The sequence below is a fragment of the Castor canadensis genome, chromosome 4, assembly GCF_047511655.1.
Source record: "Castor canadensis chromosome 4, mCasCan1.hap1v2, whole genome shotgun sequence".
Taxonomy (NCBI): Eukaryota; Metazoa; Chordata; class Mammalia; order Rodentia; family Castoridae; genus Castor; species Castor canadensis.
In genome coordinates this window covers 43479090-43539134 of record NC_133389.1, presented here as the reverse complement: position 1 = coordinate 43539134, position 60045 = coordinate 43479090, and the positions used below count along the sequence as shown (strand labels likewise).

At 36.2% G+C, this 60045-nt stretch overlaps 1 protein-coding gene and 1 non-coding gene across 3 annotated transcripts; both read right to left on the bottom strand.

Moving 5' to 3' along the window:
- Positions 1-12628: 12628 nt before the first annotated feature.
- Dsc2 (desmocollin 2) lies at positions 12629-46641 on the bottom strand. 2 transcript variants are annotated; one of them, XM_020153676.2, is made up of 17 exons: positions 46193-46641; positions 37935-38019; positions 36725-36924; positions 35682-35801; positions 33849-34004; positions 32329-32473; positions 31091-31257; positions 27441-27575; positions 27009-27194; positions 25673-25929; positions 25404-25546; positions 21996-22220; positions 17447-17683; positions 16928-17052; positions 15405-15662; positions 14758-14803; positions 14534-14671 (listed from the first exon to the last, which is right to left on the bottom strand). In XM_020153676.2, exons 1-16 carry the CDS (start codon positions 46259-46261, stop codon positions 14768-14770), a joined length of 2544 nt encoding a protein of 847 aa, XP_020009265.2. In that variant the 5' UTR covers positions 46262-46641; the 3' UTR covers positions 14534-14671; positions 14758-14767. The 2 variants fall into 2 exon arrangements, with proteins under 2 accessions (XP_073926197.1, XP_020009265.2); XM_074070096.1 differs by lacking the exon at positions 14758-14803 and having other exon boundaries at positions 12629-14671.
- Trnat-ugu (transfer RNA threonine (anticodon UGU)) lies at positions 32524-32596 on the bottom strand. The gene has a single exon. It is a non-coding gene; the product is annotated as a tRNA-Thr (tRNA).
- Positions 46642-60045: the final 13404 nt, after the last annotated feature.

Here is a 60045-nt window from a genome sequence, read left to right as displayed (position 1 = left end):
TGATACATTTGATATATTGGAAGAACTTTTGTAAATGCCACAATGTTCCCCTAGCACAACAATAAATAAACTAAAAAAAAAAAGCCCAAAACATTGTTCTTTGACCAATAGCATGTGCATCACTAGGAACTTGAAGGTTCTTTTCTTATCCAGAAATATAATGACAGATATATAAAATCCATAAAATGATCAGACAGATTTTGGAAGAATTAGATCTCTAGGCTTTTGTATAAGGCAGGCTCTTAAATAACCTCTTTTCAAAACTAGTTTTATTTTGATTAGAAATAATGTCTCTATTCCCCATGTTTTAGCCATCTTGAAGTACTTATATTATCTATCTAATCTGTGTTTAACAAGAAAGGTTTAGGTGTACTCTTGTGCATTTCACCAGGCCCTTTCATAGTGGGCTGACAAAATGTAGTATAGTTTCTTGCCCATTTTTTGCATGTACTGTGGTTATATATACCTGGAGTCTCTCTCTTGACTTAAGTAAATCCCAGTAGAAATCTGTATTAAGAAAGCATTTCTCTCACACATCCATTCAAAACCAGATGTTTCCTATCCTTGGAAAAATACCATTTCTAGGAAGATCCCAAGGGTTCTGCTTTCCTGTGTCAAGGGAACGTGTATTTGTTCTAATTCTTGGAGCTTTCTGTTTTATATGGTCCCCAAATAATCTGTATATGCTATTAAAATTTTCCTCTGCTTGGCAGGGCATGATGGTGCATGCTTGTAATCCCAAATACTTGGGAGGTGGAGATCAAGAGGACTGGATAAAAGTTACTGAGACTCCCTCAGTTCAACAAATAAGCTGGGAGTGGTGGTTCATATCTGTAATTCCAGCCACATGAAAGGTATAGTTAGGAGGATCATGGTCCAAGGCTGGCCCCAGGAAAAAGTGCAAGATCTTATCTTAAAAAAAAAAAAAAAGCAAAAAAGGCTGGGAGTGTAGCTGAAGTGATAGAGTAACTGCTTAGCAAATGCAAAGCCCTTAGTTCAAACACCAGTACCACCAAAAAAATAATTCCTCTGCTTAAAATAGACAGAATTTTCAAAATTTACTTTGATGTCCAAATCCCCACATTATTTTGGTATTTTTTCCTGCTTGGATAGCCAAAACTATGCTGCAACACTTTCAGCATTATGGGAAATTAAACATGGGACAAAGCTAGGTGTCTCCATTGCCTGCACACTAACTGTTGAAGTACAATACCTTACTAATCAGAGGCTTATGACAGTCAAAACTAAACCCTGCTTTCCTTTGAGATAGTTCTGCTCATCTCCACCTGGAGATATGAGTTTTGTTTTAATCTTCTTCTTTGACTCATGCTTTACTTACCTTTTGTCTTTCTATTCCTTCTTGCCTAACTTTTTGTCTTTATCGGACAGTAACAATGTTCTCAGGCCACAGATAATTGACATGAATCCTAAAACAATGAGCTTTCTGTCACACATTTTTCAGGAAGACCCAATGACCCTAACACCTGAGCTAAATTAAATAGCCCATGAAAAGGGTAGTTTAGAGTTTCTTTACAGGAAAGATTGAGATGTGAACTTGGGCACGACCCTCAAATGTTAGAAGGAACCAGTGAGTCAGAGAAAAAGCATTACTGTCTGAGAAACCTGTGAGTATAGAAGCCCTGAGTCAAGACAGGGAACAGAGAGAGCCAACAGGTGAGGGAGTGAAGAGAGGTGATCAGCACATGAAGGAGTAAAAAGAAATGATGAGGATTGAAAAAAAAAGAAGAATGCATAGAACTTGTTAAAGGGTTTAGGTTTTATTTTAACTTCATGTGTTCATAAGAAGCTAATGAAAGATTTTGAATGTTAAGGAGCCATTGTCAGATTTTTTTTATTCATGTATTCACATGTATATACATTGTTTGGGCCATTTCTTCCCCCATGGTCAGATTTATACATTTAAAAAAATCATTCATGGTTGCTTCATGAAAACAGATGGTAGAAGGAAATAAACAGTAAAGTTTGGATTTGTGACATATCTTGAAGCTGGACTAAGTAGGTCAGGTTTTCAGATTGGAGGTAGGATATGACAGAAAGAGAAGATTCAGGGATGCTTACCAAGGACTTGGGACTAAGCAATAGAGTAAGTAGAATGAATAAATGGGACATGTAGGGAAAGGCGATGTTTTGGATTAGAATAGCAGGGGGTTATAAGACATGTGAAATTTGAGATGCCTATTATGTGTACAAGTTCAGATGCATTATTTGAAACTTTGGGACTGAAAGAAAAAGTCTAGGGAATGAGTGAAGATAGAGCTCTTGGGAATTCCAACTCCTACAGTCAGGAGGGAAAGAGGAAATGGCTTCTTTTAGACTAAGAAGGAGTGCCCAGTGATGGAGGAGGAGAAACCTGTGAACTTGGTATCCCTTAAGTCAGGAAGAGACAGTTTGTCAGCCAGAAGAAAGTCATTAATGGTGACATAGGCATTTGAAAACTCAAGTAAGATTAAGGCTAAAACTTGACCACTGTATTTGACATGAATAGGTCACTGGTGATAACAGGAAAGTGAGATTCATTGGAGTGGTAGTGATGAAAGATAGACTAGGAGAGCTAACAAGGAAACAGAAACAGAGGTGGTGCTTCCTCAGATCATTGCTCCCTTCTCTCTGTCACACTGGTTCTACTGAACGCAGAGACTGGAACACGGATGTGAGAGACGCTAATCTACTGGGAGACCCAGAGGCAGAGAATGGGAAAATAAAGGTGTTGTCAATGAACTGATTAGTGCAATAGGCTTAATCCAGTTGGCTACCCTCTGAGAAATGATTAGAATGTACCTCAGAGAGCACTCCAGAAAGAAAAAGTATTGCTAAGTAATGTTATCACAATCATAGGCTTAAAACACATATACACAACCAGTTTTGTGTGTCATAAGTCTGGGCTTGGCTTAGCCAAGTCCTCTGTAGCACTCTCATCAGGTAGTCATTTAAGTATTGGCTAGGATGAATTTTCATACAGAGACTCAACTGAGAAGGGATTCTTTGGTGGTTAATCTTGATTGCCAACTTGATGGAATTGAGAGATACTTAGGAAATCAGTAAAGCACACATCTGGGTTTGTGTTTGAGGGCATTTCCAGAGAAGTCAGGCATGGAGGACAGCAAACTGAGTGGGTAAGACCTTCCCTGAATTGGCAGCACCATCTAATAGGCTGGAGACACAGATGAAATGAAAGCAGAAGGAAGAAGTCCACCAGTACAGGCCAGGTCAGTTCTTCTTGAGCAGGTGGGTCTATTGCTACTGCAATCACTGATAGACATCAGACTCCAGCGTCTTTAGCCTTTCAATGTGGATTCACACCAGCAACTTTCCAGAGAAACATCAGGGCTTCAGCTTCAACTGAGACTGCTTCATTGGTTTTCCTTGTCTTGAGGCTTCCAGTTTCTTGGACTGAGCAGTTATCAGGTCCTCTGGGTCTCCACTGTACAAAAGGCCATTGCAGCAGGACTATCCAACCACTGATGGTGTGAGCTAATCCAATAAATCTCCATATTTATATTTCTGTTGGTTCTTTTTGGTTCTGTTCCTCTGGAGAAGCCATCCTTCCAAACTCATTCAGATTCTTAGCAGATTTCCATACAGCTGTATAATCAAGGGTCTTGTGCTGACAGTTGTCTGGAGGCCAGTCTTTAGTCTTCCATGCCAGTTGCAGGTTCTAAAAGCTGCTTCAGTCAGTTCCTTATCATATGGACTTCCTAATGTGGCTGTAACTTCAAGCTTGCAAGGAGAACTTCTTTCTCAGTTTGCTAAAATGGAAGCTGCATAACATAATCATGGGAGAGACAACCCCTTCACCTTGACCATATTCTATGGATGAGAAGCAAGTCACAGATCCCACCTGAATTCTAGAGAAAGGGAATTCCACCAAAATGTGGATACCAAGATGTCAAAAACACTAGAGGCTCACCTCAGCAAATGTGAACCTGGGGTGTATACTCATTAATTCCTGTTCCCTTGCAAGTGAGGTGGGCTCTGGAGAGCATAACCCATGACCTTCTGGCTGCACCTGCACACAGACTTGAGAGGCAGGCCAGCAAAGGCTACAGGTAGCTTAGCTATGCTCAGTTTGGGTGAAGAAGGGTTGTGATATAGGGCAGAGCAGGCATTTGCTACATTTGGGTCTGTGGATCATAGGTTTTTTGTTTGTTTGCTTTTATAAAAGAGACAGAAGAAATAAGAAAATAACTGAAGAACAGCTTAAGGTCAGCCTATTTTATTCACATGAAAGAAACAAATTGCATAGTAGTTAAAAATTTGGCCTCCAGAGCCAGACTGCCTATTCAAATGCTGATTCTGTCACATCTTAATATGTCACTCTGAACTAGTTATTTAACATTTCTGTGCCTCCATTTTTCATCATAAAATGGGAATAATAGTAATTCCTTATCTGACAACAGGATACGGCATATGATAACTGATATATATATATATACATGTTAGCCATTACTTTTATTAAGCATTTCTGTTTGTTAATTAGAAATGACCCAGGCAAAAGTGAATAATTATTGATGTGGGAGACAGGAGTTTAATTTGATGAATAAATATCCTGAAGAAGCAAAAGCTCATGGGAAGAAGTACCGCAATGGAGACACTGCCTTAATTAGGCATTGGAAAGATCTTTCATTATAAAGATTACCAGTCAGACTACGTCCTCTGGTTGTGCTCACTGGCCTTGTCCTCTCTAAAAGGAGAAACTGTTGTGTTCAGTTATAAAACCAAATATATTTCTTTGAGATATTTAGAGCTGTTATTCAGTGATACAGTTTGTGTCTAAAATGCTACCCAAACACCATGTGTTAAAGACTTGGTTGCCAGCTCACACAGATTGAAAAGTGTTAAGATCTTGAGATCTGTGATCGCATCAATGGAGTACTCCTTTGTTGGGTTCATAGTTGAATGGATTATATGGGAGATGGAAACTGTTGAAGGTGGGACCTCGTTGTAGGAAGTGGGTCATTAGAGCCTGCCATGAGGTAAGAAGCCTCCTTCACCACATACTCCTATAACCATGGATTGAAATCTCTGAAACTGTGAAACAAAATAAACCTTTACACCTTTTAAAGTGTTTTGCTCAGGTATCTTATCACAATGGCTAAACGCTTACTAACCCCCTCATAGAAACTACAAACCTTTGCAGACAGAAAAATGACTCTAAAAAGCTGTCCTTTTGTTAAAGAAATTTATATCTGGGTTAGTAAGTAGCAGAGACTTTTTTTGTCTGGTACCACCTGGGCCCTTCCCCTTCTTGCCACAGGAAAAACAGACTGATGATGATCTGACATTTGGCCCTGGAAAAGAGTATCACAATTACTTCTTACTTGGGAGACTTCATCTACATAACAAGACGATCCTTGCTTACTGTGAACATGCTTCACCCTAGCCTTATGCTTCAAAACTTGTGCCACCTCCTTCCCTCCTCCCCCCAGAAGTCCAAGTCATTATCTCTCCCTGAAGCTCTATATAAAGTTCAACCATCTTGTCCTTCCTTGAGTCTCATACTGGTTTGCTTAGGCATCTACTGAACTTCGTATGTTCTGTTTTTGTTATCTGTCTAGTGTAAGGTTATTTCATATATTAAAATTTCCAAGGCTTCAGAAGGAAGAGAGTAAATTTAAAATTTCCCTACAAATATAAAATTCTTAATGTCCAGCAAGTTGTTAAGATTGTAAAAGAAGAAAGCCCTTTTTCTAGCTGCTTTTCTTGAATAGTGGAGAAATTCACAGTGCACTTGTCTCCCAACTGGGGGAATCTCAGCTGATCACTATGCAGTTTCATGGTGATCTAAACTATGCAGACACAGACACATTCCATAGACACACTTTGTAAGTATATCTGTGACACTTACATTTCTGTGAGAATTTTATCTCATTTCTGAGACTATATATATTTCTTGAGGCCATGTCTTAAATATCTTGTATATAGTCAATATTGAATAAATTTTAATACTTAACATATATATAAAGTTATGTTCTACTATTTTTAAGTATTTTATTTGGATGAATTCCCTTAGTCCTCACAATAGGATAGGAATTATTCCATTTTGCATATGAGGAAATTGAAGAGCAGGGAGATGGGTTTTCCTTGATAGTTTGCAGTCGAGCTCATATCTGGACCTCGTGAATTAGGCATCAAGGACTCTGAAGTTGAAGCTCCAGACCAGATCACATTGCTCCACTGTTTAATGGCTAACAGAGACTCAATATGCTATTCATTAGGCAAAGATTAACTTTGTACCTATGACACACATACATACCTCCCCATGTTTTAAATAATATATGTCCATTATAGAATGAAAACACAGAAACACAAAATGAAGAAATATTTCCACCACCATGAGATTATCACTCAATATTTTTCTATATTACATGTGGCCTCATCTTTATTTAAATTTGAGATTATACTAACCTGGAAATTTATCCTACTTTTTTTATTAATACTATGTTTTTATTACTTTTCCCATTTCATGTTCTTGGAAGTAAAATGCTTACATGGTATTCATTCAACAATATTATCCCTACAGTGAGAATTACTATTTATTAATCTATTAATGAACAAGCACTAAGCTAGGATTTTTATGTGTATTCTCATTTATTCCTATTTTGTATTCATTTTATGTGTAAGAAAACTAAGTCATCTGTAACTTCACAAGGTTTCTCAAAACAAAGTTGTCATCTGGAAATTTCTGACTACAAAGTCAGTGGCTATGATTTTCGTATCCACTATCCCCAATTACACATCAAATATCTGTGTACTGACACCCTCAGCACCTTCAACTCTGGCTTTCTTAGTTTCTCATTCCCTGAGGGTATGCCTAAATCCTTGGTTCCTGTGATTTTTTCAATTAATCCCATAGGGTACATTTTAAGCTGGGAAGTCTTGGTTCTGTCCCCAAATCTCCATCCTATTTCATGGGCCCCTCTATGGGTCTTGGCTACCATGGTCACCCAATGAGTATTACCTGTCACGCTACCCAACAGAGCCTCTATCCAACAGCATAGTGCTGACAAACAGCTGCCACTCCTGGACAGTCACCTGTTTCACCTGCTGTTGACCTTTCTAGTTCTATTTCTAGTCCAATCTAGGAGAATTAAAAGTCTGACTTTGTTTTTGGAATATATGTAACAAAATATGCATGCTTCTTATTGGAAAGCAGAATTAATGTGGCAGAATAGCTACCTTTTCATTAAGTATTTATTATGTGTCCTGATGCTGTGTTCCTAACTTAAAACTATGCCACCAGTTCAGATCCATGTGGTGAGTAGGAGCCATAGAAAAACTTACATTCTCAAGTGTTTAATTTATTGAGATTGAGGAATTTTACTAATCAATGTGTTTCAACTCTGACATTTCTAGTGTTTTGCCTAATGAGTATTAAATAAAGAAACCTCTTAAAGTTATTTTATTTTGTTATTTTATTTAAATAAGGTCTTTCTATGTAGCTTAGACTGGCCTCCAACTCCTGATCATCCTGACAGCCTCCTGAGGGCTCGTATTGTGGACATGCACCACCATACCTAGAACTAAAGCTTTTAAACAAACTTAAAATACTGGTTTCCTCACATAACCCAACTTACTAAATTCCTATCAATGTTTTTCAAACTTTATATTATGTAAACATGACCCAGGAAATACTGAAAAATGAAGGATTCCATTCTTTCCCCATGAGCCTGTCATGTCTATGATTCTGGACTCAAAATGGAGTCTTTATTTCAATAAACACAGCAGGTAATTCTGATGGAAATGCTGTGAGCCATACTTTGAAAGTAGTATGAACAAATATTTCCACAACTGTGCCCTAATATTTATTAACTACTAAAGAAATGAATATTCTATTCTATCTTCTCTCCTTAATTGCAACAAAATGACTAAAAGAAAAAGAAAGAGGAAACTAGCAAAAACCCTAGCTTCTTAGCTGTGCTCAGATTTTCTGTAGAAGCACCAGGGTAGAGTCACAAAAGGAATAAAGAAGGCCACAAAATAGCCCTTGACATCTCTCCTATCACCCTCCATACTTAGCACATGAAGGATAACATCCTTGGTTTCACATGTATCTAGAGTTTAGGACACATCAAATGGCTTTAAAAGTAAACAATCTGCCCTAAAGCCAGTACACAGAAAAAGTTCTACATAAAATAAGATTTTTTTAAAAAAAAATAAGGCCAAAATGCTTTGTTCACCTCACCAACTAGCTATGTCAAAACATTACTCTCCTTTTTATTTACTGTTTTTTTAGGATTAATGTTTCATTTTACATTGAGACGCTATGTTACATGTCTTAATTTAAAAGCAGATGAGTCATGCATTTATTTGATTAATTTTAAATAAAATTTAAGCAGAAGTGATTAATGTGCTATTAGCTAGTGTTGGAATAAAGGACAGAGTGACGACAGGTGGGGAGAGAAAATCTTTCCAGAAAGGAAGATCAGATCCCACTTTTTACGATGTCAGTTCTCAGTCCAAAAACCCAGACCTGATGGTAAGACAATAATAGAGGAAAATACAAAAACGACACACACAAACCTTCCCCCAAGCCACGCCCCACTCCCCCAAAAAGGAGCAAAGGCCAGGCACATAGCTGTCTGGCTGTGTATTAGGTCTTCCCAGCATTAGCTGAATAGGTCTGTCACTTACATGTCCATCGCAACACAACAGGATCATGCTCTGTATCGTATGTGTAATATCATCAGCACACAGTACAATAGTCATTGCCTTGGAGACTCACTGCTGCATACTTCTTTTCCTTTTCTCTGATCTTTATCTGAAAGTTTTCTTTTTTCCATGCACACATAAGTACTGTGTGCCAGTTATACAGTGTTCTCGTCTAAATCAGAAGAAGCTCTTAGATCTGTGCCTCATTTCTTGCCTTTCGGTTTTGTGATACTTCTTGAGTTAAAGTCTAATTTACAACTGTTTGTAAATAATTAATGAGGCTCTGAAAAACTCATAAAAATCAATTCTCAAATCCCTAAAACACAGTAAGTGGTTCGTTAGTTGCTTTCCTTCAGGATGTAGCTCTTTATTTTTCGACCATTTTTAATTTTTATCATCATATTATTGTCATACTGGGGATACATTGTGACATTTATTAAAGTGTTTACAATATAGCTTAGTTAAATTCACCCTCCATTATTCTCCTTTATCCCCCCCATTCTTAGAATCATTTCAACAGTTCTCATTTTTCAATTTTCATACATGAATATATAATATTTCTATCATATTTACCTTCCTTTACCCTTTCCTTATATCCTCTCCCTCCCACTTGTACTAATACCCTGACAGGACCTGTTTTACCTTCCTGTCCTCTGGTTTTTGAAAAAAAAGACATTTTTGTTTAAGATAGCTATACAGGGAGTTTCATTATGGCATTTCCATGCATATATGTATTATATCCCAAGTTGGTTCATTCCCTCCATTTTTCTTTCTACCTTAGTCTCCTTCTTGTGGTGATTTCAACAGGTTTAAAATTCTATATTCATTCTTGTATAGAAAGTACATCAACAATATACACATTCTTCACTTCTTTATTCTACCGTCTTTCTCCCGTTAGTGACCTCTCATTAGGTTGACCTATTTTTCATTCTTGTCCTTTGTTTTTAGGTGTCTCTTAGTTGTTCAGTGGGATTTTTGCCTTGGTATTATACCTGTACATGCATTGTGCTTAAGTCAATGTAGTTTAAAAAATTTTTTTTCACTACAGTGTTGGAACATTGTGGCAATGAGATAGCAATCATGTGGTTTTGACATTGGTCAGTGAGTTTCACATTGAGAAAAAAATAATTTTTAGGTTATGCTGCAGTTTGCTCCATTTTGCCATGATAGAGCTGGCTATAAGTAGGTTTATGCAGTTATTAATGGTAGGAAGAGGTAAACTGATCTGAAACCGCAATACTCAGATAGTGCCTCTGCCATCTGCCACTTACACTACCCAAGGCAGAAGCAGAAGGATGGAGATTTCATAAACTCAGTGCTTCATTTTCTTGTACTGAGTTGCAAATGTTTGATGGTCCATTTATTCAATGCCTCTATACTAAAAAATAATTCAATACAGAATCATATGCACCATTTCTATAGTAAGAAATTAATACCAAGAGAAAGTAATATAGGAATCAAAAACTATAATATGTAATCTTTAATATTTTTTCTCTGTGACTGGACAATACAATTTGGTTTTATGAAAATTATTAATCAGCAGCATTCTAAAGATATGCAAATGTTGTCATTGTTCTTTGTCCTCAATGAGCTTCTATACGAGGAAAGAAATACACATACAATATAAACCTACATATGAAAACTAAAGCAATGTACTCTAGACACCAAATATCTTGTTTAGAGATGATATTTGAACTAGATCTTCAAGTCATATATTTACAAAGAAAGAAGTGGACAATAAGTGAGTCAGACCATGCAAAAGAGGAGCCAACATGAGCAAGACACTAAGTGTGTATGGAAGCACTGTCTGCATATCATGGTGCAGGCCAGCTCCACACCTCCTATACCCAATAATTGCATAAATATTTGTAACCATCTGCACCACAGTAGACTATGGACTACAGGGAGAGCAGTACCTAAGTGAGATTTTGTATTTCAAACTTATGCTCCAATGCTATAGGAAACTGAGAGGCAGAATGCTATAATCTTGCCTGTCCTTTGAAGAAGGAGAGAGGAAAGAAATTGGAAGTATACACACTAGTGAAGCTAAGAAATGCTGAGTGTTTGAGAGGAATGTAGTGAAGAAAGGAGTGAAGATTAGAAGAAGTGGGTTATATTTCATCCCCATGAACACTTGGGTGTGCAGGAACACGAGTTCACTCATTACAGTACAAGTTTGTTTGCATCATCTGGAATTTGTCTTACATGTGTTGAATACTTAATACGCACCAGGCATCATATGATGTGTTTTACAGGCAGTAGCCCATTCCTTACTCTTATCCACCATGTCTTGACCTGCACTAGAGCATGTGGGTGGGGAGAGGAGCTGATTCATCTTGTATTTTCTCATACTAGTGTAGTCTTTATAGTGTATGTTACAGAAGACCATGCATGACTGTACTAGGAAGGTATTAAATGACTGTTGAACAAATGAATTAGTTCATGAATGAAATTGTGTGTTTAAAACTCATAAAATTTGGCAAAAGTTTGAGGCAATAAACAGGATGTGCTAGGCAAAGAGAGAGAAATCAAGGATTCTAAGTTTGAAACTAGAAGGAAGACATTTCAATAGGAAATTAGGAGGCCCTCATTTGATGTGGCAGCATAACATATTTGTCTTTATACATAATGAGCTTGAAGTGCCAGACAGTTAACAATGATCTTCCACAAGAGCTGTATCAGAATTGGTCTCCATAGACAACATGTTTATTTTAGGAATTTCTAAGCATATAGAAGAAAAGGGGTTTTCTTCTCAAAATGCTATGAAATGAGTTGACCAGAGTAAAATCAGGTGTTGAGACTTCAATCTGGAACCCAGAAATAGGGGTAGAGACGGAGACTAAAAGGAAGCCTGTAGTTGAAATCAGATTTTGCCTAAGAGGTAAAAACTAGTCTTAAGATGAGGATCAAAAAAAACCCAAACCAAACCAAAAGAAAAACAAAAAATGAAAAATGATTACAGGGAGACCTCAAATAAAACTGTACTGACCCTCACTTGGGAGGCTGAGAATGACTTTGAAGCCAGCCTGGGCTACATAATGAGACCGTGTTTCAAAAAAATAAATGAAAAACTGCACCGAACTAACAGATCTCCATTGCCTTCCTCCTAGTAAATAAGGACCATCCATTTATTTGGGGAAATCCCTAAGAATTTTGTCTCATTGAGGCAAATGAAAGCTGATTAGAAATTTTACCTTCTTTTTCAGTTGTCTCAAAATTTATCATACTTCAGATGAGTAAGATGTAGTTTCATGAATACCGAGAATGAGAGACAGGGAAACCATACTGAGCCATGAAGATGCCAAAGGAATCACAGCTAAAATACTGGTCAGGCTTCTGAGAGAGATGAACAGGAGCCATATTCCAAGTTGACGGCTGAAAAGCAGAGTAGAGAAGGAAGCTACAATCATTTCTAATGTGTTCTCTTCTCACTTTAACAATGGCAGTAGCTAAGGTGCACAGAAGGCAAATCTATGTCAGCCTTTAGTGAGATAACTCCTTTAACTCTGAGAACAGTCTTTTCATGTAGTCTTCTAACCTCCCTCAGTACAGGAACCTAGGCATAGAAAGTCTAAGTGGTGTCTCAAAACCCACAGGTAGAAAGGGTGGGGTTGGGACTTTGATCAGGGAATCTTCCTTATAGGGAGCCTTAGCAATTAGGGTTGCTATGGTGACTGTCAATGATCCACAGTGATTGCTGATCTCCAACAGGACAGCTAAGAGAGTGGGTGAGGAAGGGCCAGGTAGCAGAAATCTAGGAATTTTTTTGTGGTCCAGGGTTTGAACTTAGGGCCGTATGCTTACTAGGTAAGCACTCTAACACTTGAGCCATACTTCCAAAACATCGTATTTTCTTAGTTGATTTTTTTTGTGAATATGAAATGGATTATGTATGTGACTTATTTAAAATTATTTATCATTATCAGGAGTGCCTTTTAGGTAGACCACTCTGTATGGCTTTCATGCTTAAAAACTAGTTTTTATTCAAGTGTCTTACAACCACCTGAAGAAAGGATTTCTATTAGTATCCCCCATTTTAAGATGAAAAAAACAGACACAGAGAAAGTATACAAACTACCCAATACCTCAGCATTAGACTTTAAAATAGTAATATTATACAAATGTGTAATAACAATACACCAAAGAGCTCCCCAAATCGGACTCTAAATTCTAAAAACTGTTTAGAAAAGGGACTCACCTTTTTACATCAGAAAAGCACAATCCTTTAAATTCATATCAAACCCAAGATTAACAAACTCACAATAATTTTCAAAAACTGCCTAGTTTACTTTATAGTAATTAATAATACGCAAGAATTTTGTACATAATTTATTAAAAATAACTCTGGGAGGCTATATTTTTTGACTAAGGAATAATGAAACTACTAAAAAGATAAGTGGTTATTTAAACAATCACCCAATGCTCCTTCCGAAAAATAACTGTCATAAGTCAACCTTGTGAATTCAATACAGGCACATTATTAACAGTCATAAATATTAGAAATGCATTTACAATGCCCATACAGTTAGCACACATAGAGAATTCATTGACTGAAACAAGCCATAAAACTTGGCCTAGAATTTGGTTGGCTATTAAATTTAATTTTGTCTTATTGTTTAAAAATTTAAATAGTTTGGCCCATTTCTATGATTTGTCAAAACTACAATCATGAAATATTAAAAATAATTTTACAAACACAGATATGGCTAGTCCTCTCATCAAAAAAGTTATAAAATTGTTATCCTAGAGAACTATCACTATTTTGCATTTACAAACTATATCCTTGCATTAAAAACAGGAACTATAAATGTGTTATCACATACTAAATATCCACATCCCAATTCTAATTATGCCATTCTTTTTTGTTAACATAAAATGTTGCTTTTAATAAAATAGCTTAAATGGCAAAATTAAAGCTTTTTTGCAGAGGAGGTAATGAAGCAATCACCAAAATGCTCAAAACAATAAAGTTACCATTACAATGACTTTAAGAAAAGTCAAGGAAACATATGCTTACATACAACAGCAAAAGAATAATTCACGTTATAAGAGAAGAGAAACCAACTAACTTTTAAAAATATTTGGATTTTCCAACCCAAGTAGAAATGTTAAAGACAGACTAGAAGGAAAAAGAAAGGGAGTGAGAGGAAAAATACATGCTAAAAGCATTTTTTGAAAGTTAAATTTCACTGACAATGTAGGTAACAGAGAAAATGTACATTCAGTGCAGGACTCTACATAGAATAAAACCTAAAAGCAAACTCCACCAAAATGGGATTGCAATAACAGTTAACATCTGGTTAGAAATCTCCCCATACATTATGAAGAAAGGTCATATTACAAGAATAAAACAAGAGCAAGACTGTAATATACACATTTTAGAATGTTGAGGAAAACAAGTTTCCAAGCACCATACAAATAATTAATAGTTAAGTGGAGATAATGTTCTCTCCCATCTTTGACTAGGTTTTGCTTCATGTAGTCTATAAATATAGACTCTGTTAATTAAATTTTATTGCACAGTAAGTTGGCTGCTGTCATTATACCCAAATGTAAACACTAATGCAAATTTCCTTAATCTTTCCACCAATACATTTATACAGGTGAAAGACAAGTAATTAAAAACTAGGCAAAATTCAAAAAAAATTGTGTACTTATTTACAGTTTCTTTGTGAATGTGTCTTTGGCCAAAGAGATTTTGTAAATTAAAAGGAGAAAAAACTCAAACATAACATTTTGTATTTTTTTAAATCCTGGTTTAAAATTAAAAGGAAGGAGTTTTGTTGACTTATTAAAAACACATTCATGTCTTTATACATGCTTCTGCTAGTGTCCTAAATTTGGGCTCCAAATGATCCAAAAATTCAAGCCCATCTTCTTCTTGGTGGTCACTACAACAACCTACAGAACCAGCCACAGACCCTTTTCCTTCATAGTTATATGTAAGGACGTAGTCTTGAGCGTGCCTGTGATTTTCATCCTGATTACACAGGTGCACCTTCTGCCAAGGGGAAAACAAAACATATTTTATTATTATTATTTTAAGCACCAAAACTTACTAACATAAAAATAATTGCTTTGATTTACCTTTCATTGTTTAATTTTTAATCACAGAGTGTCCTCTAATGGATTCCTACATGTAAAAAATGCACATGATTGGTCTGTATCATAAAAATCGTATTATAAATTCAGCATATAGCATGTCTCTAAAAGTCACACATGTGACAGCAAATATACAAGTGTTCATGTTAAATAACCATTGCTTTCCCATTTCAAAATGATGGCTAATGGTGAAAAATGCATCTTTATGCTGAGCCCAAAAGGATGGAGGCTCATGTATTCCCAGATAGGCATAGTGATGGTACACACATGTATTGCTTTGTATCACACTTATGGCTTCCATGACACCAGTTGTCAGATGGGAAATAGTAGCACAAAGTCTTAAGAGAGTAACTGAATCATCACATCTTATGTAATGATTAATAAGAGTAATAATTAATAATTAGTTAACCAGTGATAATATTCTTTACCATCTTTGAGAGTAATAAGAGCCAAACAAAATTAGGAAAAGTAAATAATCTTTAAATACAAACATAATTAAATCAAAATTAAGAAAATTCCAGTAAGTAGACTCACAATCGAAAATAAAGGTCTAAGTAAACACAAAGTTGGGAGTCATTTATCAAATCTGAAGCATATCAACAGAGATTTGTGGGATACTTAGGGAAACTCACTTCACCAAGTCGGGATTGAGTGTAATTGTGCCATTCTGAGTAATTGTATCTGCAGTTGTCAACTTCCACGTGTCCTCCCCTGCGGGAATCTAGGGTGTGGTGATGCCCAGCCACCCCGCAGGTGTCCAAGGTCTGATGTCCTCCTTTCACCATTTCAATGGTCTCTTGTCCTCCACTTTTGACTCCTGATCCCATAGTGCCACAAATTCCCTGACCAGAAGCTCCCACCATCTGGGATGTGAAGCCATTTGAGGAATACTGAAATGAGAACAGTTTGCATTGGGAAAATACAGCAAGGAAGAAGAGAATTACAAAAAAAGAACATCATGCAGATAATGCTTTGATTTGTTTTGTGTGTTAGAAGGTAAGCTCTCTGAGGGCAGGAACTAAATCTGTGTTGTTGGTCTCCCGAGTAACTGAGTATTACAATCGCAGTATTGAATGCAGTGTCGTCACAGAATAAACAAATTACAGATGCCAGTGGTTGGCACCTGGAGATAAGCTAGAAAGCTTAATGCATATGCCTTCTTTAAAAACTTCTTAGGATTCTGTACAGCTTCAGTTACATTCTTCTGGAGTCTCACCCTCTATGCCAGCACTATTCTCTCACATGTATGTGCTTTCTTATTTTAATCCTTTTCTATTTACCTAACTAGAGCAGAAAAAAAAAAATACTCAGCCTTTTTATTCAGTGTCTAATTTAGCTCCTTTCAACTACAATTAAAAGAAAAACATTGCTATAAGAATTTTAGCCTCAATAATAAATCCTTGCAACCTATATAAATATAAATAATAAATCAGGCAGAGAAATCAGCAAGAACATCGAAGATTTGACCATTAATTTTCTATGTTGCGTTTTTGGACACTCTAGGGCAATTCACTGTTATTTCTTTCAATCCCTTTCTAGATACTGTCATGCTTTTGTTTTCTTAATCTTTCTGCTCCAATCATCAATTATGCTTTTTACATGGAATTCATTTGTTCCTCTTCCACATTTTGGGCTAGAAAATTTCAGAGCAATGGAGAGACTTGCTAGCATTGCTCTTTCAGATGCCCAGCCTCAGGCTCTTTTCTAACCCACATCACAGCCAGAAAGAACCCATTAAACTTCTTCCCAGGATGATCAAAGCCTGTAGTGATGTTATTGCTGTTGCCGGGAAAAAAATGTAAAACAATTATGCTGGTGATCTGTGACTAATTAAATGCAACATTGTACTGAATGAGCAACAGTGTAAAAAGATGCAAAAAACCAAGCCTAACACAAAAACCATGAAATGTTTGAAAATGTAATAATGACATGCTAAAGAATTTTCACTATCAAGTAGCGCCATCTGACCACATTGAAATACCACGTGTCACAATGAGAATCAAAGGCATTTTATCTGTTCCATGGGATGGATGACATTTTATGATAAACTGCCTGATATCAAAAGAACTTTACTCAGAAAAGATAATTTCAGAAAGAGTATACATTATAGGCCAATTCATCCACTGTTTTTATTTTACAAAGACAGGTGACTTACCACTTTGTCATCACCTGGAGCTTCAGTGTTTGATACAATTAGGTTCTGCTGAGCTAAATCATCAGGAAGTACTTTTGGTTGTTTGCTGTCCACAGAAGTCCCACAGACTAATGTAAACAGGATACCTGGAAGAAGAAAGTCCATTACCTAACACTGTCATAAAATAATGTGAATTTATGAAGTTAAATGATTAATACACAGATAAATCAGAAATTAAAGAGTGTGTATTAAATGATAGTCATTCAAAGTATGATTGTTCCTGACACTGTAGTACACAATAGAAAAATCTGCCTTAAGTAAATATACTACAAATATATGCCACCTGCTATAGTTCTATATTGTAGAAGACACTAGAGCTATGCATACGTAAGTGCACTTAAAATAGATGTTAAATATATTTGTGTGCTAAATAGACACAGCTATACACAAATGATCAGCTACAGGCAATAGAGTGAATTTTAAGACTGTGTCTTTAAAGTTACTTTAAAGGGCTTTATTTAAATTCAAGGAAGGACTTACAAAACAGCAATGCTATGCCCAACAATATTGCAAGGATGGCCCAGGGTCCAAGTCTTACGTCTCCGCTGCCAGCCCTTGGGCTTGAGCGATCTGTGCAGTCACTTTCAGTAATGCAGTCACATACAAGGACATTCATTGAAGTGACTGTAGACAGGCCAAGTCTATCTGCAACTCGGACAGGAACTGCATATGATCCAAATGGAGGATCATTCTGATAAGAGAGACGTGCTGCTGTGTCTGAAAATAAAATAAATAAAAATTAGTGTTACAGAATGTCATTGACTTCACTTGAGCATAAATAACTAGTTATCAAATAATTATCATATCTACCTGCGAAAGGTCATTCCAATGTGGTTGGCACAGCTGCTAGAAGACTGGAAATGTGACTATAGTTCTAACTCACATATTGCATGTAAAAGTTTATCTCTGCTGCCTCTTATATAAACACCTTTTGACTCATGCAATAATATATTGAATCTGTTTATCAACAAGTGCTTTCATAATCAATAGACTTGTTAATAGGTTGATTTTTTAGCATACCTTCAAAGTCTTCAATTAAACCAATCAGTGTACATTTCCTTTTATAGGTGATGCACCAGAGTTAACAGTATGAAGTTCTGGATGCTGCATTTCTTTTTGCTTTCATAGATCATGCTAAATAGACATAAATATTTGTGATTTACAGAGACTGATTCTGACATCACAGAACACACCATACTGTGAACGCATTTGCAGGTCATAAGGCATGATGTGGGAACTCATCTCCTCATCCTAAAGGACACTGGGACCAACTGCACATTTTTTTTTGTTTTGATGTATTTTGATGTATCAAAGGTAGAAAACAGACCAAAAGCCAATAAAATCTTGGATTCAGATCAAAAGTCATAATACAACTGTAAATGTACATGACACGTGCCAGAAAACAATCCCTCTCTTACCTAAATACCCAACGTGACACTCTAATTTTTTAGATAGTGTTTGAATCTCTAAATATGAATTTAAATTCTTAGGTGAAGAAATCCTTGAATTAAGATTTTAAGAGTCACAACGGTTAACGTGTTAGGTCTATTGTGTAAGAAATAATAATAATAATATTGAGATTTAAAAAGCTATGATGCATAGTGTGCCACAATCTATTTCATTCGTTACCTCATTTACTTCCTAAAATAATCCCATTTTACACATGGGTAATTGATGTTCTTTTTTTTTTTTTTTTTTTTAAGTGAAAATCCTTATTTTTTTATTAGCATGGAGGGAAAAAGACAAAACCGTTGTCAAACCACAATATAATCCAGAAATGACAGATCTGCTCTAAAGGTTTTGATTCTTTGTAACTACAACAATGAACCCAACAGGTATTTTTGGGTTACTTTTCAACTTATTCTAAATTCTGACCAAAAGACCCCAGCAAGAACTTCATTACTATCTTAGACAGAATCACTTACAGGTTTACTTACAATCCTTCCTTCTCTAAACACTAAAATGCAGTACAAGGTAAAGTAATAAAACACTGCTACAATCAGCAAAAAAAAAAAAAAAAAAAAAGTTAAATCATTTCACATAAGGCAAATGACTGCTGAAGAAATAAAGTTTACAGATTTAGTTCTCGCATGTGGTTATCCAGTTTTCTCACTGAGTATCAGATAGTGAGACTATTTCATCAATTTTTGTCTACCAGCTTTTATAGTCCCAAATCAAAGTAACTTGCTTACCATGACACACTACATTTTTCTTTGCTTTTTCAGATTAAAACTTATTCCCCAGAAGAATGCTTTAAGACTACCTATATTCCATGGACATCTAGCATAATATAAAAAGCCACTATGAATCTTGTTTTGGAAATAAGTGCAGTATTAAAAAAAAGCAATTCTTCTTCCCTTTGCCAACCAAACTAAACTGTAATATTCTATTTTGGCTAGATGAAAGACAATCTTACTTAAAAGATACTTCACTTAAGTTAGCTAACATTTGGTTAATCATTCTAAAATAAGATTGTTTCAAAGTTTCATTAAAGCCAAGGGTTAAATTAAATCTGAATAGATTTAGGATGAGTCAATACTTACCAAAGATGATTTCTAAAAAGTGTAAGGTTTTAAAATAATAAGCAAACTTCAAATATAATTTTAAGAAAACATACATAAAGCAAAATAAAATAGTTCATGGTTTTATTGTCCCTCCTCACTTATTACTGAAAAAAAGTTTGTAATATTTATAAAGTGAAAGTTAGGTTAGCTGTCTCCTATCCTAATTTAAAACAAAAAGTAAAAGGCCCATTTCTTTGGACACCTGCATTTGACATTAAATAGTGCCTTGTGCAACATCCAAACACAACCCTGAAATGAACCACGGAGACAGCAGTGCTGCAGGACAGTAGTGTCCATTCCCTGTGCTTTGCTATCAGTGCATGCCACACATATACAGTGCATGAAGAGTGCAGGTTCGCTGCTACTCATACATTCCAAAAGCACTAACACATCTAATCAGCCAACTGCCCGGAAATAGGTATTACCTCTCAAAATTTCACTCAGTTGAGAAACTTTAGTTTGTTTTCATTTGCTGTCACTTATTGTTTATTCCGTAATATCACAAAAGTATATGCCAACTTTTTAAAGCTTGAGAGATGATAAACAATGCAAAGTTGTACCACAAATGCTTCATCACAATTTGTGGCTATAGATTGTTTTAGAACCTTGGATTCTACTGATTAAAAGCTACCTCAAAAAGTCCACTATCTTAAGAATGCTACCCAAAGACCTCTAAAAGACAATAGAGGACCAGCAAATTCTGCCATTTCATCCTAGAGCTACAGTTTTCTTATTGTTCTGACACCAGACAACAACATTCATTGAGACTGAAAAAAGCACAGGTATTCACAGCCCTCCCATCTGCTTGCGGCCCAGGGGCTTCAAAGAGAAAAAATAGCATGGTCAGAGTCAACCAGCATTTGACACTAAGTTTTGCTTGACTTTGAAACTTTGAAACTTCTACAGGGTATGTTCTTACTAACTTGGTGTTTCCCAGATTTTGTATGAATTCACAGACCAGTAACTCTTTGAAATAACAAAGTTTGGGGACTAACTTATATAACTCAATGGTAAAGCATGTGCCTTCCATATACAAGCCCTGGAATTAATCCATAGTGTCACAGAAACAGAAAAACTAACAAAGTTTTGATCAACACCCTGCTGCCAAAGTTTTATTTGGCTAAGTATATACATACATATGTATTTTAAATTACCATCTCCTATCAATACCTTTTAAACTAAAATGATATGATATCAAAATAAGTAGAAAGGACAAAATCTAAGAATAAGGTTAATTCTTCTTAAGAAAGAACAATGGAAAACTGCTCCTTTCTACACACACACACACACACACACACACACACACATACACACACACCAGTATATTGTTTAAAAAACTAAAAATCTTGTGTACTCACAAAATCCAGTGCCTTAAGTTACTACTATATATCCTTGGTTTTTGTTCCTCATCCCATTCTGCCTTTGCATTCTCTCACAACCTTTCCTTTGTAATGTGTCATAATAGGAAATTGAGGGATAGTTACTGAAAGCATGGAGGTGAAAAACATTCAAGGACATTTCATGGCAAACCCCACTGAGCTTACAGGTGAGGTCCCAAATCGTGTAGCTGGTAGGCAATGACCTCATGATCTGTGGGCAATGCAAGCAGGAGATTGGAGAATGTACTGAAGAGTTAAGAGATGATGTAGGGAGTGATGCAAAGATGGAGAGGGTGAGAGACCACCTTTTACCATTCTTGTTACTGTAGCTCTTTCTGGGCTGAAGTTAAAATACAGACTGGGAACTGAGTTGGGAGAAAATCCCAAGGAGATCACAATAGATACAAAAAGGTGAGAAGTCAACACAGTGGCAGACAGAAGCAATGGTGTTGTGGAAACTTGGTAGACACAGGTTCCCTGCAACAGAGAGGACTAATTGTCCCAACTGCTTGGGAGGTTATCAGTACCTTCAGTGCCTTCTTTTCCAAGCTCTTCTTTTTATCCACTGACTAATGGGAGAGAGCAGGAGATACAGGGGCCTCTCTGAAGAGCCATTTAGCTCAGATTCCCCATGAAGCTAGCTGAAGGTATCATCTGGTCTACAGTACTGCTTGACTTCTCCTTTTACCCAAGCCTGCTTCCCCTCCTTTCACAGTTATTAATCCAAAGAAAATCTCTTAACAAACATTCAGCCTGAGATACTTGACTCAGAGTCTACTTCCTACAGAACCAATCTGCCACATCATGGGGATTCCCTTTTGATTGAGGACATTATTCTGAAAAGAATCTGTGCAGGTGGACATTTTGAATGGAATGCAAATTCAGGAAGTAACTATGGGAAACCTGGTATGGGATTAAAGGCAAACACTAAAGATACCCACTGCCCGTCACACCCAAAGTGAGAAATGTGCCTTTTTCATTAGTGGTTCCCACACAGAGAATTATTCTTTTGTTTCATCAAGGAAAAAAAAGTATTTTAGACATCCTGATGTTGACAATAAAAAGGCAATGTTTAAAAACACATACCGTTAATTCTTGTCAGTTTCCACATTATCCGACTTTCTGAATTACGACTCTCCAAGCTGAATTCAAAGGGTGGGCCGTTTATGGGTTCATCCAGATCAACAGCAACAATCTCTGCAGAGGACATGGTGGTTTTGCAGATCACGACTGTCTGCTTAGGTATGAAAGGGGCATTATCATTTACGTCTTCAAGTATAATTCCCAAGGTCCCCGTACAGCTTCTCCCATCTAGACAAATGAAAATAAAAATGCATCTTTATGTTTTCAGTTTCACCAGAAAATTAAAAATAAATATTTATTAAACACTTGTTATACATAAGTTACAGTGACAGGTATAGCGATAAACTGTGGTCTCAGTTAACACTAAAAAAAAAATCTTATTTCTCTCAAGTGGTATAGACAATTACTAATATTTGGATGTGTTCATTCACTCACTAAATCACTGCAGCAGGCATGAAAATTTGAAGGGGAGAGTTTTAACTAATTTTTAAGAACAGGAAGGAGGATAGTGTGAATGGTGGACACTTCAGTTATGTTTAAAAGAAAAAGGAAATTCAACGAGATAGGAAACATGTTATACACACCCATGATCTGGAGAAAATAAAGGAGAAAGAAAACAAAGACAGGTGGGCAATGACACTGGAGAGAAGGAGGAGGGACATTTGAAAGCTAGACTAGAGTACCTAGAATTTAATATAGATATAGAAAGCATTTAAGGTTTTGGAGCAGGGAAATTGAATAGTAGGAAAATATATATATTTATATAGGGAAGATTAAAACAAAAATAGTACAGGGTGATGTTCAGACGGTAGAGGACTCTAGATGTGGAATATTACTCACAAATGGAAATTATCATTAGGGGAATACATAGCCTGTGAAATTTATCTGTCAATCTATCTTTTATCTATCACAAAAACTTATGCAGAGGGTACTGCACTGGAAAATCTGGGGCATTCAAAGATGAAGCAGTCATGGGTCCAAGGCAAAAATTAGCAATGGAGTTATGAAGACTGAAGTTGAACACAAATCCAGGAATCCTGTCTCTAAATCACTTATTCTTTCTGCTTATAATAGGAAGCATCAGACACTAAAGATGGAGAAGAGGAAGAAAAACCCTGTGCCACTCAAGGCTAGAGTTATGTCTTTTTTTTACTCTCATCTTTTTTATTTTTTCTTCTGGACATCATAGGAGATCATCACAGCAGAATCTCTGGCTCTTGCCAACAATAACCAGGCTCTGGGAAGAAGTTTTTGTACCATTTTTTGTTTTTTGGTTTTTGCCAGTTCAAATCTTAAATCTTTTCTGAGACTTCATTTTGGTCCTTCTCTCATTTAAAGTGATTTTTTAGAGCCTCTACCTCTGATTCCATTTTCCCTCTTAAAGTCCTAAACATTATCCAGTTGATTTATTAAAGCAGCTCACCAGGGCTTAATTCATCACACAATTAAAATAGCACATGAGGGTTTCTCTCTGAGGGAGGAGTTGTGGCTATTCTAGTCTCATTTTTTAAATGGACCAGATAACATTAGACACAGCACAGAAGTGTCTTTCTCTTATAAACCAGTGGGAGGGGGAGATGTGGCTCTGTTGTCAGGGGGTGCTGAGAAAGTCCTGGGGGCTCAAAAGGAGACTACTAGACGGGCTCAATCTATGACTGGAGAGTATGGAGGAGCTGCTGTAGCCCACCAGCCTCTGAGTAAGCTGGATGCATGCCCTTGGCTCTCCACTGTCCCACATTAGCCCATCCTCCTGTCACATAAAACAGGGGCTTAGGACTTTCACATTGCACCCTCCAAGGCTAGAAGGATTGTAGGGTTCACATTATGCAGATCCAGGACACACAGTGGGAAAGGTGGACTAAGGGAATAATAAAATCATCAAAATTAGATGTAAACTTAGAAAATATGGTCATTTAATTCCAGCCTTTCTCAACAAAAGAAACAAATTCTGAGACAGTTTCCTAGCTCAAGTTCATGCAGCTAAACTGTGGCAGGGCCAGGACTACTCACAAATGAAGTGATTCTAGGTGGTCTCTTCAATATCACACTCATAAGAGTTATGTCTTATCTGACACTGCCAACCTAGAGAAGCTAGAGACCAGGCTCAGCCCTGCAGTCTTAACTTCAACCAGGGCCTTGATGGCACAGACACTGGACCTTGATAGTTTCAGTACTACCATGGGACAGGAGCACGAGCTACCAGATTAAGAACTGTTTCTGAACCATGTACACAGAAGGAGCACGTACAGGCAACTTCAAGACTACAAGTTAAAATGGGGTAAAATGAGAAAGGAAAAACCAAAAACCAGAGAGGAAATCAAACTCTTCTCATTTATTATAGGTCCACCAATTAAAATTCCTGAAAGAGTAATATGAAGAAAAGTCAAAAAATTTGCCAGTAAGATTAATTCACTCTATGCATGACATCTTTGTAAGATCTCCAAAGACATAAAGAAGGATAATTAGTGAAAAAAAATGAAATTATAGCTCAAATTCCCATAGAAATAAAACAGCAACATTCATTAAATAAGAATTCTAGAAGAGAGAATAAAGAGAAGACAAGCTATATTTAAAATTAATTGCTGAGAATGTTTCAGAACTAATTCAGAGAGATTTGGAAACCTAAATTATCATTCAAAATTACATATAAATTCTATTTTTGCAAGCTTGAGCATGATAGTTATGTAAGCATATTTATTTTAGACAGGTACAAATTTCAAATATACATTGTGGTAAAGTTTTATTTTATGCACTAAATGGGTTTTATCTATAATCACTATACTCATGTTTCTCAATTTTATAGGATATAGAGAACCTAACTTTACATTTTATTGCCTTATATGGATTCATAGTATTTGTCTCTCTAATTCTGTAATGTACTATTATTATGACTATAATTTATTTTTACATAATTTCCTTAATTGGAATTCTAGTCCCCAAGTATATTGCTAATTTCCTGCAAAAAGTTATAACTGTTTTCTAGCAGTGCACTATATGGCAATAAAAATGTTCTCCCTCTAATGAACTCTAGTGACAGTAAATACTGTAAGAGAAATGAGTAGACAAATGGAGACAAATTTTAACTACAGTAATTTTCTCAGTTTTTAATGAGTATTTAACATTAAGATATCATGGTTTCAAGTGTTTCTAAGACTAAATTATTTTATAATTACATATAATACTGAAGATGCTGGTAGAAAGCAGACATGAGCTAATAAATGATAGCAAACCTCTCGGTTATTCTATATATCATTTGGAGGAGAAAGAAAAGCTGAGAATGTATGGAACCAGCTTTAAAAATGTATGCTATTGGGCTGGGGAAGTAGCTCAGTGGAAAGCACTTGCCTAGCCTCTGAGAGGGCTTCAGTTTGCTAAAGGTGTATGTACCTGGGTTAAAAAAAAAAATCTTACCTTTATCTAGTGCCAGAACTGTGATGTTATATATACCATTTCTGACGGTCTCAGCCTCTCTGTCCAGGCTTTGGGAAACTGTGATCGATCCTGAATTTTCATTAATGTTAACCCATCCTTTTGGATCACTTAATTTCCTATACCTATTAACAGTGATAAATTAAAGTAACAAGAACCATCATAAGTCAAATTATAATGCTGATATCAAAAAAGCTATAGATTTTTTAGTGCAGCAAATTTAGAAAGAGCAGCAATAGAAATATAAATACCTTATGTCAGTGCTAGTTCTTGTTTCTGGGTCATATGCTTTGTAGCCATTGCTTGTTGTTCCTACTGGTGCATTTTCTTTAATTCGAACAGTTTGTGTTGAAGGGTTACATTCAGGGCCCTCATCCTGATTCTTTACAGAAACGGTAACTGTGGCTGTGCTCATGGTTTGTCTAGAACTACTGTCTCTGATATATGGAGCTTCGTTAACTACACCAATTTGCAGGGACATCTGTTGTCTTTCTTCATAATCCAATGGCTACAGAAGCAAAAGTGGTGAAAAATCAGATCAAAGCATTTACTAACTGGCAATGTGAACTACTCCACTGACTTGCTAAATTTGGAAATACATAAGTACTATGTTGGAAAGAGTCATGAGAATTTTAACATATGCCTAAAATCATGAGGTATGATGGAAAGAGCATGCAGTATTTGGGTAGAACTGGAAAAACAATAAATAAAACTCCTCCAAATTTAATGCAAGTAGCATTATAAGTACAGATAAAGATGTCAGGAAGTATTTAATAAAGCTGCTTGGATGTTAAGCCTCCTGTAGTGGGTTCACATCATAACAATAGCTATTTACTACACTATTAATTTTAGGACAGCTTGTCTTACACTCCCAAGATAAATAAAATTATTGTTACTTGGGGTAGAAATACAGATACAGAAAGACAAGATTAGGAAAGTTTGGATCTTTTCATTGGCATAAAAGCTGTGCTACTTTTTGAATTGTTGAGAGATATCAGTTACAAGGTAGATATTATAACACGTTAATTGAACACTTACAAAATTTTTTACAAAATCAAGCTTTATAAAAAGTTACTGGAAATGATTATATTCATTCCATTTATCCATATGAAGAAAATAGCATTTTTTATTTTTATTTTATTTATTTTTTGGCAGTACTAGGATTTGAACTCAGGATTTCACACTTGCTAAGGAGGCTGCTGGTTGAGCCATGCCTCCAGTCTTTTTTTGCTTCTGGTTATTTTGGTGATAGGCTCTTTTGCTTTTTGCCCAACCCTATTTTATGTTTCCTGCTCTCGCTGGGATGACAGGCACATGTTAGTATGCCCAGCTTTTTTTCCATTGAGATGGGGTCTTGCAAACTTTTTTTGCTAGGCCTGTCCTGGAACTGAGATCCTCTAGAGCTCAGCATCCCAAGTAGCTAGGATTACAGCTGTGAGCTACCAGTTCCTGGCTCAATAAAATAGCAATTACATTTACTCTACCTATTTTATTCCTATACTTGCCAGAATATCTATCTTTCCTTTAATCCCTAGTATGTTTTCTGTGCTATTATAAATTATAAATAATTTACTAATTTATTCTTACCTTAACCACACACAGAACTCCTTCATTAGTGTTGGGATCTGTTACAATTTTAAAATTTCCATTTTCATTGCCTTTTAAAATTGTATAATTAGCCCTCCAATTAGGGGTATTAATTAAATCTTTATCCTGAATAGCAACACGTAAGATTTCCACATCAATAGTGTTTTCTTCCACTGATGTCACATACTAAAATGAAAAAAAGAAACAAAAATTTTCATTAGTTAACCCTCAGAAAAACAGATCACCATTTGAAGTGTGCCCCGTTCATCTAATTTCTAAAGTACCATGTTCATATGACTTTAAACTCTGACAACAAACTGTTATGTCCCTGGGAGTGTTTCACTTGCAATCATGAGGCATAGATAGACACATGGCTTTTTTAGCAATTACCACTGGGTTACACAGTTTTCTTCTTAAATATCATATACTTACAGAAGTGAGGGTAAATGTTGGCAAGTTGTCGTTCACATCTCCAATATTAATGATACAAGTTGCAGTTGTCTGCAAACCAAAATACTGACCATCCATGTCTTGCACTTTTATTTTCAACAGGTATTTATCCATTAACTGAAAAGAGGGAAAAAATGTAATTATTGAGTGAAAGGAGCAACATTATAAATGAATTCATAAGTGATATTCTATAATTTCCCTTACACTAACAATTTAGAGGTAGATCTTTAGCTTTCAAAGCATCCATGTTCTAGAAAAAATTTCCTCACACTAATAATTTTCAATTTCTGAAAATAGAATAGTTTCTTAAACGTAGATTACAGTGTCAATTGGCTTTACCATTATTCAACAGTGGTAGGATGATTGCTTGACAGGTGCATAGCCTTGATTCAAACCTCAGTCCCACCAAAAAAATAAATAAATAAATACATTCTTACATTCAAAAAATACATGGAAGTGACTCTTAAAACAGTCTTGTAATGAAACAATAAAGTGAAATATCTTACTGGGAAAAGATAGATTTTAAAAATTTATTTAAAAAATCATTAAATTAATATGAAAGTAAAGCAGGTGCTCTACTGCTTGAGCCACACCTCCAGCCCATTTTTCTCAGGTGATTTTTGGCGACAGGTGGCCTCAAATCACGATCTTCCAGATCTTAGCCACCCACGTAGTTAGAGGCACCAGCCCTGACTTATCTAATTTTTTATTTAGATGGAAAACAGAACCTGGCTTTTGAAATTTCCCATCTATGAGATCTCTACTTTAAAAGACGTGTTTCTTCTCATAATGGTTCCATTTACCGTAAGTGACTGAGAAACATAAGGCCTTCCAGACTAAGCCTTCGGCTCTATTCTCAACTCCAGAAATGACAAATGCTATCTTGGGCAGTTAGACATACCTGCGCATAGGATTCCACTCCTATAAGATGTCTATAATAATTATCTTTCCTATTAATTTGTCTCTTTTTCTAAGATAAAAATGTGTGCAAAAATCTATTCTAGTCTTCTCCCTAGAACGTTCACCCTTCTCTTACAGATACTTCCCATAATTCCTATCGCCTCTTTCTTTTTTTCTTTTATTATTCATATGTGCATACAAGGCTTGGTTCATTTCTCCCCCCTGCCCCCACACCCTCCCTTACCACCCACTCCACCCCCTCCGTCTCCCCCCCCTCAATACCCAGCAGAAACTATTTTGCCCTTATTTCTAATTTTGTTGTAGAGAGAGTATAAGCAATAATAGGAAGGAACAAGGGTTTTTGCTGGTTGAGATAAGGATAGCTATACAGGGCATTGACTCACATTGATTTCCTGTGCGTGGGTGTTACCTTCTAGGTTAATTCTTTTTGATCTAACCTTTTCTCTAGTTCCTGGTCCCCTTTTCCTATTGGCCTCAGTTGTTTTGAGGTATCTGCTTTAGTTTCTCCTATCGCCTCTTAAACTTTCTTGTTCTTGTGCCCTAACTGAAATAAAACTAGTTTTTTTCTGTCTTTGTTTTTTATGCGCATGATTTTCCTTATTTACTGCTCCTCATAGCTTACCACATGTGTACACTTGAAAAATAATGGCCTGTTTTGATTGACAATTTGTAAGACCTCTTGCTGTTACATTTTCGAGAGGGAACATGTATTTTCTTTGTAGTAGGCTGACATTTATTGGAAACAATCAATTGGCTATAAAAAATGATGTCTTTATTCTAAATATTAATTTGTGGTATCTTCAGATGAAAGAAAGATTTCAGTGTATGATAAAAAATCATACATCAATAAAATATCCACTCACAGTTAAAGATAGACCTACGGATTAAAGCACTCAAGCTCACTGACAAGGCTTCAGAATCCAAAGTGCAAAAAACATTTAGGAAACTGCTACATGTTAAATTTTGATGTAGACTCACAGCAGAATATCCAATGAGACGTGAGATTACTTCTAAAATGCTCCTCTCTTTTCTAACCTTATAACACATAAGAGTTTCTTTATATACTTTAGCTAAAATGACATATTATAATATACTGAGTGCAGGAAATGTGAGACTTCACCTGCCTTATATTAGGCCAGAGTTAAAAAATTGGGGAAAAGGCATAATGATGCCACTTGTCTCACTATTATTTTGGAAAAATTGATTTATACATAAAAATTTTCATCTGTGTTAACATGTAGTACATATTTTAAATGAATAAGTTAACACATATTTTTTTCTTTTCTTGGTTTTAAATACTAATGGGAGTAAATACCAATAAATACAACCCATACAAATAAAAGATCTCAAGGGTCTTCAACAACATTTAAGAATGTAAAGGAGTCTTGAAGCCAAAAATTTTGAGGACTGCTGCTTTAATCCATGAGGGATAAAGAAAGGAGAGGAAATGAGTCCAATACGAAGTTTCAAAAATCAAAGAATAAATCCCAACAATCACATATTACTATATTTTAATTGTTTATTACTATGCTTATATTTTAAGATTAAGAATTATAAATTAGTAAGTAGGACAAACTGCCATAAGAATTCAGATGGATAGTGCTTGGTTGAAGAGGTAATAGTAGAATAACTAAACAAATAAATTATTATACTGGGGAACTGCAGAATTTAAATGTAAAATAATGTCATAGTGAATATCAACATACTTTGGAAGGTGGTTTGATTTAGAAGGTAATATGATTTTGAGAACATGATTCTGGAATGACAATAGAAATTATTAATAGGGAAAGAATTTATTACCATTTTAAAAAGAAAATATGGAAGAGAGAACATGTTCAGAAGATGAGTTAAAATTTAGATATATTACTAAATATACTAGATATATTAGGTGCCTGAAAAATATCCAAATAAGGAATTGTCGCAGGCAGTTGAAAATGGGAAACCAAGGTCAAAGAGACACAGACCTTCTTTTCATAGACGAGACTGCTAAAGAAAAGATCACACAGACAGAAGAATTTCTTTCCCTGGAAATAACAAATTTCTACACCTTTCCAAAAGGATCATATTTTCATATTTGACACTTCTTATGCTCAAAACAATAAATATTTATGTGAGAAAATTTGATTTCATAAAATATAAACTTCATGTGAGAACAAATTAGAAGTTCAAAATTAGTATAGCGTGCTGCAAGGTTATTTAATGACTGTCAATAACATACTTAAGATTATGATTTTCCCAAATTTTGATTCACATCAAGTTTTTCAAAAACACACCTACAAGTGACACAGAGATGTCCAAGAGTAGGCTGAGTATCCTTTATCTGAATTGCTTGAAACTGGAAGTGTTCTGGCTTTCAGATTATTTCAGAATTTGGAATATTTGCATACATTGTGTATATATGATAGATAGATAGATCTCTCTCTCTCACACATTGGTGATGAGCAAAAGTCCAAACACAAATTCATGTTTAATTTACACCTTCTATGCACGGCTTGAAGGTAATTTTATACTATATTTTCAGTGCGTATTTGTTTCAATTGTGACCTGTCCAGGTCAGATGTGGAATTTTCTAGTTATGATATCACAACACTGCTCAAAAAGTTACAGATTTTGGAGCATATCAGATTTTGGATTTTCTGAGTAGGGAAAATTAACCTGTACTTTTAAATAGCCATGTTACAATCAAGTTTTTTTGTTATCATTGACAGTACCTCTCTGTCAAGCTGAGATGATGTCGTGGTGATCACACCTGTAGATGGATGCATAGTAAACAGGGTGGGTGGAGAAGGCGACTGCTCCAGGATAGAGTACTTCAGGCGAGTGTGCATGGTGTCAGGCTCATCTTTGTCAGTTGCACACACCTGCCCCACAGAAGAACCTACAAAGGAAAAATCCCTATTTAATTTCCCAAACTTTCACGTGTTCAACTTCTTATTTTATTCCTTTCCACCTACCTCAAAAAAGTTCTGGACCACTTTATTATAAACCAGGGCCATGGATTTGATCAGTTTTCAGACCTCTACAGAAAGTATCACTTCCTTTTAAATGTGCTTGCATTTTTGGAACTTGGTGCTCATACACATTTTTACTATATTTAATGCATGATTTTATAAATGTTGATACTTTCCCTCTATGAGCATAATATTTTTAATCTAAAATTTTTGGAATTTTTTTGCTCTTTTCCAATTTGAAAGCCAGTACTTAATACATGAATCTGTTTTGTTGGACACTCATTGGGTCAGTTAGGTCTTTTTAGAGGAAGTATCAAAAATTGCATTCTGATTTCCAGTCAAAATGAGCCATTTTCAGAAGATTGAGAATATATTTGAATTATTTGCAATGACTCTGATGATCAGGCCCAGAATATCGTCTCTCACTGGTAGACATCTTTGAAACCAAACCTCCCCTTGCTAAAACAGGTCGTTTTTTGAACAGAAACAAATATACACAACTGAGTAAATGTGAAAATGATAAAATTTTTTAAAAGTCCTTTTTGGGAGAATGTTGTCTTAAAAACGTTTATTTTTACCTCACACAGAAAGGCAAAGTAACTTTTGGTAACTCCTATTTTTGAGGCACTGTGCTTGGCATTCCATATATGTCATGCTTCATTTATTCTTCGTAATAATCTGGCATGGGTTGGAGTTGTGGCTCAAGTGATAGAGCACCTCCCTAGCGAACATGAGGTCCTGAGTTCAACGCCAGTACCACAAAAAAAACCAAAACCCATAATAATCTGGCATACCGACAACCCATTTTATAGATGAGAAAACTAAAGCTTGTTAACACTAAGAAACTTGCCCAAGGTTGATCACACAGTGAAAGGCAGAGTAAAATGCCCTCTGTGTCCCCTGTTCTTACCACAACCAGATCATATGGTACTTCCAATGGTCATAGTGAAACTCAAAACAAATTTAAATTGCCATATATCATTACGGCAGGTACTCACCAACTTTGCAATTTTCAAAAACTGTAAAAACATATGTTGTTTCTGTAAAAACCGGGTAGTTATCATTTTCATCCTCTATTTTGATTACAAGGGGTAATGGATATTCTGGTGTATACCCATCTGGAGTTGTTGCAAAGGCAGTTAGCTGCAAAAAGAGCAAAATAAGGGGAAAAAAGTGAAAATTATCCTTTTTTTTGGCAGCACTGGGGTTTGAACTCAGGACCTCATGCTTACAATGCAGGTGCTCTACCACTTGAGCCACTCTGCCAGCTCTTTTTGTGTCTCATGGTGCTAGAAATTGAACCATGTTCAAACTCTACATAGTTCTTCATGGTTCAGAGATTATTCAGAATTGCCTCATTATTTGTTACTATTTTTGGAAGCAGACATAATTTTAGCACTAATTTCAGGTGTACTATAAGGTTATGTTGAAATTTATCTAATATAAAAGCATAGATAATTTTCATTTCCTCCTCATTGCTATATATTGCTCATAAGTAAAATGACTTTTTAATTGTTGTTTTTCCAAAAGATTTTTTGATTTGTTTGAAAGTTTCTGGTGCATGGATTTTTAAATATGACTTTCTGGATCTTTCTTAACTTAGATTTTTTGGGGATTACAGATTCTCCAGATGCAGTTAAATGGTATAGCATCTTATTTTCCACTAGTAAGGATTTGGGACATATCAATGGTTATATTTAGGTAAGTCTTTTCCTAAGAATTTTTTAATTTAAAAAGCAGGAGTCAGAAAAAAAAATTAATGAATGGCTACAAGTTTTGTATGGAATATAATTTGCTACTTTAATTTTGTAATATGAATTTCAACTCCAATTTTTCTCATTACTGCTATTTTAGAAAGAGCAGAACATCTTGGGGACTTAGAAGGTCATATTGTACTAATTCTAAACGTTAAGTATTTAATTCAAAGTTTGCATGTCTATTCAATTAATTTGGTCTCCTGGAGAATAATTAATTCATCCAAATCTGATATAAAATTGAGTTAAGCAAGATGATTAGGTACTGTTAGGAAATCAAACCAGCATGAAGTCAAGTTCTTAGTCATGAACTCAAATTCCACCATGGGAAGTTTCCCAGATGATTACTAACACTGAAGAAGCTTCAGTAAGCACTGCCCTCACTCCTTACCTGTTCACTCTAAGTTACCTTTCTCCCACTGCAAGGGTACTGAGGTTGGTGCAACTTTTGAGCCTCTTCATCTCATGTCTTATATAGAGGTTCACAAATCTTTTCCACCAACTAAATAACTGCTCTTCAAAATAGTACTCATTCTTTAGAGAATTAAAAAACAAAATAGTAAAACCATAACACCAGAAATAATCTATCAGAATCTAACCTTGTTTATTCTATTTAAATTACTTTTGTTTCACGTCAATAATATGCTGTCAGTTATAGCTAAAACATCAGTGACGGACTCAGAAAATAGAAAATAGTAAATGAATTGAGAACGAGGGACAAAATGACGAAGCTTACAATTCATAACACAATTCATAAACTTTACCTCAAAAGATTCATAGCGCTCACGATCTACTGGACCAGTACAATACAGGTTTCCAGAATCTCTCTCCACATAAAATAAATTCAGAGGCTCTTGGTCAACTCCTGGCCCTCTTATGGAATAGTATATAGTGTAGTTTTGTGCTGCATCAGATTGAACCTAGAGGGGAGATGATATAAATGTGAGATACTCTTTTATTTCAGCTGAACTTTTATCTGTATATTTATGCAGTCACATTGCTATTTTTACTTCAATAACTTATTACCCTCTTTATTATTATGCATACATTTTAAAAAGCAATAAACTGAGGAAGCCTAGTAATAGAGAAATTTCAAGAGCAAGGCATGAGCAAAATAATGTAGTAAAAGGAGTATTTTAAAGGCTAACTGGTATCAATGTGATAAAACATTTAAGACTTTTTCCTTTACTAGAAAATAAGGTAATCTGATGGTGAAAAATTACTCTGTTGTCATTTTTCAAAACACTGAGTTCTTATCATGTGTGACAATAAGAAACTGGATTTAACCATTGCTGGTAGCTCACACCTGTAATCCCAGTACCTAGGAAGCAGAGGCAAGAGAATGTCAAGTTCAAGTGGCAGCCTGAATTACATAGTGAAACCCTGCCTCAAAAACAGTAAAATAATAATAATAGTAAATATCCTGGCAAGGGTAACATTTTGGTATTTGATTCAGAAAAGAAATTATCTTCCAAGGTGATTCATCCTCTCAATTAGATCTTCACTATCATTATATAAAAATGAGTAACACAATTATTTCCTAAGAGTTTCCCTTTCTCAACTTTAATATGTTCCTATTTCAAGTAGTAAATTTGTTGGTAGGGTATAAAGGAAGATTCTCTCTCACCATTTCAAGAACTGATGGAAAAGAAACCAGGTCATAAGCTGAATGATAGCAGCCACTAATAAATACACTAATAGTGGAAGAAATTTGCTGGGGATTTCCATGAAAAGTTGAAAGAGAGAGAAGGAATCCAGTGTGATTTAAAAAATCACACTGAAAAAAAATTAAGAATAAGCAACAGAAAGGTCTATGTGTCTTTCCCCTTCATAACGTTAGTAATTTAACTCTTTATTAAAGAAAATATCTTTGGACTTTCTGGGTGCTACCCAGGCTCTGTGATACTCTTGTTGATAATTTTTTTCAAGAAATAATTTTAAAAAATGTGTTTGAGACTCCTAAATGGGATTTAGTGTTTTATAGATGGTCTTTGCATGACTAAAGTCTCAAACAAGTGCATGCAACTATAAAGAAATATATTTACACTCACATATTTAAATAACTTATACATATACCCATTCATTCATATATTTATGTGCAACTAGTTTCATATACTTTTTTTTTATCAATATTGGAGGTTAAATTCAGGGCCTCATGTTTACTACAATACCCCCAGACCTTTTTGTTTTGGTTATTTTTGAGATAGAGTCACTTTATGCCCTGCCATCCTCAACCACCGTTTTGTATTTTCCCCATAAAGCTGGAACTGACAAGTGTCCATCACCTCACCCAACCATTGGTTGAGATGGGGGTCTCACAGACTTTTTGCCTGGCCTGACCTTGAACCACAATCCCACAGATCTCCGCCTCCCACACACCTAGGATTACAGGCTTGAGCCAACTCACCAGCCTTTATATACTTGCTGTGTGTGTGTGTGTGTGTGTGGTGCTAGGGAGCAAATCCCATAGGCAAATAGTCTACCACTAAGCAACACCCCAGCACTTACACAACTATTTTAATATAACAGTATATTCAGTGTCAAAAAAATTTTTAAATAGCAGGAAAGACTCCCTCGGCAGTGGAAAGCAACTGTACCTGTTGAAGAAAAAGTGGGAAGGGACCCAAGGAATTCTCTAGCATTGAACAAGGAATCGGAGCCCATCTTCTCTTGGCACGACTTAGTACTTTTTCTTTAGTATATGGTTTTTTTAGCACCTTGATTTAGAAGACAGAAGAAAAATAACAATGACTACTTCATTCTCAAACATTAGAACTCTGATATGTTTCTCCTCTCATGAGGATTGGCTGAGGAGGTGAAAGACCATAACAGTATTTGAAAAACCAAACTACACATCAACACTGCAAAAAGATAATGAAGAAAGAGCTGCCCTAACTGTTATTCCAACAATTCTCTTGAGAAAACTTGGTGGAAATATGGAAGAAAGAGAGATGGGATTGGAAGCCTAGAAGCAAAATGAAAATTGCTATTGCCACACTGCCATGCAAAAACATGGGAGGAGAGATATGCAAAGAAAATAAGTGAGTATGTGCCCCTCCACATTAAGCATAAGCATCTTCCACTCACCAGCAACTAGGCAGAGCCAGGGGATCAACAGAGAGATCTCTGTCAGAATGAGGAGAGAAACATGGTGACAACTGTCAAACTACTGCAGTGTGGAATGGCCAGTGGCTGAAGAGAGATCATTTTGATCTTCGGTGTCACAATGTAATAGGCACACATATGGTCCCAACCTCCTTCTACAGTCATCTATTTTCTAAGACTGCAAGTTTTACTAAGATACATGAGAAAAAAATTTTCTCTTTATCTAGAGACAGAGTCAAAACTATTTTTGGAAATCCAAAAATCAACAAATGATTGTTTGGGTCTACTCTCAAGTTCTCAAGCTGTAAATTGTTCCAATTGCTCCATTTATGTCCCAAATGAGAAAGAATCACAGCCTGTAATAACCTATGTCACACAATTCTTTTCCACTTAAGCACCATCAAGTGGTTTCATGATTTTCATTTTTCTTCACACCAAAATATTCCATATCGTTTGATTCCGTATCTTTCCTAGTAATGTTAGTTAAATCAGAAGAAAAGATATCATTCCACTTTATTTACATAGTTTTGCATACCTCTGTTTGGCTCTCTAAAAGGACAGATATTTGCTTCTTTTCTTGGCTCTCTGTGTTGAAAAGCAATATGGTAAAACTTCTGTTCTGTGAGGACAAGCGAACAACATTTCTTGTATAGATTGAACCATCTTCTAAAATTTGGAAGTCTGGATCACTCGAATGAATTAGATTTGCAGATCTAAAGCACTCCTTCAGATCAACTGTAAAAAATATACATAGCAGTCATTTGTCAGGTGAAACATAGTAATATATAGCTTTAACAGTAATCTATGCATGTAAGAGGAGCCAAACAGTTAAATTATTCTCCTGCTTGTACATTTAGCATTTTTAAAAGGACATATGAAATGCAGTTAAGTTGAACTTAAACACATACATCTCTTATAATGTTTTCTTTACATCCTTTAAAAGAACAGACACTTGTCATGAAAGGCTTTTTTTTTTTTTTTTGGTAGGACTAGGGTTTGAACTCAGGGTTTTGTGCTTACAAAGCAGTCACTCTACCACTTGAGCCACCCCTTTAGTCCCAGACACTTGTCATGAAATGAAGATTGGTGATTTCCAATGTTTGGAATTTAAGCCAACACCAAAAACAAATTTTTTCTTTATTAGCTGAAAGTAGCTATAGAGTAATACATAGGAAGTACATGAAACAGAATCTAGCTGATTAAAGTCAGTATTTACTCAATTAAAATATTATTGAACTTTACATCTACCATGAAATAGTCATCATGTTCTGTGTCCTCATTGGTTTGATCTTTCCTTAACACCTGAATTATGTAATAAAATTTAATTGATAAAAAACATTATATGGAAGTAAAATGCAATAAGATGTTAAAATGTTTTATGATGAAAATCCAAGAATACCTTTAAACTCAAGATATAGTTTCAAGATTCTTTCTCAGTTTTTTAAAAGCATGTTTAGAATATTCCATATCCTTCACCTAATGTAAACATTCAAAATCATTTTATCACTCAAACCAAATCTTTTTATCTACTTCATATAACCATGCTTTTAAATAAAGAACACTATTCTGATATTGGAAAGACACCACATGTGTTACACATGAAAAATGTACTGCCTTAGTTTTCAAGATTACTCCCCATTCAGTTATAGTTCTAAGAATTACATTAACTTTTAAGAGATTGTTTCAAATTAGGTTTTATTGCACATTGTAGCTGGGGTTTGTTTTATTTTGTTTTTTTCTTTTACCTCTCCCAATGAATTTCTCAGCATCGAGCTTGGAAGGAACATGTAAGATCACTTGTTTGCAGGCATCACAGGCAAATGTTAAGATCTAAAAAAAAATCAAACCAATGTTGTACATTAAAAAAGATACAATAAAGACACCTGCACACCAATGTTTATTGCAGCACTGTTCACAATAGCCAAACTATGGAAACAACCCAGATGCCCTACAACTGATGAATGGACTAAGAAGCTGTGTGGGAAAAAAAAAAATTATATATATATATATATGTATTCCATATATGTTCCAAAAGGAACAATGAAACCATGTGGTTTAAAGGTAAATGGATGCAACTAGAGGACATCATTTTTAAGTGAAGTAAGCCAGGCGCAGAAAGACAAAAGTCACATGTTTTCTCTTATATGTGAGAGATGGACACAAACAAATATGAGCAGTATTATGAAAAACAGCTCATACTAAAGGGAATGAGGGCAGAGGGAAGATTTTAAAAAGGAGGTCAAGAAGGTGAATATATTGGTGATGTACTTTCTATACAAGAATGAATACAGAATTTGGGGGGGCCAGTACTGGGGCTTGAAATCAGGGCCTACACCTTGAGCCATTCCACCAGCCCTTTTTTTGTGATGGGTCTCCCAAACTATTTGCCTGGGTTGGCTTCAAACTGCAATCTTCCTTATCTCTGCCTCCTGATAGCTAGTATTATAGGGGTAAGCAACTGACGCCCAGCTTCACAATTTTTAAGCCTGTTGAAATCACCATAAGAAGGGGATAAGGTAGAAAGAAAAAACATAGAGGGCATGAACCAATTCAACTTATACATATACACATGGAAATGTCTCAAGGAAACTCCCTGTAAAGCTATCTTAAACAAAAAAAAATGTCTTCTTCAAAAATGGAAAATAGGAGGGTAAAACAGGTCCTGTCTGGGGGTTCATACCAGTGGGAAGGGAGATGATGATATAAGGAAAGGATGAAGGAGCTGAATGTAGTGGAAGTATGTACTCGTATGAAAATGGAAAAATGAGACATGTTGAAACTATTCCAGGAATGGGGAGAGGGAGAGATAAAGGAGAATGATGGAGGGGGTGAAGTCAACTACGATATATTATAAGAACTTTTGTAAATGTCACAATGTACCCACAATACAACAATAATTTAATAAAAATATATTAAAGATCCTTTTAATGTATGCAAAGTTTATATATGCTTTATTTATATATTTATTAACGTACATTTAGTTACATGAATTAATTAATCAAATATATAATTCTGTTTACATTTATATGAAATTCATATAAATCAGTTTATATAATCAGCAAAATAAAATAAAAGACATACACTGGAGTAAAAAATAGGGAGACAAATAATACACTAAGCATCATAGTTCACTCCTTCACAAAGCATATAAACTCAAGGAAGTATGTACCCTCTTAGGCTCTATTTCCTATCCTGTAAAATAAATTTCATTGTAATTAGCTGACTAACAGTGGGTATAGTGAGGATCCAACAATAACCTGTGTAAGAGAGTGCTGAAAGGTATGAGGAAGACAGCACTGGTATGAAAATAGGAAGGAGAAATAAAGAGCAAATTTAATGAGCCAGCAAATTGTTTGAATAGATTTTGTATTGCCTATGAGCTATGGTATCAAATCAATAATCTAAACAAAACCCCAATGCGTTTAAAAACAAGCACTAACTTAGTGCCATGGGGTGACTTTGAGTGTATTTATGTATTATTCCACCAAACAGGCACACCCCTTTGACCTGTGAACTTATTTTGAAGATGCATTGTCTCATATATGACAATTAAGGTCATTTTAGAAAGCAGTTTACTTAACATTTTTAAACAATCTAGTGATTCATGGTGAACCAATTCCAATAAGACATTTATTTAGATACACTAAAATTTAATTCTATTCTTTCTAAAACTTAACAAAGGCTGCTTCTGAAAGATTCACATTCCTTTTTCTATAGTTTTGCAAAGGCCTTTGGACAAAAGCAAGATACCTAACTAGTATTTACACTGTTATTTACAAAGTTGATAAACATAAACTAAAATCATCTAAATATGGATAAAAATCTCTATTTCCAGATGTATTAGGGAAACTGTAATTAACTTAAATACAATTTAAATTGTATATGGAGGCTATGGTAAGGCAGAGAATATCTTTAATTTCATTACAGATGGACACAATTGAGAGACTGTATTTGAAGTGGAAATTAGAAGCGGACAAGAACTTTCAGTGGGTGTATAGTTGAGAGAAAGTAGGAGCACAGTCAGAAGAGTTTGAGGATTCCAGATCAAAGTGACAGAATACATTAACTTATTCACTCAACCAGCACTTATTAGTTGCTATCTAGTGCTAAGCAGATTCAAAGGCTATAGCAGTGAACAAAGCAAAGTTCTTGCTTTCATAAAGGGGACATTATGAGACAAAAAAAGTACATAAACAAATGTCACATCATGCCAAAAAAGAGAGTGACAAAAGTTCTGAGTAAAATAAAGCAGAGAAAAGAGGTGACAAAAGGAAGACCAGAAGCCTAAATGAAGTGAGGAAGCAAACCAGTTCCCTAAGAAAAGTCTTCCAGGTGGGGGAGAAAAAAAAAAAATCAGAATCCAGGCCCTAGAAGGAGACAACCCCTGCTGTGTTAGAGTCAGCAAGGAGGTCATGGTAGTACAGAGTCAGGGAAGAATGACAGGAGACAAAATGAAAGGTCATGAAGGGTCTAAAAGGCCACTGGAAGATAAAGGCAGGTTTTTTTGAGTGGAAAGAGAAGCAACAGCAGGTTTAGATGCTGCAGACTGATATCAACCAGTAATTGCACTGAGTCATTCTGCTGGCTCTGTGGTGAACAGTGTAGAACAGACTACAGAGGGGCAAGATGGAAGCCTGGAGACCATAGCAAGAATCCAAGAGAGAAGTGATGGTGACTTGAACTAAGGTAGTAATGGTGGAGAAGGTACAAACAGCCAGTATAAGATAATTATATTGGAAAACAGTATCATAGACATCTGTTTATTCATACATTCAACAAATATTTATGGAATGTCTACTATGTTCTAGACAAAGAGCAGAAAGTATGATCCACATGATATATTTAATGCAAAGGTAAGACATATATGTAATTTCAATAAGGTAGGAAAATGCCATGACAGGGAAATATAGTTAGTGATAGAAGGAGACAAAGCTTAAATTCCAAACATAGGAACCCTTTCCTATTACTTCTCCTTGTTTCCTGGCTGCCATGAGATGAATGGCTTTCTTCTGTAATGCTTTTCCTCCATGATGTTTTTGCCTTGCCCCAGGCCCAAAAGCAACAGAGCCAGCTGGTGGTGGACTGAAACCCTGACCTGAAATAATTCCTTCCTCCTTTACCTATTTCTCTCAAGTATATGTCATAGCAATGAAAAAACTAACACAGAAACGAAAGGTTTGTGTCAAAGCAAATAAATTATATGAACACTGGTGAAGAATGGATCAGGAGAAAACAACTCTCACTTCCAACAAAGACAGGCAAGGTAATTCAGAAAGTCCCACGCCAAAATTAACAATGATGGAAAACATATTTTTAAACATTCTAAAGCATCAAAGGGGTAAAACAACCAAGGCATTAGTAGGCAAAACAAACTGCAGATAATCCTGTAACACAGACAGAACAGAAAGAGGAATCAACAAACCACTTCTGACCCATAAAGATTTGACAGTTTTGTTTGTCTAAATAGAGAAAGGGAAACCAAAACACAGGACCCATCTGCAACCTAAGAGAACATCCTCTGCACATTAGTCTAAGACCACAAGTACTGAGTCCTCATTGTAAGGTTGAACCAGAGCTAATCTATCTTTGCATGGATTTGCAATCCACATTCATATCATTTGCTTGGTGTAGAAACTTTAAGCCATGAATTATGCCTGGCATGTGATCACCACCATAGATGCTGAAAGACACTTGACCAAATTCAATAACCATACTTAATTTTTTAAAAGCCTCAAAAAATAGGAATTGATGAGTACTTCTCCAATACGATTTTTATGTATTATAATCACAACATCAATGAGAAAGCACAAGAAGCAACATTACCAAACTTAGAAACGTCACCATATGTAGTTTACATTACATTGAAGGGCATAGTAGGCAAGGAGCATATGCAAAGGAAGAGATATAAAAAAATCTCCATTTGCATTTGCTATGACTTTACCTGGAAAACCCAAGCAAATCAACTAATAAATTACCATAAATAACAATTCAGTTAAGAGAGCAGAAGTAACAAAGTGTAGATGAAATTAGTCTTCATAAATAAAACAGATAATATAAGAGATGTTGTTTCAAAAGCAATAAAATGTTCAAATGCCAAGAAATCAACTTAACAAGAAACATACAAAGCCTATTAGAGAAACATACAAGTAGGTTTTCACAAAAAGGAAGACATTATCTGGTATAGGAGAAAAAAATCAACATACATACATCAATCCTCACTAAGTTAAGTTACAATTTTATGATCCCAATAAAAATCTCAGCAGAATATTTCCTGAAACTAAGCAAGCTGATTCAAAAGATCACAGAAAAATTAAAACTAAATAGGAAAATTATGGAAAAGAAGAGCAGTAGAAGGATATTAGCCCTAGTAAAGGTTAAAAGATCCTATAAAATCTCACTAATTAATACAATGTAGTATCACTATATTAGATGCGTGAATTGGAGTCACACGACTTCTATCTGCATTTGACATGACTGAGTACAGTCCATGAAAGACATGAAACTTTTTGTTACACCCACAATTTATGAGAATTTCTGTTTATTTGCATTCTTGCCTACACAGCATCTTGTCAAACTTTTGAGTGTTTGCTAAGTGTAAATGACATTCCATTGTAGTTTTTAATTCACCGTTTTTTATTATGAGTAATGCTGACATATTTTATATCTTAATGATATAAAATGATATAAAATATATCTTAATGATATAAAATATCTTTATATCTTAAAACTATGTATTAGAGTAGCCTTTTAACATTATCTATGCTGTTTGGTTTCACTTGTTTTCTTTGCCATGGATAGTGTGTATATATGTTTTTACATCAATGATTTTCTCAATTTTAATAACTGACTTGAAATCTGAGTCATAAATACATCTTCTTTAAATTAATAAGAATTAATCATATTTTTCTCTATAACCTATATGGTATCATATAAGATATTTCTATCTGTTAGCTATTTGGACTTCTCGGTAATGTTTTGCATAAAATATGGGTTCAATTTTATCTTTTGGCAAATTTCTGCCCAGCTCAAGTCAACACAAAGTCATTCTTATTTAATAATTCTTATGCTAATAATATCCTTAGTGATGTGAAATACCATCTGCCATAAAACAACTTACTGTCTAGTCATATACAACCTTATGAAGGGAAAAGCAGTATCTACCAAAATTATATAGTCAATATTTTTATTGACTATTAACTCTATTTTGTTGACACAACTGACCATATATGAAATGACATATGGCCAAATTTATTCACTGTGATGTTATTTGTAATAGCAAAAATTAGTAGCAGAAGTGATAAATACAAGTAAACAGATCCATGAGGTATCTTTGAATGTAGATTTATTGAGGAATTAGGGGAAAGGAAGAATAAACAGCTTCCAGACTTCTACTCAAGGAACAAGGCAAACGGAAGTGTTATGTGGTGCAATATAAGACGCTAAAAAAGAACAGCACTGTTTGGGAAGATAACAAATGCTGTGTCACACATTATATTACACAGAGAAATATAAAGGCCTATTGTTCAATGGCCATTATCTGATGTAGCAATATTAATTTCAGATGTGTTGGCATCTGTATGATATTTTAAGCCATAAAGTGGATGAAATGGCCTAGGAAAAGGGAGTAAATTCCCAAAGGGCAGGACCTAAAATAGTGTCCCAAGGAAATCAGCATTTAAGAGTGAAGGAAAAAGTAGTCAAACTCATAGAAACAGAAAACAGAAGAAAGAGTAGCTGCTAGTGGCTGAGGTGTGGTGGAAAACGGGGATTTGCTGTTGAATAGGTATAAAGTTTTTGCTATGCAAGATGAAAAACTTCTAGAGATCTGCTGTATAACACCGTACGTGTAGCTAATACAGCACTGTACACTTAAGCATTTGTTAAGAGGGCAGATCTTGTGTGTTTTTAATCATACACAGTAAAAAATAAAAGGAACTGTGTAAGGAGTCAGATTGTGAGAAAGATCAAAATGATAGTGACTTTCAAGAATAAAGGCACAAAAACAGGGTAGAACTGTATAAATAACAAAAAATGTCACTTGGATTTGGCAGGGGAACTCCCTGATGGCCTTAGAGAACAAAGCTGCATTAGGCAGTCAAACAGGAGAAAACTCAAGTGGGCAAGACATGCATGCAGTGAGCAATAGTAGGGAGTAGAAAAAAGCTACTTTGTGGGTTGGTGGAGGATTAACCAGGGTGTATGGGAAGCAGGTAATGTAAAAGATGCCCCACCCCTTAAAGTCATTCTAGCTGAATAATCTCACACTCAGTCTTTACACAATTGACACACCCACCTGAAACTGGTAAGGCTTTACACCAGATGTAAACCAAAAAGTAAAACAACTTGGGGGTAAGCCTTCCAGCTTGAAAGAAGAAGGGGACTAGGTGCTGCCAATTCAGTTCTCTTTCTCTCTACCTCACTCCTGGCCTATTAAACCCTGAAACTGAGGAAGATCAAGGAATCGGGATTCAATTCAATTCAATTCACTTATGCCCTGTGATATTCTAAAACAAAGATCTGAGAAACCAGGCAGAAAGTTTTGAGTGCAGGTTTATAACAGCGGTGCTATTTTATTTGCAGTGCCTAAACAAGCACGTGTTTTCTTTAAACAATAATAGGCAGTGGATTAATAAAAAATGGTAACGTTATTAGGTACCAAACCAAAATTCACTCTTATCTTCAGCAACATATTTTGTAATTGTTATTTATTCCATTCTTAGTTTCCACGGCTATAAAATGTTAACTGCTTGGCTCTTCCTATGTTATTAATATGCCCTGGGAATTCTGGTGAAAGGTCTGAAGTCCATTCAGTTCCTTGGGAAAGACATTCTCATAACAGTAACGACTACAATTTATCACCCAAAAATGTAGGAAACCTTTGTGAAATCAAAGTAGAGGAGAAGTTATACGAATATTTCAGCCCCTCACTTCCACCACTCCCAGAAAGGATCATGGGCCCTCTGTTGTTTCTATGTCCTTCAGGGTTAACGTGGCCCCAATGCTTCAGGCTCAAGGAGAAAGGACACTGTGAAGATGATCGCTTTTATGAACCTCCTCAGTGAAACTTTTCTCCTTTTCCAGGGGCCGCAGGAAAAGTCCAGTCTGAGGCGTCTTTGATCCTAGACCCTCCCTGGGGCTACTGCCTAGGTTTGCATTCCTGTGTCTTCTAACTCCCTAAGCGAGATCCCAGCTTTTCTGCCCTGAAGGGGGCTAATCCATCCCAAATAAGGTCACTTCTTTGGCTCCCACCTCTGGAAAGGGGTGAGGACGTTGTTGTTGTGCTCCTTAAATTGGGAAATAATATGGAGCAAGGGGGTAGGGGTCCAGACACCTCCGAGGATGAGATCAGGACCAGGATATCGATTCCCCCAAAGATTTAGAGGACCCAAGCCTCAAGCTCACAATGGAGACCAAACAATTGGTCACCTAGGGCAAGCCCATGTTTGGTGTTTAGGATCAGAGGATTGACTCTCCTACATTCCCGCTCATCTTCGCCCCCTCCCCCAACACCCACACCAAGATCAATATACAGAAAGGTGAGGAGTCGCCTCTTTAACCCAAGGACACTCGTTTTCAGTCTGGTCCGCCCAGCACAATGGCTGCCCTTTGGGTGGCCTGAACCCGGCACTGAGGTAAAGGTGGAAACGCACTAGGGGACTCTGGAGAGGCGCGGAGCAAGGAGCAGCTCCGGCGCACCCCGCTTCCCGGTGCGCACCCCGAGGCCACGGTTTTGGCTGGGCGTTCGCAGCTCCCGCCTCCGTCCCCAGCCGCGCGCGCTGATTACATCTCCCCAGACACCCTGCCCTCGCCTTGGGATCGGATCGTGGCGCCCAGGTCGAGCTCCTCTTCCTGTCGGCCCTCCCCCACCGCCACCAACTCCATTTTTAGCCATCACGAGGCCCTTTAACCCCAACTGTGCGGGCCACCCCTGCTCCGCAGGTTTCCCCCTTCTCCCCTGGCGATAGGACCGTCCTCCCTAGCCGGTGGCCCCTGCTGTACTCACCGTAAGGGACAGCAGGAGTTGCCGGCAGAGGGCCAGGCTCCCGGAGCTTGTGGGTCCGGCTGCCGCCATGGACAGGACTCGAGGACAAGTCGCCTGTCGGCCAAGGCACCCGGAGGCCGGCGAAGAAGGATTCGGCCGGGCGTTGGGGTGCAGGCTGGGTCCGCAGCGCGGGGAGCCCGGCAGAGGTGGAGCGCGCGGACAGGCGCTTCTTTTCTTCCCAGTTTCTCTGGAGCGCCTGCCTCTCACCCCAGGGGCTTTTCCTCTGGCCGAGGGTGGGGCTCCAGGCTCGTCCAAAGACACCGATCGGCCCCTCCTTGCTATTTTCTTAAGTCTTCATTTCTCTAAGAACTCAACAGGTGGGAACTCCCCTTTGCCACCACCCTTTTACCAGAGCTAGGTGTTTCTCACCAGCGAACGCCACCTATATGCCCCATCTGCCCCCCCCGCCCCGGTGTCCGCCTGGCTGGATTAGCAACTGGCCCTGCCCATCAGAAGCCCTGACTGTACCGAGACTCACTCACTCCTGAGCGCCGCTTGCCCAGGCCCCGCCCAGTCCACTGTCCTCTAGGCCTGCTAACGTCCCTGCCCTGGGGGCAGTTACAGACCCACAAAAACTGTCCAGGGCTGAAGATGCTTCATTATCTGTCACCTCTGCCCTAAGTCCTGCAGACTTCAGGGAGACTATTTTACACATTCTTTTCTGCAATAAAATTCCTACAGATACTCAGAAGCATTTCGGACAAGACTTTCATCTGTGGCACAAGGAGCTTCAGGGTTGAAAGTTTTAGAAATTTCCTAGTCAGTGATATAAGACTGAAAGTGATACAAGAATGCATTCATTCAGGGAAGTACTAAGACATGCATAAATAAAGTCAATGAATCAGGGCTATAGGAAGAAACAAAAACCAAGGGTGAGTGAACCGTAGAAAACTTCAGCTGATGTCCCAGTCACATAGGAGTTACTGATTTTCTCCTAGAACCTCCCTTGTTACAAATGAAGCCAACCACAGGTTTTCTTATAACTTTTCTCCTGTATTGGACACCTGAACATCTAGTGCAGAATTCTTTCTCTTCACTGTCATCAAAACCAGAGTTCTCAGTGAGAAGTCAAAAAAGGATGGAGTAATTTACATTTTGATGTGAAGTGCACTTAAACTGGTAAATTATTGGGACACTTAATCAGGAAGATTAAAGTATGAAAGCTGTATGCTTTCAGCTCTGCTGAAAGCAATGACAAGGCATTCTGACTCATCCTCACCACCTCTTTTCAATTACCCACTTAAAACCAGGTAAGTCTGACCACAAAGGAGAAACTTGTCTCCTCCATTTGTTTGGTTTAAATCTCCACAGGGATGTTTGGAGGAAATTTGTTTGAAGAGCCAACCATCCTAATACCACTGGGCACAGAGTCAGAATAATTCTAATACAGTATATATTTACACTCAAAGTTAAGGTTCAACGTTATATACCGTACATCAGGTGTATTTAATTCCATGCTCTGTTTTATTAATGACTGCCTCATAATTAGCTGTTCTATTGTCTCCATAGCCATAAAATTATCACTGAACCTTTGCTAGTAAAGTAAGCCTGGCTCATCAGTGTGAGACTAGAGTTGTCATGTTTTTGTTTCCATATTTTTAACCCTCATGTTTTTTTCCAAAAATGATTTCATAAACAACTGTCATCCTATTAATAATGATGTAATCCAGAAAACACAGAAGCAAGGTAGTTTCAGCTTCCAGAAAATCGAGTCAGACTGTCATCATGGCCTTTGACAATGGGACATTTCCAAACTCTTGCCTACCTTAATGCTGTAAGGATGGATCATGTTTTTCCTCATTCCAGAAAAGGGCTGAAGAGCCTTTTAACAAGAATCATCTTGGGTATTTATTGTCATCTCTCACACTGGATAACTGAGGCTATTAAAATGGTGATTTTTGTTGGTTTCATGATGAAAAATTGTTTAACAATGAAAAAAATTAAAAACAACTTACTCTAAATAAGTATTCCAATTTACTGAATGTATTTAGATTAGACTATGAAACAAGCCCTCATTTCATAGAGATAGTGAGATGTCAGATCCAGAGCATCCTTAAAAAGAGAAACAATCTGCAACTCATCCTATGATCAAACCTACCCAGCGTAGCTTCAACATTTTCTAATTTCAGAAGCCAGAAACTAAACCCATTAAAGTCAACAAAACTCCCCTTACTATGGACGTGTTAATAATAGAGACAATACCCCCTGATTCCTACTGGTCCCTCACTGCCAGAGCCTGTGGAAGAGGGACTCACATGGACAGATGTAGTCTTCAGGGAGACTCTATCTGGGCATGGTATGTAACAGAATGGAACTCAAAAGCAAGGAAGACACAAACCTAAGGGAGAAAATAAAGCAAGATTGAAAGACATTGTCTAGTTACATTAGAGATGGGGGCAGAGAAATAATTCATTAACACCTCCAAATCCCCTTCTACTCAACACTAATCCCTGATCTCCTCTGGAACAAATTCTTCACTAGATGAGATGGTGCAATTTGTATTACTTGTGTGCCATTTGAAATTTACACTAATTTTTCAAAGGAATTCTTTTCCAATGTGAGAAAGGTTTTTAAATTTTAAGTATAATATTTATTTTCTAATGCTATACATATTTCTTTGAAGTTTGCTTTTCAAAATGAGCCTCAATGAAATACAGTGTACTTGGGACGGTTGGGAGGTAGAGGATGTGACTTCTAAATGCTCCTGTACCTATAAATATCGCTGCACACAAATACATCTGTACTTTTTCAGACCCTTGCTTATGAGGCTCCTTCTCATAAGGCAAGTGCTTTGCACTTGCTCTTTCCTCTGCCTGGAGTCTTCTTCCACCCTTCCAGACTGGTTAACACCAGTCTACAAATGTCAACTTTTATTTTTTCCATTATCAGATCAAATCTTCCTCATTAAACTACTGCCTCTAAATAAGAGCACTTGTCACAGGTACCATGTTAAATTTCTTTGAGTAAATGGTTAACTAATATTTCTTTCTCATGAAGACTATATTTTCCTTACTTTAACAGTCTGTCTCTTTTTTGTCCGCCCTTGTATCCTCAGTACATTTGGACATTTTTTTGGCAAGTCATTCTTTCCTTTTCTTGTTCTATTCTTAATATTTTTTGGCATATTGGAGTAATATCTTAGGTCACATTTGGTAAGATGGGGGTTCCTGATCTGAGGTCAAACATACTGGAATATATTTGATAAAATGTCAGGTGGGCCTGCTAAGAATTTCTAGTGTAGATTTTGCACAAGAACATACAAATGCACTGATGAACTTTAACTTAGAACTTGAGAGAGACTATGTATAAATGGGAACTTAATAGCTGATAAGTGGCATCAGATACCACAAGGAAAAGGAGAAATTATTGAATGGTGACATGGAGAAAATAGTCTCATTACTAGAGGAAAATAAAACTGGTCTCCTACTTAGCACCATAGGTCACAAAGTAGTCTCTATATGGGTTCATCTTTATTGTGGTGGTGAAAACATAAATTTAATGGAGGACAATATAGAAAAACATCTATATGGCCCACAGTTAGAAAAAGATTTTTGAAATAAAATCCATAAGGCATATACAATCAAGAGATTTTTAAAATATACATTTGACTACATTGAAATTCAGGCGTTTTGTTTACCAAAGACACCAGGAATAAAGTTAGTAGATAGATATTAGATTGGAAAAAGGCATTTGCTGACTAAAATAGACAAGAAGAAAATACTAGAAGATACATGGAACTCCTACATATCATCAAGAACAGGAAGAACCTCAATCGAAAAAAATGAGCAAAGAGTGTGACCAGGTGTTTTATAACAGAGGAATCTCAAAGCCTAAATAGTCTATTTTAATAAATTAGAAAAAAGCATATTAAAATAATAAATTATTCTTTTACTCCTGTTTGGAAAAAATTAAGAAGCCACGCAACAGAAAGTATTGATAGAATATGAATATTTGGGAAACCTGCTGCATTGCTGGTATAATAAATTTGATCAAATGTTTAGGAGAATAGTCTAGCAATGCTTGCTACTTACCCTACAATCTAGCAATGCCTCTCTTGGTTATAACCTAAAGGAGTTCTTATTGAAGACTATAAAAGATTATTTGTTATTTAAGGAGTTGGAAGCAATGTGGATCACCATCTTTGGGGAGTTCATAGTTTAACTATGGATAACTGTGCCAAATTCATGCTAATGTGCATGATAACATGAATGAGTCTCAGAAAGTATACAGAACAGTGAAATAACTAAAATAAAGTGTTTCTACATTTAATGTAAGCTTTACAATTTTCACAAAGCAATCGTATGTTTTAAAGCATTACACAAACAAAAGGACACTTCCTAAACACATTCAACATATTCCTTATAGAGGTAGAGAAGAATGAGTCTATGAAACAGAGGAGAAGTTAACAAAGAGAAAGAAAAATTAATATGGTATAACATGTTTGAATCTAATTTATTTTAATAAGTAGGAAAGCCAAATTTTAATAGTATTTTCTATTATATTCTATTTACAAAGTATTACTATAAATGTATTTGTATCAAGAAATAATAATTCAAGAAACGATTAATAAGCCAAATTAGAAAAGAAGAAATCAATTTGATCCAAGAATAGGAAGTCTTATAGGCCTTGGTGGTCACCTAATAACCTATATATATATATATAAAACCAGTAGTAAACATGTATAGCTGTTAGACTCAGTTTGTCATACACAATCTCCAAATGAAACAAGGTTTTGATAGTGTATTTCAAGATGATAAACCAAATGTCTTTAAGAGGAGTGTTAGCTACTCAAATTGTCTTTCTCATAATCTGTTAGCAACTGATGAAAATTCTAGGTGGCTGACAATTATAATAAAAAAATTAGAACACAGGCTTTAAATTATGTGAACCAACCAAATCAGCATATTATGATGATGGACTCATGGGTTTTGTTACCCACTTATGTGAAATATGGAGAAAGCAACATTTTAAGGAAGACATCTAGTTGCAAATAAAAATATCCATATGAAAATAGGGTACATGAAAGATTTCATTTACTAGTCAACTATTTAAATTATAGACGGAAACTAATCCTGATGACTAGTACCTAAAATGACCTAGAGGATTTAGAGAAAGGAACAAAATTCTGCATCCCAACCAAAAAGCAACTGATCAATGGACCAGATTCTGTAGCCACTGCGGGTCAGAAACACCATTCTTTAGAGTCTCCTAAGAATATTATAACACAAAAGAAATCAAAATAATCTTACTGAAATTTTAAGTAGGTGATAAAATAAATAGATTGATAATTCTGAAAGGGTAAAAAAAATAAAGAATGCAGAACAAATGAAAGAATGAATCAATGGCATTGATAGTCTAGAAAAACTCAACAAATATGTTTTGAAATCATTTTATTTATGCATCTCTCAAATTTAAAGTATTAAAATTTTCAAGAGAACCAGAAGTTCAATTGCAGTTTTCATTGTATAAATAATCTTAGTCAACTTCACAATCAGTTTTCAAATGCTCAAGAAAAATTGTTTTCTGAAGTTTTATGAATAAGATGTGATAACTTTAATCTTGAAAAACACATGGTTGTAAAAATAAAGAGGAAAGCATAAGAAAGATAAAGAGGTCCACAACAGTGAGTGGTTTTTTGGGAGCATTTGATGAAGCAGGTGAGAAACTGAAGAAAGAGTTCAAGGCAGTAGCTGTTATTATGCTTAGAGGCTATTTCTCATAATGGGGAAAGATGGAAGAGAAAAATCTAACTGTTCAGCTACATAGTTAGCATTAATTCTTCCTTCTGGAGATTCCCACCATTACCCATTTTGAGCTTATGAGAATAATCTGTACAGAGTTCCACTCTATTTGCCTATTCCATTCACATCCTCATTTTTAAAATTTTTTAATTTTTTATTATCATATTATTGTTGTACCAGAGGTACATTGTGACACAAAAATGACTACAATATATCTCAGTTAAATTCACACCACCATCATTCTCCTTTTTGCCCCCTCCCCTGTCTTAGAATAGTTTCAACAGTTCTCACTTTTCCATTTTCATACATGAGTACATAATTTTCCACCATATTCACCCTCCTATACACCCTTTCCTTGTATCTTCCCCCCTCCCACTGGGACCAACTCTCAGACAGTACCTGTTTTTACCTTCCTGTCCTTCATTTTTGAGTAAAAGGCATTTTTGTATGCTTAAGATAGCTGTACAGGAAGTTTCATTATGACATTTCCACATATATATGTATTCTATCCAGAATTGCTTCATCTTCTCCATTGCTTTCCTTTTTACCTTAGTCCCCTGCTTATGGTGATTTCAATGGGTTTAAAAATTCTATATTCATTCTTTTATAAAAAGTGCATCACCCATATTCACTTTGTTTGCCTTCTTCTTTTACTCTCCCACTCCTGTTAATGCCCTCCTCTTAGTGTAACCTGTTTTTCATTTTTATTCTTTATTGTCTGAGTGTCTGTTCGTTGTTCAGTGGGATTTTTGACTTGGTATTATAACGGTATATGCACTGTGCTTAAGTAAACGTAAACCCCCCTCCACCATACTTCCTCCCCCTTTCCCCCTTGTCCTGTGTTGTTTAACAGTTTTTGGTATGTTTCCATGTGTCTTTTGTAAGGCAATATTTTTATATCATTTTCTTTCTGTTCAAACTTCAAATATATTCCTCTATCCTTATGTTCTGTTACTGACTTGCTTTTTATTTCACAGAGCACATGAAAATTACCAAGGAGAATTACAAGCTTATCCATACTTGCCAACCTCCCTGCATCTGTGCTGTATATGCAGCCTTCTCTTCTACACCATGAACGAACCACCCCTCTTCATGGTTAAGGTCAACCCCTCCTCTTGTGCATTCATTCCCATCTGCTCCCACCTGCGCAAGGGCATTGCTCTAACAATTCTACCCTTCTACATCATCAGTTTAATCCATCTCTATCTTTCAATAATATCTGAAAAAAGCCAACAGAAATCTCTACCTCTTAATTCCATTTATCCTTCTAACTACCACACCTCAGTTCTTTGCTGTCCTTTATAGAAAAAAAGAACTCTGAGAAAAGCTGTGTTATATTTACTGTCTTCTGTTTATTTCCTGTCATTATCTCTTGAAGCCCTAGGTTTTGTGCTCTACTTCTTCACTAAAAGTGTTTCTCAAAATGACTACAGTGACATTCACGTTGTTAAATCTAAGAACCGTTTTTCAGCATCATCTCACTGTCTTAATTGCAGAAAGTTGGCTCACCCATTACTAAAATATGTTCTTTGTTTGGCTTCTATTTTTCTTTTTCTACCTCATTATCCTATTCCTTTACCTCTCCATAACCTCCAAAGACTGCAGTGCAGTTGTTGGCCCTTGATTCTGGTTCCACTTATGTTAACTCCTTTGTTGATCTCATCCAGCTCCTGGCTTTGAACACTGCCAGGATGCTGATAGTCAACAAGTCTAAAGCTCTGTCCCAGAACTCTCCCTTGAACTCCAGGTTCCAATCACCTAACAGAATCTCAGTTTCATTATCTATTGCAAAATTAATCCCCTAAGTTTGGAGCTCCTCTTCTCCACAAAAGTCTTTTCCCTTTCAATTAATGTCGACTCCACCCTTCCAGTAATTTAAGACAAAAACAGTAACAGGTTTTTAGCACCTCTTTTTTTCTCTTATACTCTAAATTCAATCAGTCAGTAAATCCTGTCAAAAGTACCTTTTAAATATACCTGAAATCCACCTTGTTTTCACCACCTCCATCATTACCATCCTGGTCCAAACCACTGTCATCTCTCCCCTAGGTTATTGTAAAAACCTCCTGCTGCCAATGCTTCTCACTTTGGTGTATTTTCAACCCAACAGCCATATTGTCTCTGTTAATAAATAAGTTAGGGCCAGATATGGTAGCACATGTCTGTAATCCCAGTACTTGGGGGCTGTTGCAGAAGGATCACAAGTTGAAGGACAGCCTGGACTATATAGGGCTACTGGCAGTTAAGGGCCAGGGAGGACTCAAGGACAGGGAAATTGAGAATTCCACCCAGTTTTTTTAGGTTCTTGTCACCTTCAGAGAGGAGAAAAAGTAAGGATTTGGGAGGAAGTTTTATTAAAGGGCAAAATTAGGCTCTCAAGGGGTAAATATGGGCTTCTCAAGAAAAATCACTTTGTCTTGGATTTTGGATAGTCTTATGTGTGAACTTTAATGGAAAGGAGGATTATTCATGAGTTAAGGCAGTGAAAAGGGGAATTCCAGGAGTGGGTTAGGATTTTTCTGGAGTAGGGTTTACTCACTCCCCTTTTCTGTCCTCACATAGGATTTTTGGATGTGTCATGGTATCACATGCATGATGGTATCACAGCCCATTCTACAAGACTAGTGATATGGAGATTCCATTATAATAAAACAAGGACAGGTAATGCTTGTCTGGGCCAGTCATGTTGCTCCCTGTCAGTTTTTTGTGGTCTTGGTTTCTACTACTTGATGTCCTGCTGTCCCAGGCACCATGCTCTTTGTCTCTTTTTTTTCCTATGCCTGTCTACCTTACCTTAATAGAGAGACCCTGTCTCTTTTTTAAAAGCAGGATAATATTTATTTTTTCATTCATCCACCAATGACCACTTAGATTATTTCCATATCTGTCTATTCTGAACAATGCCATAATAAATGTGGGAGATGCAGATATGCATATAAGGTACTGATTTCATTTTCTTTGGGTATAAATCCCACATAGGGATTGCTGAGTTGAATGGCAGTTTGCTATACCTAGTTACATTTTCAGAGAGTGTTTTTAGAATGCAAGGAAGTCTGTGTTTTGTCTTCCTTCTTCGCACAGTAATTTATTATCTGAAGATCAAAATTCACATAGAAGCATGTGAATATATAAATATTTAACACACTTTTTTTATGATTAAGAAGCTAAAAACATCCTCTCCTATTGTATTGTGGATATGAGAAAGCCATTCAAAACAAATGTACAGATGGCAATCACTGGTTGGGCTTGCATTTAAATCTTGCCTTTATGAAAATCTAGCAGTCTGATGAATTAACCTAGCCATATTAAGTCAGTTAACATCCCTCTGGCTCCATTTTATTATGGGTAATTAGGGATAATCAAACCTTCCAAGCAACTTGGAAATATGCTATTAATATTTTAAAGAGATAAAAATTTGTGGAAATATTCTATAGTGTTTGCATAGAGTAGGTCCTGAATAAATTTCTTCAACAAACACTTACTGAGTTACCTCCATGTGCAAGCACTGCTCTAAATGTAGACAAAAACAAATGTTATTTTCATGGAGTTTATTCTTTAGTTCAGGAGGGACAATAAAAAATAAGCAAGGAATGTAATAAAGAAGCAAATAATATATATGAAATGGCAACATAATCCATTTTATATTGAAAATTCACACACTACAAATAATCAGTAGCATCAGTACCTTAGAGGGCCAGGAAAATAATCAAAATAAATGCCAGATTGATTGAAAAGAACAGCCCTTTGACATTATTCAACTTATGAAAAGATAATATTGCAGAATGTATGTCTTCTTTCCCTCTTAAATCTTCTTCAGAAAGCCATCATATGAATGTTACAATAAAGTGACATTTGACAATCTTCCTGTCTATGACATGAAAGGCAAATTGAAGAGGACCCTGTCTAAAAGGAAAGCCACTTGTCACCTCCATTCATTTGGGGACCTTCAGGAATATGGACTTTGTTATCAGATCTTCTGATTTTTTAAGAGGTCACAATTTTATATTTGGAGTGAAATGTCCTGACTTTTAATGCAGTAATTTACTTGTAATATATTTCAACTGTAAAAGGCCCACCTCCCACACCAGGCTACATTTAGCCTGCCAATCAGGTTTTAAACTCTGAAACAAGTTGAGGTTTTATTTATTTCAGTAAGTTTTTGTTCTTCTATATCTAATAAAAATTGGGACATGAAAGAGCATAGTTCTCCACTCTAAATATACAATTCCTTAACTATTGTATAAGGAATAAATGTTTTCCTACAGATCACATGGACCTAGGGTAGTACTACATTGGCCAAGAATATTTGTATTTCCCCTACATTACCTGACATCATTATTAAATATCTTCCTTAGTTACGGTGTCTGATTTTGTTTAGCTGATAAGTTCACCTGAAAAAATCACATTTCTCACTCTCCTTTGTAGACAGGGATGAGCGGTCCACTAAGTTCTCCCAAGGGCATTGGTGGGGAAAGAGCACTCTAAGAACCAGGGAACCCCCTTTCTCCCTCTTTCTGCTTTAGACATGATGTCACACAAAGGCTAGCACTGCATGAGGAGTCTCCTAAATATGAAACAATTTGATAGGTGGGAAAAGAGAAGATGCTGAGGATATTAATAGCATTCAGAAGCTTCCATCCATATAAGCCCCAAATTCATCTTCTTTAGCATTAGAGAAAAATTAACTTTTACCTTGTTTAAGCTACTGTGTTTCTCTTGGCAGCAGCCTAATGCAAGTCCTGGACAATTCATTGAGATCATTTTTTAAAAAGCCTCTTTATATATAGCCTACAAGGTGTTACAGAAATGAAACTCAATTAAAATATGTAATCACCATTTATCATATAGCAAAACCATAAAGTTGTCTTCTTTGTCACAGGCTGAAATTGACACCATTTCTGTTTGTTGAACTTACTTTTGCTTATTTGGAAGTGGATTGGAGAAAGCACTTAAAAAAATAAACAGCTTTGTTTTGTGATGGAAATTAGCAGGAAAAGAACTTATTTCCTTTTATTTTGTCTATATGGATCAGCTGAAAAATAAGAATATGCCTCAGGCTATTAGAATCCAACCAAGTATTGAGTCTCTCTGACTAAAGGGAACATACCTATTAATATCATCCCACAAAGATATTGCAGTAGTGTGCTTGGTTTTAAACTATATATATATATTTAGGGAAGATGTTTTCATTTAAAGTTTTAATTTAATGTAACAAATATTAAATTTCATGCATATTGACAATCAAAACATAAAAGCCCTGGGCCTGGGGTCTATAGAGCTGTGCCTAGCAAGCACAAAGTCTGGATTTTATCCTTAGCACCACAAAAACAAACCCTGTCAAATACAAGTATGAAAGAAATACAATAATGAGTACATTATCCCTGCATTAAAGAATATCATAATTTGGTTGATAAAACCAACAAATGAATTTTTTTTTTTAGAGTTGAAGGGTCAAAGAAAATGAGGTTCAATGACCTGCTAAACATCACACAGCAGGCTAAAGGAAGAATCCAAGTTTCCTTATTCCACATGTGGCTTCCTACCAAGTAAGGCTCAGACTTTAGAGAGGCTGGAAGAGATTCTTCAAATGACTCATTATTACCATTAGTGATTACCATTAAAGGATTAATCTTCCTCTTTGCTTTGTTTTGAGGCTGTTCAGAAGAATACTGAAGACTCATCACTTTTGAACTTTTAACAAGAGAAAATGACTTCTTACAACACATTAACTTACTTGAATCATGACTTGGGTAAAATAATTACTTCCATGCAGTCTTTGTTCTCTCCCTATATCAGCTTAGAATCAGCTACATATAACAGAAAACTTTTTTTTTTTTGGAGGTACAGGGGTTTGAACTCAGGGCTTCATACTTGTAAGCAGGCACTCTACCACTTGAGTTACTCCACCCCACACCACCTCCCTTTTTTCTGTTGGGTATTTTTGAGATAAGGTTTAGCTTTTTGCCTGGCTGACCTTGAAACTTGATCCTCCTGATCTGCCTCCCGAGTAACAAGGATTACAAATGTGAGGCCAAGGGCACCTGGCTCAGAAAACCTAAATTTTACTGCAGAAATTATAATTTGCTTATTTGAGCAAATTTAAAGGCAGGAAGTCTCAGGCAGGTTAAAGGTTCCACAAAATTACCAGGGATCCAGCTGCTGCTAATCTTTATACTCCACCATTCTTAACACATGGCTTCCAATTTGAAGTTCACAGAATGACTGCCTGAATATTAGGCATTGCACATATGATTTGTATATCTTGCAATGTAATTGGGAAAAGCAGAAAATAAAATTTTCTGCTAAATCAGTTCCTTTAGAAACACCTACCCAGAAGTCTCATACACAGCATTTTCATTTTTTATTGGCCAGAATTTACCACACAGACCCATTTAGTTCAAAGCGTTGGGAAATAGCAGTCTTTCAATGAGGCACATAACTACTCTTAAGGACATTGGAGCTCCTCCTCTCAGAAAGAATGAGGTTGGGAGCCATTGGTCTCTATCACAACCCCCATAAAATACCAAGGCACAGATGTTTTCTTAATGTTTAACTTTGAACATATTTGACATTGAAGCACTAAATTAACATTTGCCATTAAAAAACAATTGATATTTAAGCTTAATTTTATTTTAGATCACATATTTATATCTTTAATAATATTTAATGATCATTAATACTAATTTTAAGTTAATAAAACATTGAAATATTAAAAATTTTAAACTACTGAGAGCTAGTCAGCTTTTTTTTTTTTTTTTTTGTCTGCATGATTTCCCAGTCTAGAAAAACAACCATTACAGAAGATGATGCTTCCTTAACACATAGACCTGGTCCTGACAACTTCTCAGCCACACCTATGAGATTCAAAACAAACTCCACCCATAAAAGTAAAACTTGTAAAGTCTTCAGGGTGGCAAACTGGCTCAAGAAGAAAAGATTACATCAAAACACCTATTTGCCAAAGTGATCTCAGGAGATTTGCTTCCTCAAACAGGGATTTTCAACTTGTTTTTTATAAACATAATTTTAGAAGTTTGTTGGATAAGCATGATCAAAACTAATGTGATTTTGTCCAATGTGATTTTTCCTAATTATGGATCCACAAAGTAAATTTATTAAGCAAAGTGGCAATGAAAATGTCATTTATTTAAATTTGGTTACATTCAATGCCATTGGTTATTTTCCAATGTAAGGTACTATTAAGGTTCAAAGTCCATAGAAAGCCAATTGTCCAGGTAGATAAGACAGAGGGTGAGGGGTTGCTGCTTTGGACATGGTGAGAGACAGTCTTGAATTTGGGTCACCACCTGAGATAGGACAAATTTGCTTACCATGTGTTGGCCATGGATCTGCTGCCTGAGGCTACACACCTTGTTCACTCTAATTGACGAATTGTGTGTCTCACCTGCTTGTTTTTGCTGCCTTTCTTCTCGCCTGATCATCTGTATAATGCTCATCAAAGTTTCATGTGCATGCAGATCTCCTGGGGATCTTGATAAAATGCAGGTTCTGGTTCCATAGGACTGAGGTGGGGCCTGAGTATCCACTGTCTTGAGAAAACCTTCAGGTGATGTGATGTGTCCTGCAGGGCTGCACAGGACACTGGGGCTAGTTACACCAGCTACCTGGGTCTCACCCTCAAAGATTCCTACTCTGAATATAAACCAAGATTTTGTATTTCTCACAAGTTCCCAGAGAGTGCCCATCCCATTGGTCCAGAAATAGTTAATGACTTAGACTTTCAGTGTGGACCTCCAAGATAAGAAATGAAGAGTATGGCAGGCACAGGACAGTAGCTTGCCCCTTTTATAGAACTTTCATAGATGGAGTGTTTTTATGAACATAGATTTTAAAGGAGACTGAATTATATGAATGTCATCTACTCCTTAACTCCTAATTCTCCCTATGTTTTAGGGGAGGCAAAGCAAAATAAAGCCCTTTCATTTCCACTTTTGTTTTTTGGGATTTTTTTTGTGTGTGTGCTGAAGATAAAACCCAGGCCCTCACACATGCTAGGCAAGCAGTTTACATCCAGCCTCTCATTTTCTCTTTGGATTACATAGTTTCTTTTCA

Bases quoted from the DNA above. Each gene is read 5' to 3' on its own strand.
- Dsc2 (XM_074070096.1), bottom strand. From the start codon at position 46,261: ATGGCGGCAGCCGGACCCACAAGCTCCGGGAGCCTGGCCCTCTGCCGG. The intron at 38,020-46,192 runs GTGAGTACAGCA...ATTTTTTTTTAG, and splicing joins AACTCCTGCTGTCCCTTACG to ATCTTAACATTTGCCTGTGA. The intron at 14,672-15,404 runs GTGAGTTTCCCT...TCCCCTTGGCAG, and splicing joins CTCAATCCCGACTTGGTGAA to AAGGTGCACCTGTGTAATCA.